At 38.7% G+C, this 72,089-nt stretch overlaps 1 protein-coding gene and 1 non-coding gene across 2 annotated transcripts; both read left to right on the top strand.

The window, feature by feature from the left end:
- Positions 1 to 21,349: 21,349 nt before the first annotated feature.
- LOC141637020 (small nucleolar RNA R71) lies at positions 21,350 to 21,456 on the top strand. The gene has a single exon (XR_012541584.1). It is a non-coding gene; the product is annotated as a small nucleolar RNA R71 (small nucleolar RNA).
- Positions 21,457 to 41,297: 19,841 nt separating this feature from the next.
- LOC141627711 (uncharacterized) lies at positions 41,298 to 42,680 on the top strand. Its single transcript, XM_074440937.1, has 2 exons — positions 41,298 to 42,404; positions 42,468 to 42,680. The coding sequence occupies exons 1-2, from the start codon at positions 41,298 to 41,300 to the stop codon at positions 42,678 to 42,680; spliced, it is 1,320 nt and encodes a 439-aa protein (XP_074297038.1).
- Positions 42,681 to 72,089: the final 29,409 nt, after the last annotated feature.

Raw genomic sequence — 72,089 nt, 5'->3', positions numbered from 1 at the left:
TTGTTAATTTGTCACAATTGTTCTAATTGCCTCTTAATTTCACCATTGCAAAACCCTCCTTCTCTTGGATTCGATCCCATTACTTGCTACTTACTTGTCTTGTAATTAGCCTTGATTAGTACGTATTGTGGTATATAAATTGTTAATTTGGCCGTCTTAAATAGCGATGTTTTAGGCGTGTCAGTAGACTAACTAGATCTTTTATCAGCTAAAAAAGGCTCATAGTGCATCTACTGATGATCCCACACACTCAGAAAATGTGTCAAATACAGGTAATGCAGTTCATTCTCATGCAACAACTATTTATTATATCAGTGTGAGGTTGTCTCATAAACTGGTGTATGTCCCCATGCAAATTTTATGAAGCAGTCGATAGCAACATTGCATTTATCAGAATCTGCCAATATTAACCACAACTCAGCTATGAATTGGAATGGCTAGACTTCTGAACCTTGGAAGCTTTAGTTTATAAGCGGGCTCTTTCGCATCATAAAATAGTTATACTAAATACCTCAAATTATGGAACACTGATGTGAAATGTCGCCACAACTCTAGATAAGGGGTTTCTATGATAAGGTTTGAAAAAGGGTAGATATTTGTCGAGGCATTAGGCGCATTTACTATTAACTATTGAAATCTCTTCCTCTAAGCAAATTAATTGTGCAAAACCTATTTCTAATCTCTTAATAGTGCCACATATGTGCAACTTACAAGTACCAGAAGCAACAAGCAATTAAACGCAAATCCGATCAACGATTAGAAGGCAAGATACACATACCACCCTGCAAAGGACGGGGACATTTAGACTCACCGCTGTTATAACACAGCTTCTTTTCGGCATCGTCTTTACTTATGTTGCGACAGTTCTTCATATTGTGCCCACGCTATCGACAATACAAGCATATTTGTCCAAACACAAAAAGGTAAATTGAGATTTATAGTAATTTGGGATATGCAATTTCACATGTATTTTAGTATTACTCAAATAAATGTGTCATCCAACTAAGATTTAGTACCTCTGGAATCATACACTCTCAAATCTCAAAGCGTCTTTCAACGCTGCATACCCATTATCAAGACGGAAAGCGGCAATTCCAGGCGTATTATGGCAATTTAAAGCTGCAAGCCACCACATGCATCACTGTAAATATTGTACCCATGAAAAGAAAGCACAGAAGCCATAATTTTACTTAAACGTATCACTATAAGAAAAAACATCAGCATACTCACTTTGGAGCAATCGCCTATGTACGAATATACATATGTGATACGACTCATTTAGTCGTAGTTATTTGCAGCGAATTAGTATGGTTTTGACGGTTTGAAGTAGTGTTTTGGAGCTTAATTGCAGGCTATTTGTTAGCGAGCTTTGGTTAGCTATTGGGCCGGTTTTACAAGCTTGAAACGGAGTCCAAGTTCGAGGAAAGATGGGCCCGGATACCTATGAAGACACCTGAGACGTGTGCGCTTAAGGTGCACTAATCGTGCGCGTATGGGACAAAGACTAAGACGCGGCAGCAGCTGCATTCAACCTGCCTTCAACCGAGGCGCGACCTGCACGCAACCGAGGTGCGACTGGAGCGCGAGCCTGCTTGTGTCCGCGTCCAGCCTTGCATAATATTAAAGACTCGTGTTTTTTTTCTTTATTTGACTCGGTTTGTTCTGATGAATTTTATTATTATTATTAGTACTTTATTTCCTACTTTAGTTATTTTACCTTATTACTACATAAGTTATAGGGAGAGTTTTAGAGGAGGGATTTTTTACACACAACCTTGAGAGACAAAAAAAAAATCCTATTATTGTTATTGGCAGACGATGTGTAATTAATCTTTATTCTTGGATTCAAGCAATTGAAGCGCTCTTAATACGATTGTGAGTTTTAATGTGTTAATTTCTTGTCTTGATTATTGTGAATTGCTTAGTTATTAATTATATGATTGTTGATTGATTATTGCTAGGTGTACAACTAGTGATTGATTTCTTCATTCTATTGATAGTATTGTTAATTGAATAGGATTTTTTTATTAACTCTACGCTAGTAACAGCTAGGAATTAATATTGAACGGAATACGTTGATATTAGTACTTAGAAGCGATTCACATAAATATCTAAAGTGCAACTGGATTGTATGCATTATTTATTCTCTATCGAGTTCTCTATTTTATATTGCTGCTGTTGAATTAAATCTTGAACTAGATTGTTAAGGTTGTTTAACAGTTAGGGTTGATTAAGAACGGGATTCGTTTTAATTATGAAGAGACCCAATTTGATTAAGTTAGTGTTGATGATGCCTTAAAACAAATTAATCTCATTGTTATTTAATTGTGTGCCTCTTAAGTTTTAACCATGTAGAATGAAGCTCCAATTGTCAATTCAAGGTTATCAAGAATGTCATCATGAAGATCAAAGATGAAGATTGTCATTAGTACTAAAGTCATGTGTTGTAAGGTGATCGTTAAACACGAATTTACGTTTAGGTGCAAAAACAACAGTTCAATCAACTGTTAATTAAGTCTCGTCTTTGAAAGAAATATTTCAAAATTGTTAGAATCTTTGTTAAAATGCTTTCAAGTATCACAAATGATTTCTGGAAATGTTTTGAAGTCTTTTGAAGAAAATAAAGCTTTCAATGTCTTACTAAGGAGTTTGCTTGCACAATAAGACACTTTCTATAAATGGGTTGTTTGCTTTTTACATTTATGGAAATGTTTATGGTTCCCATAAACACAACCATTTATGCTTGTTTCTTGTTGAAAAACCCAGCCTATTTTTGTGTGTGTGCACAATCTGATTTCTTGCAATCTTAGGCACCGATTTCTTGAGGAAGAATACTCGGTTGCTTGGTGAAGAATTCGGATGGCTTGTGCATGTTGCCAAAGCAAACTACCTACATTATTTTATTCACTTGTGCTTATGAGTGTAAGATATTTTAATGTGTAAAGTATACTACTTGGAAATTATAAATAGCTTGCTTAATTCATTTTTACAAGTGTGCAATAACGAGTTTAAAACTGAATAAGACTTAAGCTTTCAATCGAGTAAATTAACTTTGTAAAACCGTTTTTCATTTCAAATCTTTGAATCATTTTGCAAGTTTGTTTATTTATCTTTTGAGTCTTTTATTGAGTTATTGTATTGCACCTAGTCGTTATTCGTGTTCAAGGATCCCGTGTTTTGTACTTAAACTTTATCTCCTTCGTTCAATTAAGTGAACAACATTGAGATAAGTGGAGTCTTGTAACAACCGGGTAGAGCCAAACATGTCTTAGGATAGAGTTATCCATAAGCATGAAGTCTTCAAAGCGGAGTTGCTTTTGAGCATGAAGTCTTTCGGCGGAGTAGCCCAAAGCAAAAGTCTTATTGCGGAGTAGTTTTAAGCAAGGAGTCTTTCGGCGGAGTAGCCCAAAGCAAAAGTCTTGGAATCGGAGTAGCTTTTAAGCATTAGCAACCGCAGTAGATTGGGGAGTTGTTTTATTATTCAGGGTGGTCTTAGTTTGTATGAGTTTACTTCTGAGACGTTTAATAAAGTAGCGCTGGACGTAGGTTGCGTAGTAGTGACCGAACACGTTTTAAAAACATCGTTAGTCGTGTCTATTTCATTTTATTTCCACTTTACACTCTACTCACATTTTTATCTACAAAATCAACTGTTGATTACACTGTAACTTCTGCTTGCTGAATCGTTGTTGATTACTTCTAACTCTCTAGTTCTAAGTATCGACTTCTCCTTTCATCTAAGCTTTGTTTAAAGTGTTTAAGAGTTTTAAAAGAAGCTTTCATTAAGCTTAAAATTTTAAATAGACACCTAATTCACCCCCCTCCCCCTCTTAGGTGCTCTCGCCCGTGACTCTTCAATTGGTATCAGAGCCTTGTGCTCTTGATAGCTGGTTAATTACCAGAGAGTTGATTCTATAGTCATGGACGAGAAACATACTAAGTAAACTATCGTAAAAGGGGATAACTACTCCTGGTGGAAGCACCGTATCGAACACTACGTCAAAAGTACGGATTATGAGTGTTGGGTCATTATTCAAAAGGGTCCCCTTGCTATAACGGTTACTGACTCTGATGGGAATAGTGCCGTAAAAAGTGAGGACAGTTATGTCGAGGCTGACTATCGTAAAGTCGAGAAAAATTCTAAAGCCATGTCCATTCTTCAATATGGCATCGGTGAACAAGAAATAAATCGCATCTCCGGATGTACCTCGGCTAAAGAGATTTGGGACACGTTAAACCTTGCATATGAAGGAACGTCTCAAGTCAGGAAGCATCGTATTGACCTTCTCATGCAACAATACGAGATGTTCAATATGATGAAAGATGAGTCAATCAATGGTCTTTCTGCTCGCTTTTCTAGTATTGTTAATGAACTTAAGGGTCTAGGTAGAGAGTTCAAATCCGAGGATATATTCCGAAAGATCCTTCGTAGCCTAAGTGATAAATGGCAACCGAAGGTGACGGCTATTGAGGAGGCTAGAGATCTGTCCAAATTGTCCCTCAATGAGCTAATGGGTTCACTCATGGCACACGGGTTAAGTCTCACAAATCGCTCGGGTGAAAGTTCCAAAGCTAGAGGTTTCGCTTTCAAATAAACCTCAAGTGATGAGGAACATGCTAGAGATGACGAACAAGCCATGGAATCAGGTAACATGGCAGATATGATCAATAGTCACAATCCTAAGAAGTTCGACAATGCTAGTAGAAAACGTTTTCAAAAGAAAAGATCTTATTCCATGGTGGCTTGTTTTAAATGTGGTGAGAAAGGTCACCTTATCAAAGATTGCCCCAAGTGGAATGAATTCAAATCTAGAGAAAAACGAGATTTTGCAAAGAAAGATTTTAAGCATAAAATCCTGTCTGCAATCTGGGGTGTATCTGATTCCGATGAGGATGAAGTCATTGAGGAAGAATTAGATGCCAAAGTGGTCGGACTCTCGAGGAGGTTTAGTTTTCGGTACTTGTCGTTAGGAGCACCTAGACCAAAACACAATTTATAACTTCACAAAAAACTCTACAATTAGTAATGAGGTAAGTAAAGGTCGGATCCCAAGGGACGGGAATTGAGATGAGATTTTCTATTGCAACTAGTGGTGTCTAAGGTTGTCACAATTTGGGGTTTGAACTAGAAGATCACTAAACTAAATAGCAATAAAAGTAAACAAGCAAGATGAATTGAAAGGGATGTAAACAATTGATAAAAGGCACTAGGGTGTCATGGGGTCATAGGGGATTCATGGGAATTGATCATACAAACATATTCTCAAATTATAAGCAAGCAATTATTGTTGTGATGGATCGAGTTGGTTTATATCTTACAATCCTAGGAAAGTTTGGGTCCCGGAGCCGAATCGATTAGATTGTACAACACCTACAAGTCGACTTAATCTTCCCTACTCAACTATATGCATGGTTTAGTGAGACTCGAGTTGGTTTATGTCTTACAAGTCTCATTGAAAAGATAGGTGATGGGTAAAAAATGCAAGGATTCATAGGCTCGTATTTCATCAAACATAACATGTGCATAAGTTGAAATCACAACAAGAAAGCAAATAAACTATGAAAACATATTAATTTAAGCATGAATCATCCCCCATGTTGGTTTCCCCTAATTACCCATTAACCCTAGCTAAGGAAACTACTCACTCATTATCATGTTGAACATGCTAGCAAGGTTGTCAATCATACCAACAAAGTAAAACATGATGAATAAATGAAAGTGATTAACAATAATTAAAAAGGGATTAAGAGAATTATACCTACTAATGATTACAATAATAAAGCAAAGAACAATAGAAGTACTTGATGATAGATTGGAAGGTTATCAATCTCCCAATAATAACCCAAATAGTCTTCAATTACCCAAAACAAAGGATGAACAAGAGAGAGATTAAGGAAATGAAACTTGTATTAAAACTTGATTAAATGTTGATTGCAAGATTAAAGAGAGATTTTATTGATATTAACTACACTAAATATTGCTAAGAAGAACATGCTCTTTTAATTAGACTAATGGGGTATTTATAGTGAGGATTAGTTATATAAATTAGGGTTTATAAAGGGCTTAAATGACGATTAAGTCCTTGAGGAATCGCCGGTCTCTAGGGAGACTCCGGTCTCCTTTTCGCCGGTCTTAGAAAAATATGTGCATCCTTCCTTGAAGCTTGTAGAAGACGAAAAGGCTGTAAGGGAATCCGGGCGTCCAGGGCACGGGACGAGCGGATTTGAGTGTTTCTGGATGGGCGTCCAGAAGGGGAAGACGAGTGGATTCTGGGCGTTTCGCACGGGCGTCTTGTGGAGGAAGACGCTCGGATTGTGGGTGCTAGACGGGCGTCTTGAGGACAATCCGCCCGGATTGTCTTACAGCTTCTTTCCTTCTTCTTTTCTTCCATTTTCTTCATAAAATCCTTGGAGATTTCCTCGGGGATGCAAGGATCTTTTCTCATCATTGCCCATATACTATAGTACGTACAAAGCCCTTATAATCTTGTCTTTTCTTTGATGCTTGGTCATTGAATTCAATCAATTTAGCCTCATTTTGCCATGAAAATGCAAGGTTTGCACTCCTTTCCTACCAGGGACACAAAACCTCAAAGAATATGCAAAACAAAGGACTAAAGACAATAAATGACCCAAATATGCACTAAAAAGCATGGGAACAAGGCTAATTTGGGGACTAAATATGCTCTAATTATGGTCACATCAAATATGTAATACTCCGTATTTTATATTACTATTTAAGTCGAGTAATTGTTTAGTCGATAATTACATTAAGTTATTTTACTTGACTCGCGTTGTATCGTAAGATCGAGTTGTTTCGTAAGTTAATTGAGACGGGTTTACATGGAATTCGAGATGTGAGCTAACCCATTTACCCTCGACCCATTGGAGTTTACCCAATAACATGTTTAACCCAACACCCAACATCATGTTTTAATCTAATTCTTAACCTAATTTTTACCCTAACACTACACAACCCTCATCTCACCCGCCTCCCTCTTTTCGACGCACACCAACACACACACACACGATCCTTTCATTTGATTGAAGATTGCTCATCGATTCCAACCTAATTCGATTCCCTGTTTGTAAGTCGATTTCATTCCATTGTTTATACTGTTTTAAAGTCGTCTTTTTCGAATAGTTTGAAAAGAGAGTCCTGTTTATTTGATGTCTAGTTTATGCATATAAAATCTCATAGTCAAATTCTTTGTGGTTTGTCCTAGGTGATTTATTTATGAACATGTCGCTGAAAAGTCCGCGAATCTGATTTGGTTGTGGAAAATGATTTGAAACCTTAATTTTTATGTCGATTCAGTTATGAGGCTTCTTCATACATAATCTTTGTATAGTCTAGATGATAATAGGATTTGGAATTTATGAAAAATAATGTTTTAAACTCGTTTTATGAATCAATACTTTTTATGCGACGGTTTCTGTCAGTTTTTAGAAATCAGTCTGGAAACCTTTGATAAGTATGGAATTGGGGAAAAACACGTTAGATATAATTTGTAGCTAAGACTCATGGGGTTCCAATTCAATTGGCCTTGTATCAATTTGATTTTTCTGGAATTAGTTATGTATTTTATTCCGAGTCTGTCATGTGCTGGAAAATCAGGAAAAATCGTGTTTGTTCTTTAAGCTGATATTCCTATTAAGTTATGATGAGTCTAGGTTATGTGCATGATTATTTGATTGAGTAGGTGGTAATTATATATAATTATGTTATGTAGGTGATGGATATGTGAAGGTTCATAATTGATTGCTTGTGTGAGCTTGGATTGCGAAAAGGTAGGGAAATACACTTGACTTATCAGCGTTGTTGTTAAGTTGTGTTGACTTGTTGTGTTTCATATGACCAAACTGTGAACGTTGACTTGTTTTGTGGTTGTTGATTTATGTTATGATTTATATACTGGAATGTGGTTGACTGAATGGATCGTATTGAGTATGTTATCACAACATTTTTGGTAGTGACATGATTTCATTCATTGATATACATATTGTGTTGCATTGATTACTGTTGAGCATTCATATGCATTGGAGATGGAGGATGTTGTGGTGATGTGGTGGGGTGATGATGATGTTGTGATAAGGCCCAGGCGGGTTCTGTAGGACTTGCCCTGGTGTCCTCAACAAGCGAAGTGTGGCAGATCGGCTACGGTCGATATATAGTCTACCGGGGATCGGTATGGCTGGGCGTTCCGGGTTATGAGATATGAGTTGAGATGGAGGTGGAGGTGACGGAGGAGCATGCATATCATATTTTGTTGTTTCATTGTATTCTCTACTCAACCTCGTGGTTGACCGTGTGTATTCGTGAACACCTGTGATGATCCAAATATTGGGGAGCAGACTTGACAGGTTTATGAGATAGGATGGGAGCTTGATGGGCGTGAGACACTGGATCAGAAGACTTAGTAGCTAGATCATCATTTAGAAGACTTTCACTTTTATTTATGTTAGTTCTTGTAATTTGATGTAAATGAGGTTTTGTAAAAAGTTAAGTTAAAGAAATTATGTAATTTGCCTTGGAGTTTAATTTGTTATTCACTACCTCGGGAAACCGAGATGGTAACAGTCCGGTTTATTAGGGAATGTCTTGCTAGAGGCTCCTTTATAAATCGGGGTGTTACAAAGTGGTATCAGAGCGAACGATCCTCAGGCCTAAACCAATGAACCCAATGAACGTAGGATGTGTCTAAATAAAATGAACCCCTGGGAATAAACTGTTAGGAGCTCACAGTGCGGTTAAGAAGGCGCCCTTAATACGTGCTCTTTTGCCCTCTCAGTTTTGAACCAGGTAACCCGAGATAAATTGAGTGAATGGGGTAGTTAGAAGGAAAACCTTGGATATAATCGAGTTGATGTATACCTTGAGACCCATATATTCTAACCATGCTGCAGGACAACGTTACGGTAAGTATTTTGTATGAATGATGGCGTGATCATGTGATGTTGTGGAGATAAGAATTAAAATTTTCATGTTCAGGTTGATAATTGTTGGATTGTGGTAATCGTGAGCGTGAAAATAATTGCGAATTGATGATATTTATCTGGATGGATGTCGAATGACGTGTTGATAGTGCTATTATGTCTCGTGATATGCGGTTATGTGATCCCGAAGCCATGCTAGTATAGTATTGTGATAGTAATGAGAAACACTATTGAATTGCATGTTTCTAGTCATAGCAATCGTGATTTAGATGTAAGGAGTAGATCGAGATGCTTAGGGATGCTATGGGATAGATGTTTACGTAAGTACAAAGTGTGAGATTTAAGTTAGGATGGGTTAGTATCGATAGTGTGGTTGTAAGAGCTTGGAACATAGTAAATGAATGACCTAGTGCTGAAACACGTTTTGTTTGATTTTACTCTCTAATTGATCTTACTGCCATTCGTTTTCTGTTTGTCGCCTATCGATGAAAATTTTGTGAGAGATAGCCTCGTGAGTTAGTGTTCATTTGGCGTTCGTTTCATGCTTATAGGATATACGGATTAGGAGTAATAAATATTTTAGTGGGCTGTGGTCAGGAAGTTCCTGTGGAGTGATGTTTTGACCAATGATTTTGTAAAAATCCTCATTTAAATTGTATTAATAATTTTTGCATAATTCTAACTCTATCGATCAGAAGATTCGCATATGTTTTCAAATTGATAAGCCACGAAAATTCTTGATGTTTCTATATTAAATGGTAAGTTTTGCAAACTGACCTAAGTTTCGGACCAATTGCTGTCACATACTTGTTTGGACCAACTGAGTTGTAAAATTCTTTAAAAATGGAATTCTTGTGCTTTAGACCTAATTCTTTTTCCCCTGTGTTTTTAACTCTCCGTATTTTATAAAAGTAATATGAATCAAGTTTTAATCGAACGGTTATTTGTTCGTGGTCTTTGGAAGTTACAACGTGAATCATGACTTGTAAAATGTGAGTTCTATGTTGAGTTTTCATACAGTTGTTCGATTATTTCATGAGCCTTATTAATGTGAAATTATAGTGTCCTTATATGATGATATTAGCACACATATTCATTGGTTATGTATCTTAACAAGTGAAAAAAAAAAAAATTAAAGTTTAGTTTATAACATTGTTGGCATGATAGTATGAGTGAAATTGAATAGCTTAATCTGATCCTTAATCGAGGGTGAAATATTTTTTACGAGTCCGGTTGTTTGCATATTTTATATATGTTTGGCATGTTGTAATATCTCTGGTGTTCATCATATTTGTATAGTGGTCGGATATATATAAATATAAAGCTATATTGTCATATCCTGGTAAAGTTGGTGGCGTTAAATGTTAACTTGATTGTTCTAATATACTCGCACGAATATTTATAATAATTATGTTTAAATGTTTACACATGGATGGTAGTAACGAGTATGTCTAAATGTTCACACATGTAGTATGCCATCTGAGTTCTAATGTCTTTAATGTGAGTTTGTGTGCCCATAGTTATATTTAATACTTTCATCGCATTAAATTATTTCAGTTGAATCTAAACTTATGATATGATAATAAAATAGTGCTGTTGTTCCTTATTGGATATGTTCATAGTTGTATTATCATAAAATGCTAAAGTGATTCTTGCAATTGTATGGGCGTGATATAAAGGAAACTGTTGGATGTAGCACGACATTTGACATATCTATATTCTCGAGTCGTTGCTATCAATTATATTCTGATGAAGATTGTTTGTGATAACTATGCTGGCAATTATAATGGGATAACCCTTTGATGATTCATATGATATGCGTTGGTTTAAATGATAGCCGTTATAGTTACATTCAACTGAGCCTACGAGTTGCCTAATTATTCAAATCGTGCAAATCGGAGAAGTTGTTCAAGTTGTTAATCTTTTATCATAGATAAGGTTCTACAAAGTATATGATGGCAAATGTGTATGTTTAAGCTATTTATGCGATATCTTTTGTTTTGCTGGAAAGGAGTTATACTAAGTTGCTGGACACAACTGAACGATATGGTTGCTAAAATGTTAAACACATGGGTGATATGGAAGTAATGTAGTGTTGTCATGGATCATATGTTGTAACTTTTATTGGGAAATATGTTTCCAGAATTTATATCATACAAACTGACTAACTCGTGTTGCATGTCTGATGAGTCAAATGGTTTTGATTATGTGTTACGTTTTCTATGGTTTCAAAGTGTTTAAGTAGTGCATATGCACCGCATGTTTTAATACTCCTGGTGATTGATTAGTAGTAGGGCGGAATGAATGCGCATATGGTTCAATTGTTCGGAATTAGTAATAGTTTTGACTTGGGAGAGGAATTTGATGGGGTTAATGTTAAAATTGTATGCTGGTATACGTATATCCTTATGGTTGATCTTTCTAAGGTTGTTGTTCTCTAGTAGATAATGCGAACTGTGATAATCTTAAGTTGACCAAAACCCTGGTACTACAACAGCTACTCTGAAAACTTGTTATATAACTTTCGCACACTTAAACCACGTGAATGAATCCTGTATCTTAACACCTTCTACGGTATCACCCTTGTGTCCTAATTTGTTTAGCTTTCAACTCTGTAGGATGGATCCCTACAATGTACACCCGCGAGACTGTTACATGTCACTTGATACTGACTTCAATGAGCATTGTGAGAAACTTTGTGCTGCCATGGACAAGTATGGCCATAATGGGCACCCTGAGTAATTAACTAATACTCAGTTAAGAGCGTATACCCTTATTGATACTATCCCGACTCGGCATACTAAAGGACAAAGAAACACTTCTATATGAGAGAGTTGTCCACCCATTGCATGAGGTTATGTCGTGAACCCAATTACTGCGGCGGGGCCAGTTACCCGCCCGAGCATACCTTTGACTTTATATCAAGTGACCTGAGATACGTATTTTATGCTAATGTACCTGATGCCGAAAGTACGACTGAACCACCCAAACCAGACTTTGGGGAAGAGGTGAACCAGGAAGGGAATGACACAAAGTCACCAGAATCAGAGTAAGCGCGACCTAAGGACTATTACGTTAGAGCTAGTAACACCATGATCGGCCTGTTATGAAACCGTGCAAACCTTTGGCTCCGTCCTTGCTGTTCTTTTAGTTTGATGTTGTGTTTTTAAGTTAAGCATGAGCTAAGTAATAAGTGTTACTTGTTGACAATCAGTTAATTCCATAATAAAACCTTGTATTCGACTTTAATGTTAATGCGCAGTCTCTTATCATATGTTCTTTTCTGTTACATGTTGTTGACAGTGATTTTGTTGCATACGTATATGAAAGTTCAAAAGAGGTTACGAGGACGTAACCATGTTTTTAGTTGGGTAGGATTGTAAAATCTTAATGTTATGTTGCACTTGTTTATAGATTTTGGTTTGATTAAGTTGATGTTTCGTTGTGTGGTACCCATGCAAATGAGTTCTCTATGTGGTGTTCTTACTTCTGTTAGTTGGTTGATGTGTAAGAGAAGCGTGTAGTTAAACTACTGGTATGGTGCTCTAATAGGTTGAGGTGAACAACGGTAGTAGGATGATGGAATGATTCGTGGTGATATGTTTGCATGAAGTAAGTTCCGGGACGTAACTTTCTTTTTAGGAGCGTAGAATGTAACATTTTGTTTTAACATTTTGTTTTATGGACCTAAGTTCATGAGTTCTTATACTGGGAAATCTGTTTTGGTATCCACGGTGATGTTGGAGGTGTGATAGATGAGCGAACTTCGGGACGAAGTTCATTTTAAGGGGGGAAGACTGTAATACTCCGTATTTTATATTACTATTTAAGTCGAGTAATTGTTTAGTCGATAATTACATTAAGTTATTTTACTTGACTCGCATTGTATCGTAAGATCGAGTTGTTTCGTAAGTTAATTGAGACGGGTTTACATGGAATTCGAGATGTGAGCTAACCCATTTACCCTCGACCCATTGGAGTTTACCCAATAACATGTTTAACCCAACACCCAACATCATGTTTTAATCTAATTCTTAACCTAATTTTTACCCTAACACTACACAACCCTCATCTCACCCGCCTCCCTCTTTTCGACGCACACCAACACACACACACACGATCCTTTCATTTGATTGAAGATTGCTCATCGATTCCAACCTAATTCGATTCCCTGTTTGTAAGTCGATTTCATTCCATTGTTTATACTGTTTTAAAGTCGTCTTTTTCGAACAGTTTGAAAAGAGAGTCCTGTTTATTTGATGTCTAGTTTATGCATATAAAATCTCATAGTCAAATTCTTTGTGGTTTGTCCTAGGTGATTTATTTATGAACATGTCGCTGAAAAGTCCGCGAATCTGATTTGGTTGTGGAAAATGATTTGAAACCTTAATTTTTATGTCGATTCAGTTATGAGGCTTCTTCATACATAATCTTTGTATAGTCTAGATGATAATAGGATTTGGAATTTCTGAAAAATAATGTTTTAAACTCGTTTTATGAATCAATACTTTTTATGCGACGGTTTCTGTCAGTTTTTAGAAATCAGTCTGGAAACCTTTGATAAGTATGGAATTGGGGAAAAACACGTTAGATATAATTTGTAGCTAAGACTCATGGGGTTCCAATTCAATTGGCCTTGTATCAATTTGATTTTTCTGGAATTAGTTATGTATTTTATTCCGAGTCTGTCATGTGCTGGAAAATCAGGAAAAATCGTGTTTGTTCTTTAAGCTGATATTCCTATTAAGTTATGATGAGTCTAGGTTATGTGCATGATTATTTGATTGAGTAGGTGGTAATTATATATAATTATGTTATGTAGGTGATGGATATGTGAAGGTTCATAATTGATTGCTTGTGTGAGCTTGGATTGCGAAAAGGTAGGGAAATACACTTGACTTATCAGCGTTGTTGTTAAGTTGTGTTGACTTGTTGTGTTTCATATGACCAAACTGTGAACGTTGACTTGTTTTGTGGTTGTTGATTTATGTTATGATTTATATACTGGAATGTGGTTGACTGAACTGATCGTATTGAGTATGTTATCACAACATTTTTGGTAGCTGACATGATTTCATTCATTGATATACATATTGTGTTGCATTGATTACTGTTGAGCATTCATATGCATTGGAGATGGAGGATGTTGTGGTGATGTGGTGGGGTGATGATGATGTTGTGATAAGGCCCAGGCGGGTTCTGTAGGACTTGCCCTGGTGTCCTCAGCTGCGAGCTGGCAGATCGGCTACGGTCGATATATAGTCTACCGGGGATCGGTATGGTGGGGGCGTTCGGGTTATGAGATATGAGTTGAGATGGAGGTGGAGGTGACGGAGGAGCATGCATATCATATTTTGTTGTTTCATTGTATTCTCTACTCAACCTCGTGGTTGACCGTGTGTATTCGTGAACACCTGTGATGATCCAAATATTGGGGAGCAGACTTGACAGGTTTATGAGATAGGATGGGAGCTTGATGGGCGTGAGACACTGGATCAGAGGACTTAGTAGCTAGATCATCATTTAGAAGACTTTCACTTTTATTTATGTTAGTTCTTGTAATTTGATGTAAATGAGGTTTTGTAAAAAGTTAAGTTAAAGAAATTATGTAATTTGCCTTGGAGTTTAATTTGTTATTCACTACCTCGGGAAACCGAGATGGTAACAGTCCGGTTTATTAGGGAATGTCTTGCTAGAGGATCCTTTATAAATCGGGGTGTTACAAAATATCCCCAAACCGAACATTTGCTCGTCCCGAGTAAAGAGGTGACAAAGACTAGGACCATTATTTAAACTAACCTAATAGCATAGCCGATATGAGACAATTAGCGGGTCTCACTTCGCCCCTTCAACTCACAACAAGACAACCATGAGGTAGGATGCCTTCTTGCAAGGCAAGGTGGGTCTTGCCAAAATGGCGACACATCCAAACATTAAGCACATAAAGTCAAATAATGGATGCATCTTCAAAAGAATAGCCACTTTCCTCATCTAAGTGGCGGAAATTATCTATATGGGAAACAATTCAAGGGTACACACTCCTTCATAGATGCAATTTCTTCAAACTACTAAGCCTAGAAGGATACCAACAAATCACCTCCAAATTGTGTCAAGCTAGGGTACCTTTGTGCTCAATCGTTAAATGCTTTTGTCAAGAATAGACTCCCTATGGTGTTAGAAACACTGGAGGATCGCGGAATTCCCCCTCTTGCCTAGACAAGAAGAAGGGTCGTCCCCTCTCTACCATGCACAAAAATGGATACGATGGATAAAGGGATCGATAGTATTTGAGTTTCACTTTGGGAGTTTGCTTTTATTTTTGTTTTCCCCCCAATTTCTTGTGGCATATAACATTTGAGAACACTTTCTTGCCATTTCTTTTGATATTTGGCAATTCAATACTTGACAACTTTTCAACTTTTCTTTGCATTTCTTTTGAACATTTTCAAAGTCACCCCATATATAGTGAGGGTGCCTTATATTTGAAGCTTTAGGAGTCTATTTTTGCTCCTCTTTTCATTTGATGCATTTTGCAAACTTTCTTTCACTTTTCATTTCATTGAACTCAAATTGATTTATTTTTGTGCCCATTCCCTTTGATGACAAAAATGTGGTAGAACATGGATGAATGATGCATGGTTTCAAGGGTCATCTTGGAATAAACGGTAGCCAAGGAGTTATCACACCAAAAGGTACTCTTGACTAGGCCTTAAACCATGGGTCAAAGGATACTAGCATGACACATCCTAGGGTGTTTTACAAATATTCTAACAAGCAAAGTCTTAAGAAGAAAAAGCATCTACTAGGGCCTATATACACTTGTCAAGCTTCCCAAGTAGACGGTATTGCAAAATTTTCTAACATGCAAACTACTTGCCATGATGTAACTAACATATAAACATCCTAATGCAAATGATTCTACCAACTAATATGACATATAAACTAAATGAAAGTCCTAAGTTTACATTGTTATACCGCATCAATCAAAATAAAGCCACATAGTCATTAACATAAAGAGGAAAAAGGAGATTGGAAAGATCATACCATGCGGTCTTCAATATCCTCATGTCTCGGATGTGGCGTAGTCATTCAATGTGAACAAGGATAAAGCAAACACAATATATACAATTCTACACTACAAAGGAAATGAACTTGTTTTTGGATTTTCAAATTTTTTTCAATTTTTTTTTTGATTTTTTCGAAACTTTTTGATTTTTTTGAATTTTTGAATAAAAGTTTAAGTTAGAATTCCCCATCCCCACACTAATATGGGCATTGTCCTCAATGGCCAAAATGATGGGAAACTATGCAAGCATGATGCATGAATTCTACACTAAATGCAAGCTATACTAATCTACACTACATGATGCATGAGTTTTTTTGTTTATGACGGAGAGCGTAATTTAGATTACCTCCCGTTGCGTATGCATGTACTTCCCCAAACCGAGATAGACATTATTTCTAATGTCCTAAAAGTTGGGGTAGTTCATGCACACAAGATGCAATGCATGAAACTAAATTTGTCATTTTGGATTTTCAAAGTGGGAACAATAAAATAAGAACACCTCAATGGGGCCGAGGTGTTAGTCCTCTATGTTGCTAGGACTCTCCAACTATGATCAAGATAAAAATAAATAAAACAAAGAAAGAAGTAGACAAACCTCAAGAGGGTAGGAGCCTCCAAAGCTTGCTAGTCTTCCACCATATCATCATTGTCATCATCTTCCTGAATAGAAGTTGACTCATCACCACTTCCCTCTTTAATTCCTTGCTCACTTACTTCATCATCCTCTTCTTCTTCATTTACCTCTTCAACAATGCCCTCATCATCAACAACCTCATCACCGACAATCTCATCGTCACCCGGTCTTTCACCCCTAGATGCACTTGGAAAGAAAACTTCCCTATCCGCCCAACTAGGCAAAGGACACGAAGGATCAAGTAGTCCTTGCCTAGCTAAATGAAGGGGTGGATATTGGGCCAAGTATGCATCTTCCCGATCGTTATAAGCTTGTTTGTGCATCTCTTGAATAAGTAGAGTCATGTAGTCATTGCCCACTTCAACACCTTCGGGTTTAAACTCTTGATATTTGAATGGATAGGGTGGTGTGACAATGGAGGAGGAGGGCATTTCAATTTCACCCCTTTGTTGACGGATGATGTATTCGGCTTCTTTTGAGAGGGGAAGAAGGTAGTTCGTTCGATGGACACTCAAACGGCATATCTTGGAAGGCAAAGTAAAAGATCTAGCATCATTGGTGAGCCACCCATATTTGGTGTCAAGAGGATTATGCTTGACCCACTTGTACTTGTTAATCATGGCATCCATGTCAATGAGATGACCCCCTCTTTTCGCCACATACTTGCTATCCTTGTTGAAATTCAGAGCAAAGTACTTGGCCAAGAGAGTAACTAGACCTCCATTTACGATAAAAGCGGTGCCTTCCTTTCCACAATCAATATTGAGCCATCTTTCCACTAAAAGCCTTAGAGCATTGTAAGGCTTGGTGAATTCCCTTCCAATATTTAAGGCCGACTCAAGTAGAACACAATCGAGCTTGGTAAAGTGGTTAGTGTCTTTTCTTGCAGTGATAGTATTCCTTATGACCTTGTGCCACACTCTAATGCCCGGATGGTGGACTAAAAGAGCGCGACAAGCATGATAGTTCTCAAATTTCTTCCCGGAAATCGCCTCCCAAAGAAGAGCGGGGTCATATTTTTCGGGCTTCTTGTAATAACGAGGTGTATCACTAAGACCTAATGCTTTACTCAAAACATCAAAGGTGATGCGCCTATTCACATTAGCAAGGCAAAACTCGATGTATTCTCTAGTCTCTACCTTAGTCACTTTCAATGAACTCAAGAATTCCAAGGTAAGGGAGGGGTATGCCAATTCTCTTGTAGCAAACAATTTTCCCAACCCCATGGCTTCAAAGAAGGCTTTTGTTTGTTCAAGGACACCCAATTTGTTCAAGGCATCTTCACATATGAATTTGTTGGGTACAAAGGATTTCCTAGCATACTTGGCAAATGTATCCCTATGGGAGTTATAAATGAAAATTACCTCCGGATAGTTTGATAATTGAGCAATTTCCGGAGTTCTTGTTGTTGCTTCCAGGGGAGGATTTTGTTGTTGTTGAACTTCCAAGTGTGCACTAGAAACCACCATAGCCATTGAAGCTTTCTTTGCTTGAAGGCATTGTTGCCTTTTTGAGAGTGCCTTTGCCTTAAGTGCCTTTGTTGATCCTTTTATTCTTGCCATTGACGATTATACCAAGAAAATATTGAAAATGTTCAATTTTCAATTATACCCAAATTGATTTTAAGATGAAAGGATTTGCCTTTGTATTTCAAAAATCGACTCAAAGGTTGAAGATTTTGGTGCTTGGATTGATTATTGTTGAAAAGGAGTGATTAATTGTTGTTGAAAGGAAGTTTGGATTTGATTTTGTTGAATTTGGTTCAGGAAATCTTGTTTTTGTGATGGAGAGGATGAGGGTTTTGGTAGTGTTTTGAATGTATGAATGAAGGAATGAATGTGGGAGGGGTATTTAAAAACACCCAAAATTTACGAACTGTAGGGGGAAGACGAGCGTTTTTCCTTCGGGACGCTCGGATTCTGCCTATTCTGGATTCAGGAATTCTAGCCTAAAGACGGGCGTCTTTCAGCTGGGACGCTCGGATCCTTCGACTGCGGGACGAGCGGATTCTTTCAAAGACGGGCGGATTTTGTTACAGCAGGTTTTCTCATTTTGCATTGGCAAAAAGACGGGCGTCTTTCTGCAAAGACGAGCGGATTCATTAAGACGAGCGTCTTCTCTGCTGGGACACCCGGATTCTTCAACAGTCCCAAATTTTCAATTTTTCAGTTCAATTGGACTGACGGATTCTGCAAAGACGCTCAGGTTTCCTAAAGACGAGCGGATTCCCCTGAAGGACGCTTGGATTCTCCCTGGTCTACCCGGATTCAGTTCCATCCGTGTACTTGCATATCCCGTGTCATTTTCATTCTTCAAATCCCATGTTCTTCATTGTAGGGGCACTACTAAGGCATGAATAGCCTAGGCAATTGCTATTCCCATACTAAGCTAAAGCACTACACATCAATTAAAATCATTAGTCCCTCCCTCACTTCTCTCAAAAATGATAATTATCTTGATCAAAGCATAAAAATCAAAAATGACAAAAAATGCAATGTAGGAATTAAAATGCAAGTTAGGGAGTTAGAAATATTTACAAATGGTGGTTTGGAGAGGACTCCACCAAACTCTCATCCTTAGTGAGATGTCATGGGGGCATGTCCAAGGTGTTGTTGATGTTGCTCAACACCTTGAAAAAGTAGTCAAAAGCTTGTTCATTATCATGATAAAGATTTTCAATAGATCTTTGCCCTTGTTGTCCTTCATGTTGGTCTTTATCGATAGCATTGCCAATGTAGGGAATGAAAATCCCTTCAAACTCATCGTCCCAAAGACCACAAAATTCATCTACTTGATCACTAAAGATCTCTTGAGTTGATAGAGACAAATCTCCCACTTTCTCATCTTGGCCAAGGAGGCCATCCTCTTCATTGCTTGACTTTGGTGAGCTTTTCAAGCTCTCTTTGTTACAATTCACTTGCTCTTTGAATGGAGCATCATCAATTTTCTTATTCCATTGGAATTCCGACTTCTTCCTATCATCCTTCCGGCTATAATGATCAACCATAAAGCATGGTTCATGCAAACGGGGAGCTCTCATGGTCTTGTCAAGTTTGAAAGTTATGCTCTCATCTCCCACTTCTAGAGTGAGCTCTCCATGCTTCACATCAATCACCGCACCCACAGTGTGCAAAAAAGGTCTTCCTAGAATGATCGGAATATTGGAGTCTTCTTCCATGTCAACAATGACAAAGTCCTCCGGGATGAAAAATCTCCCAACTCTTACGGGAACATCTTCCCATATCCCTAATGGTGTCTTCGTCGATCTATCGGCCATTTGGAGTGTGATATTGGTGCATTTAAGCTCTCCCATCCCTAACCTTTTACTCACCGAGTACGGCATAACACTCACACTATCCCCTAGATCACATAAGGCTTTGTTGATCGTGGTGTCGCCAATGGTACACGGTATTGAGAAGCTTCCCGGATCTTTAAGTTTTGGAGGTGAACTCCCTTGAAGTATTGCACTACTCACCTTAGTGAAGGCGATAGTGTCAAGCTTCCGGATCAACTTCTTCTTCATGAGGATGTATTTCATGTATTTTGCATAGGCCGACATGTGATTGATTAATTCCGTGAAAGGAATCGAGACTTCTAAATTCTTCACAATCTCCATAAATTTTCCAAGTTGGTCATCAAATTTGGGCTTGGCTTGACGACTTGGAAAAGGAAGTCTAATCACAATGGGCTCCTTCTCCTTGGCCTTGTCTTCATTTTTCTTTGAAACTTCTTCTTTTGATGGTTCTCCTTCGTTGGAGTTTTGCACAATTTCTTCTTTGTCACTAGCTTCCACAACTTCATCCTCAACTTGGTTCTTTGGTGCTTCATACCTTGTACCACTCCTCAAGTGAATGGCACTAACCGTTTCATGTCTTGGGGGATTACTTTGAGGTGGTAATTGCCTCTTTTGTCGTTGTGAGTTTGAAGATGCTAGTTGAGTCAGTTGGGTTTCCAACATTTTGGTAAGGGCTAGGATGTTGTTGATGGTGATTTCCTTTGCTTAACTATCCTTTTACATTTGAGTGAAAAACTCTTGTTGATTCTTTTGCATTTGGAGGACCGCTTTTTGAACATCAAAACCTTGGTCATTTTGTTGATTGTGTGGAGTTTGATTTTGGTAACCTTGGTTTTGGTTGTAAAAGGGTCTTTGATTTTGGTTTCTCATGGGAGGTGGGGTGTATGTTGGTTGAGGGTTTTGAATATTTTGGCTTTTGTATGAGAGATTTGGGTTGAATTTGGTGTTTTCATTGTAATAGTTTGAATAAGGGGTACCACTCTTGTATGCTTGAAAAGCATTCACATGTTCATTTGTTCCTCTACATTCACTTTGGTCATGTCCCAAAGTTCCACAATTCTCATATATCCCACTTAGGATTGATGAAGATGCCGTCATGGCATTAACATGATGCTTTCGTGACTTTGAGGCTTCTTCAAGTCTAGCCATAACTTTTTCAAACTTCAAATTGATGGTATCAATGTGAGCACTAAGTTGAGCACCCAATTGAGTAATAGAGTCCACTTCATGCTTTCCTCCTCTAGTAGCCTTGCGAGGCCTACTATATTGTGAGTTATGGACCGCCATTTCCTCAATTTTGTTCCAAGTTTGATTGTCATCAACTTCGGTGAATATTCCATTTGATCCCATGTCGATAATGTTTCTTGAGTCTTTATAAAGACCGTTCCAAAATTGTTGTACCAAGAACCACTCGCTAAGTCCATGATGAGGACATGAGCGGCAAATTCCTTTGAATCGCTCCCAAGCTTCATACAAAGATTCTTCATCTCTTTGCTTAAAGCCCGTAATTTGAGCTCTTAGCATGGTAGTCTTTTCCGGTGGATAGAACTTTTTGTAGAAAGCTTTTAGCCAATTTCTTCCAAGAATCAATTCCGAGAGTAGTCTTATCAAGGCCTTTCAACCATTGTTTCGCGGTGCCAATTAGAGAAAAAGGAAATAAGACCCATTGAATTTGGTCTTAAGTTACACCGGTTTGAAATATCGCATCACAATAGTCACAAAAAGTCTCCATGTGAGAGTGAGGGTCTTCACTAGGCATCCCCCCAAATTGGCTTCTTTCGACTAATTGGATAAATGCGGATTTGGCAATGAAATTTCCGGTTAAGTGTTGTGGTGTGGGAGTACTATTGGGTAGGTTCTCCACGGTTGGTACGGAATGTGATGAAAACTTAGGCATTGTGGGTTGATTTTGTATTGGGTTTTGTGTTGGGTTCTCCTCACCTTCTCTTGCAAAAGGGTTGATGATCTCAATAGTATTTGGTTGAATATCTACAACCTCACCAATACCTCTCAAAGTTCTCCTAGCAAGTCTTCTATTGGTTATCAAAGTCCTTTCAATTTCGTGATCAAAGGGTAACGAGTTACCTTGTGATCTTCTAGACATGCAAAATATCAAACAACTCGAAAATAATTAGAACAAACCTTGAGGAGTTTTACTTCCCCAAGGCAAAGAAAGACTCAACTAATAAAAATATAAGAAAATCTAAATCAAGTTAACATCTTCCCCGGCAACGGCGCCATTTTTGGTCGTACTCTCGAGGAGGTTTAGTTTTCGGTACTTGTCGTTAGGAGCACCTAGACCAAAACACAATTTATAACTTCACAAACAACTATACAATTAGTAAAGAGGCAAGTAAAGGTCGGATCCCAAGGGACGGGAATTGAGATGAGATTTTCTATTGCAACTAGTGGTGTCTAAGGGTGTCACAATTTGGAGTTTGAAGTAGAAGATCACTAAACTAAATAGCAATAAAAGTAAACAAGCAAGATGAATTGAAAGGGATGTAAACAATTGATAAAAGGCACTAGGGTGTCATGGGGTCATAGGGGATTCATGGGAATTGATCATACAAACATATTCTCAAATTATAAGCAAGCAATTATTGTTGTGATGGATCGAGTTGGTTTATATCTTACAATCCTAGGAAAGTTTGGGTCCCGGAGCCGAATCGATTAGATTGTACAACACCTACAAGTCGACTTAATCTTCCCTACTCAACTATATGCATGGTTTAATGAGACTCGAGTTGGTTTATGTCTTACAAGTCTCATTGAAAAGATAGGTGATGGGTAAAAAATGCAAGGATTCATAGGCTCGCATTTCATCAAACATAACATGTGCATAAGTTGAAATCACAACAAGAAAGCAAATAAACTATGAAAACATATTAATTTAAGCATGAATCATCCCCCATGTTAGTTTCCCCTAATTACCCATTAACCCTAGCTAAGGAAACTACTCACTCATTATCATGTTGAACATGCTAGCAAGGTTGTCAATCATACCAACAAAGTAAAACATGATGAATAAATGAAAGTGATTAACAATAATTAAAAAGGGATTAAGAGAATTATACCTACTAATGATTCCAATAATAAAGCAAAGAATAGTAGAAGTACTTGATGATAGATTGGAAGGTTGTCAATCTCCCAATAATAACCCAAATAGTCTTCAATTACCCAAAATAAAGGATGAACAAGAGAGAGATTAAGGAAACGAAACTTGTATTAAAACTTGATTAAATGTTGATTACAAGATTAAAGAGAGATTTGATTGATATTAACTACACTAAAGATTGCTAAGAAGAACATGCTCTTCTAATTAGACTAATGGGGTATTTATAGTGGGGATTAGTTATATAAATTAGGGTTTACTAAGGGCTTAAATGACGATTAAGTCCTTGAGGAATCGCCGGTCTCTAGGGAGACTCCGGTCTCCTTTTCGCCGGTCTTAGAAAAATATGCGCATCCTTCCTTGAAGCTTGTAGAAGACGAAAAGGCAGTAAGGGAATCCGGGCGTCCAGGGCACGGGACGGGCGGATTTGGGTGTTTTCGGACGGGCGTCCGTAAGAGGAAGACGGCGGATTAAGGCGTTTTCACGGGCGTCTTATGGAGGAAGACGCTCGGATTGTGGGTGCTGGACGGGCGTCTTGAGGACAGTCCGCCCGGATTGTCTTACAGCTTCTTTCCTTCTTATTTTCTTCTATTTTCTTCATAAAATCCTTGGGGATTTCCTCGGGGATGCAAGGATCTTTTCTCATCATTGCCCATCTACTATAGTATGTACAAAGGCCTTCTAATCTTGTCTTCTCTTTGATACTTGGTCATTGAATTCAATCAATTTAGCCTCATTTTGCCATGAAAATGCAAGGTTTGAACTCCTTTCCTACCAAGGACACAAAACCTCAAAGAATATGCAAAACAAACGACTAAAGACAATAAATGACCCAAATATGCACTAAAAAGCATGGGAACAAGGCTAATTTGAGGACTAAATATGCTCTAATTATGGTCACATCACAAAGTTTGAATGACAACTCGTCTTGATCTTGACGGACCCAAGTCATCAAAGAAAGAATCCGCACTCTGCCTTATGGCTCACTCCGACGACTCCAGTGATGACTCCGACACCGAGGTAATTAATCTCAAGAACAAGGTGAGAACTCTTTCTAAGGATAAGCTTTGTTTGATGTTTGATGATGTACTTGACAAGAGTCTAGCTAAAAATGATAAACTCTATGACTTGCAAACTCAAATTGAGGAGATTGCCGAAGAAAGTGTTGGTCTTAGAGAGTGTCTAGAAGATTTAAAAGAAAGTAACATCATTCCATTACTCAAAAAAGAAATTAAGAAATTGAGGAAAGAAAACCTTGCTCTCACGAATATTGCTAGGTCATCAAAATCAACAGTTGCCTCAACTGTTGTTTCTGATGTTGAGAAAGAAAACGAGTCTTTAATTATTCAAGTTGATATTTTGATTAAAGAACAAGACTCACTGCTAGCTGACCTTACCTCGTGTCGACACGATAATAAGCAACTTGAACAAATTGCTACGTTGCTTAGTGATGAATTTAGTCATGCTAAATCCGCTTTCGACAAAGTAGGCAAACTAAATCTTGACCATCTTGCTAAAATTGAAACATTGACCAAAGAGTTGCATGATGCTAAAGAGTTTTACAGGAAATGGGAAGGTAGCCAAAACATTCTAGACTCCCTCATAAATCAGTCCCAAAAATCTGAAGAGAAAGCTGGACTTGGTTTCAAAAGTAAATGTTCAGTGAACTGTAACTTCCGAAACCAGGAACCAAGCAAGACTGATTTTCTAAGGAGAAAATATGCAGGCCTTCCTGAGTATGTTGTTTGCAACTTTTGTGGTAAGACCGCTCATGTATTTAATAGTTGCCCTAACAGATTAAACGAATTAAATAGGAACATCAAGGTCACTTATAATACCCCGTAATTTAATAATAATTAATGAGAATAATTAATGTAATTTAAATAAATATTTAATGGGATTTCTAATAATAGTTGCGAGAAAGACGTTAATTAAATAATAAAATAAGTAGCAAGTCGGGAATTGGGTTTAGCTAGTAACTAAGCCTTGGACCGTGTGTTATGAATAAATATGGGCTGATTATATTAGGACTATTATGAGTAGTGGTCGGGATTTAAAGGGGGATATTTAATAATAAAATAATAAGTATAATAATAATATGGTAATTCCTAATATTAATCAGAATAAGGCAATAGTTTCCTAATTGGCCTCATATACTCTTTCATTTTAGACTATAAATACATAATAATCTGAAAAGTAATTCATAAAAAATAGAAGAAGGAGTTTTAAGAGACGGAAAGAGCGAATAAAGCGATAAAAGGTAAGATCGTCTGAACTAATGTTTATATTGTCTTAATAATTTAAGTTAACGTTTGTACACTGTATAGACCACCATGATCAGTACCGTTGACCTTAGTAGCTAACTTTGACCACCGTGATTCTCTTAAGACTGTTTGTGACCGTCGTTGACCACCATAGGTGGCGGATTGGACGTCTAAAGGGGGAGGCCGTGAACCTTAAGACGGATATTGTAGCTTGTGGGGTTGTCGTATACACATAGGACATGGGTAGCTGGTTAGGTCGGCTGTGGGAGGTACTAATGGTGGCAATGGGGGTGGTCGTAGGTGGTGGTTGGTACGGTGGATGCCGGTTGGTGGTGGTTACAGCGTGTTTGTCTTTTATATTGATTTTTGACCCTTGCTGCATGTGACCCATACCTGACCAAGACTAGGGTTGAGACTAGGGGTGAGAGTCGACCATTGTGGTGGTGTCGTGGGGGCTGTTTAGGGTGGTTTGTGGTGGTAGTTGTCGGAAAAACGCAAAACAGGGGAAGGGTAGCTCTCGTTGCTGTTGTCGGTGTAGGGTGGTTGTTTAGGTGTTGAGGATGGGTCAAAGTATGTGGGAACACCCCTGAGGCCACCGTTGGTCAGTGGTGATGGTGGTGGTGGTCATAAATAGCGTGAGCCGTGAGGTGTATAGGTTGCTTCTTCGGGTTTGTATATTATGTTATTGCGAGTTAGGGCGTGGATTGGTTGTTTAATGGGCTGGCTAAGAGTGGATTCTGGACCAAGGCTGGGCTGCCGCCAGTGGAGGCTCTCGTTGGTGGAAGTGGCAGGCTTTGGTGGGTGTCGGGTTGAGTTGTATACACGGTTGAGTGGGTTGTTTTAGGTGTCCGTTTTCAGTTGTGTGTGTAGCTTGTAATGGTGTGGTCGTGGTGTGTATGGTGGATGAGAGAGGGTGGTTAATGATGGTGGCAGTGGCGTGGGGGTGTTGGCGGCAGAGGGAGCAGTTCGGGGAGGTATTAGGTGGTGGTGTTGGTGACGGGTAGATGGAGGTAGAAGGTGTTGTTGGCATGTAAGGTGAAACACGGGTATGCAAAGGAGGAGTGATGTCGTGTGTTTTTTAAGGAAAATTAAGTTGGGACACTTACATTTATTATTTATTTAAGTCGGGTTTCGTAAATTGACTCGGGTTTTTCGTATATAGTAATGTTATAATTAATAATAATAAATAATCAATGTATAATAAATAATGAATTACAAACAAGTGTAAATAATTAATATTGGATAAATCATCATTTGTTTTAGGTGACGGTTTCGAGGTGGAGTACTTTTGATTGATTGCTCGGATTTGCTATTGCATTATTATTTGCTACGAGGTAGGGATAAATCCTACTCAACTTTTATTCGATAATGTTTGTTGGATGGCTTATATTAAAGTGCATTGATCATATGTGAATTGTGTTGGTTGATATAATTGTAATTGTTGGAAGGGAGATTCATAATGTATATGTTGGTTGATAATATTGTAATTGTTGGAAGGGTGAGTTATATTTGTGTTGATAATATTGATGAGGTGATTTAATCGTTATCGTTGATTGTGAACGTGGTTATTGTGAAAAGCTGTGCGACAGTCAGTTGTACGTTGTTGAGGGAGTTTGTACACTGGGTGATGGTAATATGTACGTTGTGAGGGAGGGGTATTATTACATGTTGGCGGTACGTTGTTAAGGGAGGGCACCAAAGTAATGTGAGCACGTTGTTAAGGGAGGTGTGCTAAGTAAAATGATGGAGCACGTTGTCAGGGGGTTATGCAATGTAAAAAGGAAATTGGATTGCTTATCGTATGTTTTTGTTGTTAGTATTTATTCCTACTCAACCTCGCGGTTGATTGTGTATTCGTGAACACCTACGGTGAACCATAATGGGGAGCAGATTTGACAGGTACCAAAGATTAGCTGACTTGGGAGCATTGGGATGAGAGCCAAACTTGGAACCTTAGATGAAGTCTAGATCACATATATAGTTATATCACTTATTTATTTTTCCGCTGCGAGTTGTATTTATTTTTATATTAAGTTTTATTTGATCTAAATCTTAAAACATATGTAATCATTAAAGTTTTTATTTAAAGTACTTTGGTGAGTTGGACTTTGTTATCTATTACCTTGGGAAACCGGGATGGTAACAGTCCTATTTATTTGGTAATGTCTAGCTAAAGGCTCCCGAATAAATAGGGGTGTTACAAAGTGGTATCAGAGCAAAACGATCCTCAGGCCTAACCAATGAACATAATAATGAACATAGGACGTGTCTAATAAAATGAACCCGGGTAGAAACCGTTAGGTGCCCACTTAAAGATTGGGATGAGTTAGGGGCCCCCTCACACCAAACTTCTGGCCCTTTCAGTTTTGAACCGGTTCTGTTGAGAGATATTACAGAGTGGGGTAATTTAAAATGAATATTGTTTATTTTGTCGTAGGAGTTTTGGTTGCCTTGTTTGAATATTGTTCTCATTGATGACTGGCGTTATGAGACGTAACCTTGATTTTAAGGAGAATGGAATGGGTGAAATGAAAATTTGATGTTGAATTGCTTTGATCATGAGCATGAAAGTAATTACAAACTAATATTGATTTTGTGGTTGGACGTTGTGTGATAGTAGAATCATGTCTAGTGATATGCGGTTGTGTGAATCCCAAAGCCATGTTATTTAAAATATATTATGAAATGATTAAGCTTGTGATATGAATGCTTTATAATATATACTAGTCGTGTGTAAAAGTTTATTGACCAAGTTGTGTTGATATAGGAGTAGGAGGGTGTTAATGAGGGCTTGTGACCTAGTAGAAAGGAACCTAGAGCTGAACTTTATTCCGTCAGAATTTACCCCTATTTGATTTAGTTGCCATTTGACCTCCATTTATCATACAAGGTTGTGATTTTTATGAGTGATAACCCAATGAGTTAGCTTACCAATTCCGTTAGTCTCATGTTTAAAAGTTTTACGGTTTAGGAGAAATAAATAATTTAGTGGACATTGGTCAGAATATTCCTGTACAGTTATGCTTTCGACAAACAATTTTGTAAAATTTGTCATTTAATACGTACTTAATATTTCTACGTAATTACAACTCTAATGTTTAAAATATTCAAATATGTTTCCATATTTATAAGGCACGTTGCAAGTTAATATTTTGACAATTAATAGTGATTTTTACAAGTTGACCAAAGTTTTTAACAAATTACTGATCAGTTTTTGTTTCGACCCACTGAATTGTAGAAATCTTTATAAAATGATTATTCGAGATTTGGGCTTAATTGTTTTTCTCATGATTTGAAAACTCTTTATATTTTCTGGAAAGTATAAAAACTCAATGTAGAATGTAACGGTTATTTAATGGTGATTTTTGAAATTTGCAGCTTGACTTTGATTTCCGAAAAACACGAGTTTTACCAAAAGTTTAAAATAAATGTTTTATCAGTTCTTAACCGATGATATTTGGGAGGTGGGAATAATGATAGGAGGACCTAAAGAGGGGTAAGAAATGATAGAATTGACCACATCTTGTTTTGACGGTATAGAATATTTAACAATGTTAAGCCTTCTTTCCTCGGGTAGAAAACTCATGTTGTCTTGTTTTACTTTTATAGAACCATGCCTCCAAAGAAATCTACACCTACACCCTCTACCATGTCCAAGAGGAGATTGACCGTTTGATATCTATGAATGAGGCTTTGACTGTGGCTCTGAAGGCTAAGAGGTCAATTCAGGATCCAGCAAAGATGAGTGCTAGTATCGCAAGGCACAACCCGACGAAATATGACGGATTAGGGGAACCATCTTTACTTGGGGATTTGCATAGAGAGTTTGATAACCTTTTTGAGTTGCTAGGATGTCCTGCGGAGTTGCAAGTGGATCAAGTTGCTTATTATTTGAGAGGAAAAGCGGGTTTGTGGTGGAATCGTAGTAAGGAAGTCTTAAGGGAAGCTTGGAGGGAGAGTGATGAACCTTTTATCACTTGGAAGGGTTTCAAGGAGACTATGACGGCGGTATTTGTACCAGAACATATTAGGAGTAAGATGAGAGCTGAATTCGATTCTTTCAAGATGACTGATGAAATGACGGTGGAGAGCTATCACAATAGGTTTATGGAATTGGCAGAATATGTGTCTGATTTGAACTTTAGTGAGGAGATGCTAGCATTAAGGTTTGAACAAAGGTTGAAAACAACTATTAAGACGAGGCTTGCAGCTGGTCAACCAAGTAGCATGGATGAGGTTTACCAAAGGGCTGGGCATGCAGAGAGGATTGCCGATATGTTGCAAGAAGAGAAGAAGGGGAAGGGGGAAAAGAGAAAGAGTGAGACACCAAGTGAGGGAGCTGGGGGTAGCAAGAAGAAAAAAAATACTCAACCTAAACAATTTTCAGTTGGAGGACCTAGTTATGGGGGTGGAGTGAGTTTGGGTGGTGGTAATTGGGGTCAGCCTTCTAGAGCAATCTTTGAGTGGAGATGTTACAATTGCAACAGGTTGGGTCACCGGGCTTTTGAGTGTAGGAGTGCACCTAGGAACGACAATAGAGGGAGATTCAAGGGAATTATAGAACTCCAGCACCAAGTATTGGAAGCAATAGGCATCCGGGACAATGGAGTACTCAGAGGAGCTACAACAATAGGCAAGGCAGGGGGGGCAATCAGAGTAATGGTGGAAAGACTTTTGGTACAGCTAGTACAGTGCAAGGGACTGGGGAGAAGGGTAACTAGTTTATTGAGTGGATTCGAGTCTTAAAATTTATATAAGTATTTAAGTTGTCTGTAGTTTAATAAAGTAATTGTAGTTCCGAAACTTCGGGACGAAGTTTATTGTTAGGGGGGTAGAATGTGACACCTCATGCTTTAAGTTTATTTTGTGATACATTTTCATGTTTTGAATTAGTTTTGTGATACATTTTGATAAGTATGATATGTTTTGCTAATGATTAAGTAAGTTAATTATGTTGCAATGATCATAAGTGGAATGACGCTCAGTTGTGCGGATATTTATAAATGTTGTTGTAGTAGTTATGGGCGAACTTCGAGACGAAGTTCATTTAAATGGGGGAAGACTGTAAAACCCCGTAATTTAATAATAATTAATGAGAATAATTTATGTAATTTAAATAAATAATTAATGGGATTTCTAATAATAGTTGCGAGAAAGACGTTAATTAAATAATAAAATAAGTAGTAAGTCGGGAATTGGGTTTAGCTAGTAACTAAGCCTTGGGCCGTGTGTTATGAATAAATATGGGCTGATTATATTAGGACTATTATGAGTAGTGGTCGGGATTTAAAGCGGGATATTTAATAATGAAATAATAAGTATAATAATAATATGGTAATTCCTAATAATAATCGGAATAAGGCAATAGTTTCCTAATTGGCCTCATATACTATTTAATTCTAGACTATAAATATATAATAATCTGAAAAGTAATTCATAAAAAATAGAAGGAGTTTTAAGAGATGGAAAGAGCGAATAAAGCGATAAAAGGTAAGATCGTCTAAACTAATGTTTATATTGTCTTAATAATTTAAGTTAACGTTTGTACACTGTATAGACCACCATGATCAGTACCGTTGACTTTAGTAGCTACCTTTGACCACCGTGATTCTCTTAAGACTGTTTGTGACCGCCGTTGACCACCATAGGTGGCGGATTGGGCATCTAAAATAGGGAGGCCGTGAACCTTAAGACAAAGATTGTAGCTTGTGGGGTTGTCGTATGCACACAGGACATGGGTAGCTGGTTAGGTTGGCTGTGGGAGGTACTAATGGTGGTAATGGGGGTGGTCGTAGGTGGTGGTTGGTACGGTGGATGCCGGTTGATGGTGGTTACAGCATGTCTGTCTTTTATATGGATTTTTGACCCTTGCTGCATGTGACCCATACCTGACCAAGACTAGGGTTGAGACTAGGGGTGAGAGTCGACCATTGTGGTAGTGTCGTGGGGGCTGTTGAGGGTGGTTTGTGGTGGTAGTTGTCGGAAAAACGCAAAAAAGGGGAAGGGTAGCTCTCGTTGCTGTTGTCGGTGTAGGGTGGTTATTTTGGTGTTGAGGATGGGTCGAAGGATGTGGGAACACCCCTGAGGCCACCGTTGGTCAGTGGTGATGGTGGTGGTGGTCATAAATAGCGTGAGCCGTGAGTTGTATAGGTTGCTTCTTCGGGTTTGTATATTATGTTATTGTGAGTTAGGACGTGGATTGGTGGTTTAATGGGCTGGCTAGGAGTGGCTTCTGGACCAAGGCTGGGCTGCCGCCAGTGGAGGCTCTCGTTGGTGGCAGTGGCAGGCTTTGGTGGGTGTCGGGTTGAGTTGTATACACGGTTGAATGGGTTGTTTTAGGTGTCGAGTTTTCGGTTGTGTGTGTAGCTTGTAATGGTGAGGCGGTGGTGTGTATGGTGGCTGAGAGAGGGTGGTTAATGACGGTGGCAGTGGCGTGGTGGTGTTGGCGGCAGAGGGAGCAGTCCGGGGAGGTATTAGGTGGTGTTGTTGGTGACGGGTAGATGGAAGTGTAAGGTGTTGTTGGCATGTAAGATGAAACACGGGTATGCAAAGGAGGAGTGATATCGTGTGTTTTTTAAGGAAAATTAAGTTGGGACACTTACATTTATTATTTATTTAAGTCGGTTTTCGTAAATTGACTCGGGTTTTTCGTATATCGTAATGTTATAATTAATAACAATAAATAATTAATGTATAATAAATAATGAATTACAAACAAGTGTAAATAATTAATATTGGATAAATCATCATTTCTTTTAGGTGACGGTTTCGAGGTGGAGTACTTTTGATTGATTGCTCGGATTTGCTATTGCATTATTATTTGCTACGTGGTAGGGATAAATCCTACTCAACTTTTATTCGATAATGTTTGTTGGATGGCTTATATTAAAGTGCATTGATCATATGTGAATTGTGTTGGTTGATATAATTGTAATTGTTGGAAGGGAGATTCATATTGTATATGTTGGTTGATAATATTGTAATTGTTGGAAGGGTGAGTTATATTTGTGTTGATAATATTGATGAGGTGATTTGAATCGTTATCGTTGATTGTGAACGTGGTTATTGTGAAAAGTTGTGCGATAGTCAGTTGTACGTTGTTGAGGGAGTTTGTACACTGGGATGATGGTAATATGTACGTTGTGAGGGAGGGGTACTATTACATGTTGGCGGTACGTTGTTAAGGGAAGGGTACCAAAGTAATGTGAGCACGTTGTTAAGGGAGGTGTGCTAAGTAAAATGATGGAGCACGTTGTCAGGGGGTTGTGCAATGTAAAAAGGAAATTGGATTGCTTATCGTATGGTTTTATTGTTAGTATTTATTCCTACTCAACCTCGCGGTTGACTGTTTATTCGTGAACACCTGCGGTGAACCATAATGGGGAGCAGATTTGACAGGTACCAAAGATTAGCTGACTTGGGAGCATTGGGATGAGAGCCAAACTTGGAACCTTAGATGAAGTCTAGATCACATATATAGTTATATCACTTATTTATTTTTCCGCTTTGAGTTGTATTTACTTTTATATTTAGTTGATCTAAATTGTAAAACATATGTAATCATTAAAGTTTTTATTTAAAGTACTTTGGTGAGTTTGACTTTGTTATCTACTACCTCGGGAAAACGGGATGGTAACAGTCCTATTTATTTGGGAATGTCTAGCTAAAGGCTCTCGAATTAATGGTGGTGTTACATCACTAAAAAGGAGTGGGTTCGCAAAGATTTGATTAACAATGCACCTCACAAAAAGGGATCCAAATTCGTTTGGATTCCTAAACTAACCTCTTGATTTCTTATGGGCATTAGTGAGAGGCAGTAGTAATTGGTACTTCGACAGTGGATGTTCACCTCATATGACGGGAAATAGAAACTAATTTCTCTCACTAGAAGCCTACAATGGTGGCACTGTGACGTTTGGTGACAATAAGAAAGGTGAAATTATTGCAATCGGGAAGGTTGGTAAGTCATCGTCACAATGTGTCGACAAAGTGTTGCTTGTCAAAGGTTTGAAGTATAATCTCCTTAGCATATCTTAATTGTGTGATAATGGTAATATTGTTGAATTTTGTGCTAGTGAATGTCGTGTCTTAGATGGTAAAACAAGGGAAGTTTTTCTAGAAGGAAAACGTGTTAAAGATGTTTATTTGACTAATCTTTTTGCATTGTCTTGAGGTGTCTTGTATGAGTGCTTTGAAAAAGAACGACCCATAACTTTGGCATAAGAGATTAGGTCACGTAAATGCTAGAACATTGAACACCCTTAAGCGACTTGACTTAATTGACGACATTCCCAATATGAAATTTGACTTTAATAGTTTGTGTGATGATTGTGCTAAGGGAAAGAAAGTAAGAAGCTCCTTTAAATCCAAAAAGTTCGTTAGTACATCTAAACCTCTTGAGTTACTTCATATTGATTTATGTGGTCCTATACGTGTTAGAAGTAAAGAAGGTAGTCGTTTCTTATGTGTGATTGTTGACGATTTTTCACGATTTGTTTGGCTTCTCTACCTGAGTTCTAAAGATGAAGTATTTGATGAATTTTTAATTTGGTTGAAAAAGGTCCAAAACAAGTTTGATAAAAAACTCTTATCTTTGAGATCCGACCATGGAACCGAATTTGAAAATTCCTCATTTATTACTTATTGTGATGAGCACGGTATTAGCCATAACTTTTCCGCGCGTGCTACACCTCAACAAAACGGGGTTGTAGAGCGTATGAACCGTACACTTAAAAATATGGCTAGGACTCTGCTCATTAGTAGTAAGTTGACAAAGAATTTTTGGGCCGAAGTTGTCAACACATCATGTCACATTTATAACCGTGCTATGATCCGAAAAATGCTTAACAAAACACCCTACGAGTTACTTAAAGGAAGAAAGCCTAATTTATCCTATTTGAAATGCTTTGGAAGCAAATGTTTTGTTCACAACAATGGAAAGGATAATTTGGGTAAATTCAATGCTCGTAGTGAAGAGGCAGTATTTGTCGGTTATCCGGATCATAGCAAGGCTTATAAAGTGTATAATAAACAAACCATGAAAATGGAAGAAAGTGTGCATGTTATATTTGATGAGTCTAGTCTTTTTCATTCTAATACACAGGAAGAGGATGATGAAGATGATGAGGACTATGAGCTTGGAATGATCCGACATGACATGGATGATGTACACGAGGAGAACGAACAAGAGGAGCTGAATCAACAGTCGGATCAACTGTTGATTGAAGGAACTGGCCAAGAGACAGGGGGAACAGAACCACTTGAACCACAAAATGAGGCTACGACATCCAAGGGGAATGAGGGTACACTTAAACAAAGTGAACAAACAGAAATAAACCCTCAAACACAAAATGAACCAGAACCAACAGTTGAGTGAACTGTTGAGTCAGAACCCCAAGAAGCCTTACCATCCTTAATCGTACCAAAGAAGTAGAAACACCAAAAATCTCACCCCCTTTCTAACTTGACCAGTGACTTGAATTCAGGAAGGAAAACAAGATCATCCCTCAATGATTTCTTTGCATCTCATGCGTTTCTCTCACATTCTGAACCGACAAACATCACCATGGCACTTGAAGATCCGAGTTGGGTGATGGAAATGCAAGAGGAACTTAATCAATTCAAAAGGAATGAGGTATGGCATCTTGTCCCTAGACCTACTGGTTGTATCATGATTGGTACCAAATGGGTCTTTCGCAATAAGCTAGATGATTCGTGCAATATCGTAAGGAATAAAGCTAGACTAGTGGTGCAAGGATTTAAACAACAAGAAGGCATTGATTATAATGAAACCTTCGCACCAGTAGCTAGTCTTGAAGCCATACGTATGCTCATAGCTTTTGCAGCTCACAAAGGCATCAAACTTTTTCAAATGGATGTCAAAACGGCTTTTCTAAATGGTTATTTAGAAGAAGAAGTCTTTGTGGAGCAACCACCGGGTTTTATAAACAATGAATTTCCAAACCATGTTTTTAAATTGGACAAGGCGCTTTATGGTTTAAAACAGGCTCCAAGAGCTTGGTATGACCGCCTGTCAAAATTTCTTTTGGAAAATAGTTTTGTGCGTGGATCGGTTGATAAGACATTGTTCATAAAGTCACAGTGTGGTGAACTGTTGATTGTACAGATTTATGTTGATGACATAATATTTGGTGCAACGAATGAACTCCTTTATTTGTTCTTTTCGGAACTAATGAAATCTGAGTTTGAGATGAGTATGATGGGAGAACTAGGGTTCTTCCTTGGGCTTCAAATCAAGCAAACTCAAGATGGTGTGATGGTTCATCAACAAAAGTACATAAAGGAGATGCTATGTAAGTTCGCTATGACTAATTCTAAACCTTTCTCTACACCTATGGTTTCATCCACAAAGCTTGACAAAGATAGGAATGGTAAGAAAGTTGATGAAACGATGTATCGAGGTATGATCGGTTCATTACTTTATTTGACCGCTAGTCGATCGGATATTTTATATAGTGTATGTCTATGTGCTCGTTTCCAAGCTAGTCCTAGAGAATCGCATTTCATTGCCGTAAAACGTATTCTTAGGTACTTGGTTGGAACGTCTAATTTGCAGATTATGCCGAAAGCGTTGTTGATCGAAAGAGTATATCCAGGATGGATACTTTCTTAGGTCCTTGTTTGATCTCATGAGCGTCTAAGAAACAAAAAACCGTTGCTCTTTCCACCGCTGAAAGCGAGTACGTAAGTGCCGCATTGTGTTGCGTGCAAGTTCTTTGGGATCGACAACAACTAAGGGACTATGGTATTATCTTTGATTCAACTCCTATCTTTTGTGATAATACTAGTGCCATTAATATTTCAAAGAACCCTATACAACACTCAAGGACTAAGAATATTGACATAAGACATCATTTTTTACGTGATCATGTGGAAAAAAGTCAAATTCGTCTTAAATTTTGTAGAACGGAAGATCAAATAGCCGACATTTTTACAAAACCGCTTGAAAGAGAATAATTCGTAAAACATCGGTTGGAAATTGGTTTGTTGGATTCCGCGTAAAATTTTATGACGACTTGCCCTCGATGATTGACTAGAGTAGATGTTTGCATGTTTTTATAAGTGATTATGTGTTAATTTTACTCAATGAATTAAATGATTAATTTGCATGTAAATCCAATGGGTAAAGATATTGTTCACATGGAGCCACTTAATTACCATCTAACAATCATATCTCACTCTTCCCATTACCCATTTATAGAGCCACCTAATCCCACACAACCGGCTACACACCCTTCCTCTCAACCAATCAAATAAAAAAGCTAAACACTATTCACCCACCTCATTTACTACATGTACAATTTTTCAACTCTTAAATGATGATCTCCCTTCTTACTTTCAAATATTTCAAAAAAAACTACATCTTCCCCAAATATTCTCTAAAACAGTCAAAAGACTCCCTCTTCCAATTGTCACTTTTACTCTCACTATAAAAATCATGCCTCCAAAATCAACCAAACCGAAAACATTGAAGGAAATCCGAGACTCCTACAAGCCGAAAACTGCATCGGTTGAACCACAAATCGAAAGTCTTCGATCAAAAACTGTCCAAAATCAAAAACCACCAAAGAAACCTAGAGTTTTTGTGCCAAACGCCCCAATAACAAGAAAGAAATCAGTTGCTATTAGTCCTAAAACAGCGGCCGAAGCTAGGAGGTTCTCAAGTCGGGTTTTCAATCAAAAATTCAATTTGAATATGCCACTTGCAACCGAAACCGAGGGTGAAGAAGAAAGCTCACGGGTTATTGGTGATGTTGATGATGATGGAAATCCAATCATTCAAGAAGTTGAGGAAGTTGATGTTGGTGTTGGTAAGGAAAGTGAAAAAGAAGAGGAGATTGTTGATGAGGAAGTCGAAAAAGAAGGAGAGAAAAACAGTGAGGAAAAGAAAGATGATGGTGAAGAGGAGAATGAGAAAAACAATGAAAAAGAGAAAGAAAAGAGTATTGAAAAATCAATTGAAAAAGGTGAGGAAAAAGAAAAGAGTGTTGAGAAAAGTGTGGAGGAATCGGTTGAAAAGAGTATTGGGAAATCGAAATCGAAATCGAAGGGAAGTGTTGGTAGTGATGAGATGTTAACGGATATGGTTGGAAATAAAAGGCGAAAAAGGAGAGCTAAACCGTGAGTGAGGCAACGGTTGTGGAAACGGAAATTGATACGGAGAAATTGAATGCCGTCTTCAATGATGACGAGTTGTTCAAAGAGGAAACTGTTCCCAAACTGAAAGGCAAAGCTAAGAGAGTGTCCACTCGGTTGATCTCAAAGAAAAGGAAAGTGGAGGAAATGGAAAAGGAAGTTGATGATGAATCGAATAGTGCTATGATTGCTATTGAGCAACCTCTCGATGAGAACAAGTCCAAGGCACTCAAGATTCTTCATGGGTATTACTTTCCTAAGGAAATCTTTGATTGTTGCAAGCATGTCATTCAAGGAAACTTTAAGTCGGGCCGTCGCTATGAGCTCGAATGGTATGATTCGTCCCCCGCTTTTAAATTCTTTAAAGAAGCAATTCATGCACAAAAGTGGGAGAGTCTTTTTAATCTCTATAACCGAGTTTATTTAGCAAATATTGTTCCATTTTATACTACGGTCAAAGTCGATGTCCAATCGGGTAGTCTTACCGCCGTTATCAATAACAAACCCTTGTGTCTCAATGTTGAAATTGTCGGGAAATTACTCGGTATTCCTACAACTGGGTTGTCCTCGTTTCCTAAGGGTGGTTGGCCGACTATTGATGGTATAAGTTCCTTGACCGTCACGAAGTTTCTAAGTCCCAAAGCTTCATCCCCCATCACACTTAAACCGAGAGAAATCGAAATAAACCACCGGTTCTTTTTCAATTTTATTTATCGAACCTTGATTCCATGTAATGAGAGCCGTGGTGTGTTTGGTGTGCTAGACATGTGGTTGATCTTTTATCTTGCTAAGCACCTTCAAATTAACCTACCCGCTTTGATGTTATTTCACATTGATCATCTTGCTAAGATAGTTTAAAAGCGTAAGGTTGATAGTTCCACCGTGTTAGCATATGGGATGTGGTTGTCGGTCATTTTCGAGAAAATGGACATTGTGGACTCGACTAGTTTCGGTGTGGATCACTTGTGTGACACTATGAGCTTGGGATTTTTATCACAAATGTACTTGAAAATTGAAGGTGATAAAGTTGCTCGTATTCGGTCGGGTATGAAGGCTACGAATGTTGCCTCCTCCTCTGTGCAATCGTCTTCCTTGACACGTCTCACTAAGGATGTTAAAGCCTTGTTGGATCTCCAACATGCTCAGATGGGTGAGATTGCGGGTCTTCGTTTGGAAGTGACGGGGTTGCGTAAGGAACTTAAGGAGGTTAAGGGTCAAAATGAAGAACTCTTGGAGATGGTTCACGGGTTGGTTGGAGAAGAGGAAACCGAAGAAGTTGATGATTGATCTCTTGCTCATAGCCGTACCTAGCCTATGCCGTATGTCGTACCAAGCCTTTTGCCATAACCATGCATAATGCCTAATCAAAACAAAAGCCTTTCTAATCCTTTTTGCCTTGGCTTTATGTTTGTGATATATCTTGATAATATTGGTTATGTTGTTAGTTGTTGAATAATTTGTTTTGTATAACTCTAATCCTTATTTAGACTATGTGTTCTTCCTACTTGATGATGTCAAGAGGGGGAAGTTTTTTAAAATTGCAGGTGGTGATTCAATGACTCTTAGGCTTGTGTACACCGTATCTATGTGAACTTGGCGATTAAATATTCTACTTAGCCCAAAGCAAAACTCTTATTGCGGAGTAGCTTTAAGCAAGGAGTCTTTCGGCGGAGTAGCCCAAAGCAAAAGTCTTGGAAGCGGAGTAGCTTTTAAGCATTAGCAACCGGAGTAGGTTGGGGAGTTGTTTTATTATTCGGGGTGGTGTTAGTTTGTATGAGTTTACTTCTAAGACGTTTAATAAAATAGCGCTAGACGTAGGTTGCGGAGTAGTGACCGAACCAGTTTTAACAACATCGTTAGTCGTGTCTATTTCATTTTATTTCCGCTGCACACTCTACTCACGTTTTTATCTACAGAATCAACTATTGAGTACACTGTAACTTCTGCTTGCTGAATCGTTGTTGATTACTTCTAACTCTCTAGTTCTAAGTATCGACTTCTCCTTTCATCTAAGCATTGTTTAAAGTGTTTAAGAGTTTTAAAAGAATCTTTCATTAAGCTTAAAATTTTAAATAGACACCTAATTCACCCCCTCCCCCTCTTAGGTGCTCTCGCCCATGACTCTTCCAATTAACTATTCGTAAGCAGAATTGGAATTTGTCATTCACGATAGAGTAATCAAGATTAGTAATTGAAACCGTCTTACAGTGATTAATTGTTATTGAGTGTGGATATATGCTTGGCTCTAAGACCCTTTTAAATCATTTGATACACCAAAAGTCATTATTTTTATTACTCAATTTGCGTTAGCTAATAATCTTAGTTTATTAGAAAATCAACTCAAATCCCCCTTGTGTTACTACGATCTTTAATTACATTAGCGATCGACTTTTCCTACATTATAATTTGCATAAATTGTTAATCTGATTCCCTTGGGTTTGACCCTTATTTCCGCTTTACTACTGTTTAGTATTTGGATTTAAGTGATATAAATTGTTAATTTGAGGCATACGACTTTAGCCTGTAAAATTTTGGCGCCGTTGCTGGGGAATTGGCATTAATTATTTTTGTGTTTTAGTGTAGGTTTATGCATAATACTCGTATTTCTAACCTGAACCTCGAGCCTTTCGATACAGAGATTGAGCATACTCTTTTCAGGTTAAGAAAGAACAAACGAGGTGCAATAGTAGTTGTTCCTGAAGGCAGCGAGTTCGAAGATCTACATTTAGATTCTGAATATTCTGAAATTTCTAAACAACCCGAACCTTTGGAATATGGCTAGAGAGACCCAGACATTGAGGGAGCTCACAACTCCAAATTTTGATGTTCAACCATTATGCATCACTTTTCCAGCATTAGATGATAGAGTTACTTTTGAATTGAAATCTGGTTTGATACATCAATTACCAAGTTTCAGCAGGATGAGTATTGAGGATCCGAATAAGCATCTTTCGGACTTTCATATTGTGTGCACTAGTATGAAGCCACATGCTATTACAGATGAGCAGTTGCAATTGAGAGCCTTTCCTTTGTCCTTGAAAGGAAGTGCGAGAGACTGGTTAAATTATCTACCACCGGGGAGTATTACTACTTGGGTAGGTATGAAGAAGTCATTCTTGGAGAAATATTTCCCTCTTTCTCGATCAACTCATCTGAAAAGAGCCATCAACAATGTTGAATAGCAGGACGGGGAAACTATGTATGAGTATCTTGAGAAATTTAAGCAGCTTTGTGCTAGTTGCCCCTACCATGGTTACTCTGACCAAGATGTCATTATGTATATTTGTGGTGGACTGAACCAAGATGACCGCCGAATGATTCACTCTGCTTATGGAGGAAATATAGCAAATAAAAATCCAGATGAAGCTTAGGAGGTTATCACAGAGCTAGCTGAAACCTCTAGATAATTTGAGAGGAGACCATCTCGAAGAGGAGTGAGTTCTATGGGTGTTAATCTTGGCTTGAAGGAAAAGGTTGATAACATTGCCTCTACCCTCCGTGATATGTTATCTAGGAGACAGATAGCCACTATTTGCGGTATATGTTATATTGAGGGTCATCCTAGCGATTTATGCCCTTATGTACAGGGAAGTGGCCCTGAAGAGGTGAATGTTGTTTGGGAGAGTACTATAAATAACAGGAAATCGGATCCATATTCCAAGACCTATAAGGAAGGATGGAAGGCTCACCCTAACTTTCGTTGGGGAAATTCTCAAACTGGTCCATCATCTGGCCCTCCTAGAGGCCAGTTTCTCTAAAGGCCACAAGGACAACAATTTAATCAACAAGTGCCTCAACAAGCAGCTGAAAAAGCACCACCGAGTTCATCAATGTCCATGGAGGATATGATTCGAGCTCTTACTCTCAGTGTTACCCAAGATAGAGCTGACAATAAGCAAAATTTCAAGAATCTTGAAAATCCGGTGAGTCAGCTGGCTACTGCAATTAATCAGTTGGAGGCTAGAGATTCTAATGCACTACCATATCAAACGGTGGTGAATCCAAAGAATGTGAGTGTAGTCTCTTTGAGAAATGGGAGACAACTAGTGAAGGCTAATAAAGTGAAAAGAAAAGTCAAGGAACCGGTGATTCATGAAATAGAGGAAGAGATAGTAATCAAGGAAGGTGAAGAAGCTTCTATTGTTAAGGAGAAGGAGCAGATTCCCTTTCCTATACCGGTGGTGGAACCAGAGGTACCCATTCCTGATGCACTTAAGAGGACTCGCTACTTTGAGCACGATAAGGATATCTATGAGGTATTCCAGAAGTGTGAGGTAAACATTCCCCTTCTTAATCTTTTGAAAAGTATTTCTAAATATGCAAAATTCTTAAAGGAGTTGTGTACTATTAAAAGGAATAACAAGCCAAAAGGGGTAAAGAAAGTGAAGGTTAGTGAACATGTGTCCGCTATGTTTCAAAGAAAATTACCTACTAAGTGTAGTGATTCGGGCATGTTCACTATCCCTTACACCATTAGAAACATTAAGATTCAAAAGGCCATGTTAGATTTAGGATCTTCTATTAATGTGATGCCTTACTCCTTATATGAATCTATGAAACTTGGTCCTTTACATGCTATCAGTGTTGTTATCCAGTTAGCTGATAGATCGAATGTCTACCCAAAAGGGATTATTGAGGATGTGCTTGTTTTGGTTGATAATCTTATCTTTCCTGCTGATTTTTATGTGCTAGAGATGGAACATGATAAACATGCGCCTCCTATTTTGTTAGGTAGGCCATTCTTGAAAACTGCTAGCACTAAAATTGATGTATCTAGTGGGTCTATGACTATGGAGTCTAATGGTCATGTTGTGCAGTTTAACATCTATGATGCTATGAAATACCCTGCTGATTACCACTCTGTGAATTTTGTTGATGCTGTTGTTGATCCATTAGCTCAAGATTTCTTTAATCTTAATGGTGATGATGAGCTGCAGGTAGCTTTCGAGAATAGTGTAGATGGTCAATAGGTAGAATATGCTTTTTCTGCTAACTTGCAGAAAGTGGTGGCCGAATTACATAAGTTGGAGGAGCTTCCTTTGGATTTTAATAATAAATTGCCATTAACTATTCCTTCGGAGAAATTGTTGCCATCTGTTTTGCAGGCACCTGTGGTAGAACTTAAGGCTCTACCTGAGCATTCGAAGTATATTTTCCTTGGTGAGAGAGAAACACTCGCTCTTATCATCTCTAGTAAGCTCACCGAGGAATAAGAAGCAAGGTTGAAAGATGTGCTTGTGGACAACAAACTAGCTATTGGTTGGACTATTGCCGACATCAAAGGCATTAGCCCAAGTACGTGTATGTACCAGATTATGCTAGAGGATGATGCTAAACCGGTAAGGCAACCACAACACGTAATTGAATCCTTTTATGATGGAGGTAGTGAAGAAAGAAGTTCTCAAATTACTTCAAGTAGGTATGATTTATCCTATTTCTGATAGTAAATGGGTGAGTCCTACCCAAGTAGTCCCTAAAAAGTCTTGGGTGACCGTAGTTAAGAACAAAGATGGTGAGCTTTTACCAACTAGGATCCAAAACGGGTGGAGAGTTTATATAGATTATCGTAAGTTGAATGCGGTAACTAGAAAAGACCACTTTCCTCTTCCCTTTATTAACTAAATGCTTGAAAGACTAGCGGGTAAGGCTTATTATTGCTTTCTAGATGGGTATTCAGGGTATTTTCAAGTAGCTATTGCCCCTGAAGATCAAGAGAAAAGCACATTTACTTGTCCTTTTGGTACCTTTGCATATCGACATATGCCTTTTGGACTTTGTAATGCACCTGCTACCTTTCAGCGATGTATGGTTAGCATATTTTCTAAGTATGTTGAACGCTTCGTTGAGGTGTTTATTGATGATTTTACGGTGCATGTTGATTGTTTTGATACTTGTTTACACCATTTATCTCTTGTTCTTAAGCGCTGTATTGATACTAACCTTGTTTTGAATTCTGAGAAGTGTCACTTTATGGTGGAACAAGGTAGAGTACTTGGACATGTTGTGTCTTCGAAAGGTATTGAGGTAGATAAAGCTAAGATTGATAGTATTTCTTCTCTACCTTACCCTACTAATGTTCGTGAAGTTTGATCTTTTCTTGGCCATGCAGGTTTCTACCGCAGGTTCATTAAAGATTTGTCTAAGATCGCTTCAACCTTATGCAAGCTATTGCAAAACGAGACAGATTTCATCTTTGACAAGGCTTGTAAGGAGGATTTTGATGAGTTGAAAGGTAGGCTTACCTCCGCTCCAATTATTCAAGCGCCGGATTGGTCTCTTCCCTTTGAGATCATGTATGACGCGAGTGATTATGCTTTGGGAGTGGTGTTGGGTCAAAATAATGGGAGGGCTTCCCATGTTATTCATTATGTATCCATGACCCTAAATGAAGCACAACGGAATTACACCACGGCGGAAAAGGAGCCTCTAGCAATTGTTTTTGCTCTGGAGAAATTCCGATCCTATTTACTTGGTACTAAAGTGGTGGTATTTTCAGATCATGCAGTGCTACGCCATTTGGTGGCAAAGAAAGAATCTAAACCGAGGTTGATAAGATGGATTTTATTGCTTAGAGAATTTGATTTGGAGGTGAAAGATAAGAAGGGAGCAGAAAATGTTGTAGCGGACCATTTGAGATGGTTAGTGGATGTTGATGTAAATCAACATGAGAAAAATCCGGTGAAAGGATTATCTCCTGATGAGAGCTTGTTCGCTATTCGTTTCGTAGAGCCATGGTATGCCAATCTTGTAAATTTTCTTTGCTCTTCTAAATTTCCACAAGGTTTTTCCAAATCTCAAAAAGACAAGCTTCGTAGTGATGCGAAGTGTTATGTATGGGATGAGCCTTATTTGTGGAAGCATTATTCCGACCAAATCATAAGGAGGTGTATACCGGAGAATGAGATGACCTTTATCCTTACATTTTGCCACTCACATGCTTGTGGTGGCCACTTTAGTGCAAGAAGAACCGCGAGAAAGGTGCTAGATTGTGGGTTTTATTGGCCTTCTTTGTTTAGAGATGCTCATGGATTTTGTCAAACTTGTGACAATTGCCAAAGAGTAGGCAATATTTCTCAAAAGAATGAGATGCCGCAAAGCTACATGCTTAATTGTGAGATTTTCGATGTTTGGGGGATCGATTTCATGGGTCCCTTCCCAAGTTCATATGGTAATCTTTATATTTTGCTTGTGGTAGATTATGTGTTTAAGTGGGTAGAGGCTATCTCCACGAAGACCAATAATTCAAAGGTAGTGGCGGATTTTATCAAGGCTAACATATTTGCTCGATTTGGAATTCCAAAGGCCTTCATAAGTGACTGTGGAACTCATTTTGTCAACAAGACAATTAGTTCTTTGCTCAAAAAGTATTGTGTTACTCATAAAGATTCCACGACATACCATCCGCAGACCAATGGACAAGCTGAGGTGTCCAATAGAGAAGTTAAATCTATCCTTGAGAAGACAATGAATCCTAATCGGAAGGATTGGAGCTTGAGATTAGATGATGCATTATGGGCATATCGAACGGCCTATAAAACCCCAATTGGTATGTCACCTTATCGACTTGTGTTTGGAAAAGCGTGTCATCTACCTGTAGAATTGGAGCATAAAGCAAATTGGGCAATAAAAAGCTTTAATATGAGCTTAGATGACGCGGGGTTGCATCGGAAGTTGCAATTGCAAGAGTTGGAAGAGCTCCGACTTGAATCCTATGAGAATGCAGCTACTTACAAAGAAAGAATGAAAGCTTGGCATGACAAGATGATATTGAGACGTGACTTTAAAGTTGGTCAAAAAGTCCTTTTATTCCAATCCTGCTTTCGTCTATTTCCAGGTAAGTTGAAATCCCGTTGGATCGGTCCACTTATAATTACTAATGTTTATCCTCATGGTGCAATTGAGGTACGAGATCCGACGACGGATAAAGTGCTAAAAGTAAATGGGCAAAGGATGAAGCCCTATCATGATGGTGTCGAGATTGAGGTGGTAGAGTCACTAGATCTCTACGACCCTATTTATGAAGATTAATTTCACCACTAAGTCGAGCAAACGACTATAAACAAAAGTGCTAATGGGAGGCAACCCGGGTTTTGTATCCTTTTTCTTTGTAATATTTCTTTAATTATGGTTCATAGTTAGTTCATTTATTTCGTTTAATTAGTAATTAGAAAAATTATTGTGTTCGTTTTATTAATTGTTTCATTTAAATTAATTTTGACGGTTTATTATGTATACTAGGAACGTAGAATGATATTTTAAGACGGAGGGAAAAAGTCGTGAAGACGGAAAGTCAAGATGTGAGGTCAAATTTTCAAGACGGAGAGTCAAGCTTGCGCAACCCATTCGAGCCTCAAGCGCATTATTCTCACGCGCATAACTCAAAGCCTAAGTGACGAGCAGTCCCTATTTCGCGACCCACGCTCACCTTAGGCGCGTTTGACGCGCGCTCGACGCTCACCCAAGGCACACTTACATTCACTCAGGTTTGGAAATCCTTTCCTTCGACTCCTTCCCTTCTCTTTCCTAAAAATCAAACCATATAACATAAATCCTTTCTTATTTCCAATTTCAATTCTTCAAATTATTGCTCAAATTTAAGGAAAATCTCTCACAAATTGCGATTGTTTTAATTCATTCATTCATTATTTTCGAAAATCATCTCATTCTGCTGCAAAATTGTGTTAGGATTTATTAATCTGAAATTTTTACATATTCATAATATGATAGTTTAATTTAGTCATAAATTAAATCGGATCTTATGCATGCAAAACAATTACAAGTATAAGGAGAAGATCTACATTGAGTATTTCGGATAAATGGGCACTAGTAAGTTCACCTTCTTACTAGTTCTTGAGCTTTCCAAAGATGGAAGACTAAGATTCAAGTGGAGAATCTATCCTAAGGAATTATACCCAAAGCAATACCCTTAAAAATTATAATTAATATGATCTAGTATTAATTAAAATCTTACTTAAACTTGACACAAAAAATGGATTTTTGTTCTCTCCTTTTCGGTCAAGAGGAGAGGAAAACCTTTGCCTTTTTCAAGTAGAAAACCGGTTTGGGAGGGGGGGGGGGGCTAGAGGCCAATGCATGGTTTTTGTTCTTCTCAAGATTAGACTAAGTGTGCATGGCTATGAGTATGGTCTTAATCATCGTGTTTCAGTTTAAAATAAACAACACAATATAAACCCTAATCCTCCCTCTATTTTTCGGTACAAACATAAAATGGAAAGTCCATTTTATTTTGTCATTTATCAATTTTGTCATATGTCACATGTTACATGACATGTCACAATATAATGTATTTTTAACATATTATAAATCAACATATTAATAAAACATGTCACATACAAAATTAACTAGTAATTCTTAATTACTTGTACCAAAATGGTTTATCGAATTATAAATTACAACAACTTGTATTTATAATAAATTATTCAATCTGTTTCAATTGTTTCGTAAACAATAAATTAATCTAAGTAATAAAACAATTCGATTACTTAGACCGTATCTTATTTATCGAATTACAATGAGACACGTTAATTTTACTCACAAAATCATCCGTCAATTTTAAGCAATTTAATTAACTCGTATCGGCATGCGATTAATTAAATAATCAATTAAGAGTATTACCCTATAGGTATGATCTCATGCTATTAACTGATCACCACCGTCGTACGACAATGTCAAACTCTAGTCGGCCAATCATTACCGATATGTGTGGACCAGTTGACTGTAAAGTATTACTTTCCCTCATGTATTCTTAAATATGAGATTTAAACATGTGATCATCATGACAATTGTGATCGCATTATTGCCAGGGACACTCCAACAAATTGTTCGAAAAATTGGGGGTTTTTCAACCCTAATTACTGGGATTGAAACAATCAAACACTTTCGTCACCAATTCGGGTTTGTTCGATTCTATAGTGCTGAAATTCGTTCCAATACCGCTGAAATTTGTTCGACAATTTGGGTTTTATTAACCCTAATTTCAGAAATGTCGCAAATCTGAGCCGTTTCCTCCATAATTCGTGCGAGAGTTGCGTTCAACAGGTTTGTAGTATTCCACTTTTCGAGATTTTTTCCTTTTTTTGCTTAAACTCGAAAATTTCATTGCTTACATCAAATATTTGTGAGTACTTACACTCAATTGTGGTCGTCTTTTGCATTTCATTGCTGTTTTGGGGGCTGTAAATTGGGTTTGTGTTGAGTGACGATGGAGTGTTGGTTTTGTGAGGCACTGCTGGGCTGTGTCGTTGTTGTTGTTGCTAGGCTGTTAAGTGGTTATTGGAGTTGTTGAGTGTCTTTTGTTGTTGCTCTGTGGAGTTGCTTTTGTTAAGTGTCGTAGGTCTTGAACTAGGGCTGTGTTGTTAGTGGGCTGCATAGGTTACGGTGTTGCTTCATTGTTGTGAACTATTGGTAAAATGGGAGTGCTGGAGTTGGAGTTTTGTGCATTGTTGGAGTTATAGGGAGACTGTGAAGTACTATTGTGAGGTGTCGTGAGTGTTGCCGACGGGTAGTTGTGCTGTTGTTGTTGTCCTGTTGCAGTTGTTGTTGTGTTGGAGCTGCTAAATTGGAGTTGGGAGTGTGTTGTTGTTGCTGTATTGTTGTTGCAGGTTGCTGACAGTGCCGTAAAATGACCATAAAACGAAAAAACCCGCCTCGAAAAGCTAAAAAAACTACCCCAAAGGCCAGCACTAGCACCTCACGTGCTAGTGCCAACTGTCTAGCTGTGGATTATATGGGATGTACTCTGACTGAGGCTCAAAAGAAATATTAGAGAGCCCTTATCCTTCCAAAAAGAACCATTCGCGAGACCAATTTTTTTGACAGAGAAGCATTGCGTCAGTTGGGAGTCCTTGAGGCGGTAGAAGTGTTGTTAGGACGGGCTGGGTTGAGTGAATTTTTGAATAAGAAGGCTGAAACGTATTGGAGATTAACGCTGGAGTTCTTATCCACCGTTGAGCAGGTGCCTGAGAGTGACCCCCCTAGCATTAAATTTCAGTTAATGAATAAAGAAACCGTCTTATCCTATCCTACTTTGAGGGAAATATTTGGTGTAGCCCCGAGAGCTGATAGCGAGAGTTGGGCTGGTTGTTCTTGGGTAGCAACGAATGACTTTTGGTATGCTCTTACGCACCAACGTAGTACTGGTCACACTCAGAAGATTTCTAGGATACCTCGCCCGACATTCCGCTTTGTTCTCCGTGTCCTTGTCATGACATTCTTTTGCCAAGGAGAACCTACTAATATTAACCGGAGTGAGATTGACATGCTGTGGGGTATGGGGCCGGAAGGAGTAGGTCGGCCGGATTGGGTGAGCGAGTTTGTTCAAATGTGTATTGAGATTCGGAGTGTAACAACTGGTATGATTCATATTGGAGGAATGGTGACTTTGCTTGCTACTCATTTGGGGTATGAGTTAGACCCCCGAGATCGCGTCCGCAGAATCTCTTCTTTGACCATTGAGTCCATGTGTTGCCATATACAGATGTTGGGTCGCATTGATTGTGAGGAGCTGGCCTATGCTTTGCTGTTAAGCACTGTTAAGAAGGAAGCCTACTTGAGACTACCTCACCCGGAGGGAGTGCTGATTCCAGTGGGACCGCATCACAGCGATCTATTCATTCCCATGGATCCTCCGGAGCTGCTTGTTCTAGTCGCCTCAAAAAAGCAGAGTAATAGAGTTTCTAGTAAGGATTTAGTAATGGTGGAAGCTGATCGTTCGGAGGAACCTGAGCATGATTACGAAGAGGAGGCTCATGATGGTGAAGGTAGTAGTGGTAGAGAGGCGTTTGGTGATTTTGCTTGGAGAGACCATGTAGAGCTTGATTTAGAGGAATTGCGGGATGAGATAGAGAGTGTTCATGATGCGACCAGGGAATGTTTGGCACTTCATCGTGCCATGAGTGACATGTTCACAGCTATGTACCCAAGTTCTTACACACCCCCTGAGGCTACCTTGTACGCGGAGTTGGCTAAGAGACGTCTTGACAGAGGGGCTCGTGCTAGAACCCGGCAGACCCGTCGCTTCGGGTTTCCTTCTTCCTAGCTAGTGGTATGCCCCTTCCCTTTTCTTTTGTGTTCCCGTACAACATTGGGGACAATGTTGAGTTCAAGCATGGGGAGGGGTATATGAACTATTGTACATATTTTAGTCCGTCACTTGTAATTTAATTTGCTTTGTTTCCGTTTTAGAAAAAAAAAAAATTTGAAAAAAAAATTGAAAAAAAAAAAAAAGAAAGACCCGGCTAGGTGAAAACCCGAAAGGGCGCCTAGGCAAAAATTGGAAAAGTGGCCGAGGACGGAGTGAAAACCCGAAAGGGCGCTCCGAGTAAAATGAAGAATTGAGATGCGTGCCACGAGAGTAGTGTGAGAAAAATAGCTAGAGTAAAAAGCCGCAAGGGCTGGCGCTCTAGGCAAAATGAGAGATTTAGGAAAAAAAATTAAAAAAGTTCGATCTCACCCTAATCTTTTGTCCTGTTTTCTGGGGTGGAGTCATAAGAAGGGTGCTTCAGAAGGTCGGCCGGGTAGGATTAGTGTCTAAGGTGAGAAGAGACGCGGTGCTTTGTTGTTGTTGTTTGCACTTTCTGTATGCGGTTGTTGTCTTGTGCAGGTGAGTGGAGTAGAGGTGTCAAGGAATTACATATGGCTGATTGTTTCTTTTTGTTGTGAATCATGTGAATTGTTGGTTAGGTTGGAGGGATAAGGGACGTAGACGTATACATTTCTTAGCTGAGACGATCTGATAGCATTTCCAGTTATGCTTAATGTGATGTAGGAGCATTGCTGGTATATTGACTTAGTCATTCGTTGTTGAGGAAGTTTGGTGGTTGAATGAGGGAAGAGAGCATTATTTAATGTGAGTCATTTTCTACCATGTGCTGGGTTTGAGCTTGTGTTGGTATACATTTCATTATGTCCTTTTGTTTTACATCAAGGACGAGTAAAAGTTCAAGCATGGGGAATTTGATACGACTCATTTAGTCGTAGTTATTTGCAGCGAATTATTATGGTTTCGACGGTTTGAAGTAGCATTTTGGAGCTTAATTGCAGGCTATTTGTTAGTGACCTTTGGTTAGCTATTGGGCCGGTTTTACAAGTTTGAAACGGAATCCAAGTGTAATACTCCGTATTTATAGCCTTGGGGGTACTTTATAGAGTAGCTCTTACTCTGTCGAGTAAGGGTAAGTGTCGCAGCAAAATAGTTTCTGACCTGTTGGGCACTCGATCGAGTAGCTCGGGCACTCGATCGAGTAGAAATACTCGATCGAGTACCTTGGGTACTCGATCGAGCGTCCGGTTTTACGGGGAGTTTTCTCGGGTTTTGTTAATTATGCGATTAGGGTATTTAAACCAATTCGTCTTTGTTTTAAAACACTTTTACCAAAACCTAAAAACTGTTTAAGAGAGAAAGCGATTCTTCTTCCTAATCGCATCCTTAACGATTCCCGGAGTTCAGACGGTCGATTCTCGTTGTTTTTCGTGTTGTTGGATTCCTTGCGTCGAGGGTAAGCTTCTAGCATAATTTTTATAATGTTTTGCTAGTTTTGGTCAAACCCTAATTTAGGGTTTGGGGGTTTTATGAGTAGTAAGTAATTGGTAGCCTTTATGTGTTATGTGTGATAGGAGGAGAATTCGTAGAGGAGCCGTTTTGAGACAATTTGTTTAGATCGTCTGCGTGTTTGCTTTCCGGGTAGGATTTCCTACTCAGTATTAGTCCCATAATGGGATATTGGTGATGTCTTTGTAGTTAGTTTGTTTGATTGTGATTGTGATTGTGATTGTGATTGTGATTGTGATTGGTTGTGATGGTTCTCGAGATGCGTTCTCGGCTGAGTGGGGTCACTTGCGGGAGTGATCTCACGCCCTAGTTTCGCCCTTCGTGGAACCCGCCACGAAAGGGGATGTGCACATTAATGATACAGGGTTATCGCTCGTACGATGAGCGGGGCTTAGGTGGGAACGGTTGCGGTCCCCCTGGCGTGGCTGGTCCGGTGGACGATCGGTGTTGAGATGATGATGGGAGTTGGTGTTGTGTGTATGTGTGTGAGTTCATTTGTCTGTTTGCCTTATTGTTATTATCTGCTTTTTGATTGTGTGATTAATCTTGACCGGTGTTGTTTTGTAAAACTGCGGTGATCCATTCGGGGATGGTGAGCAGATATTGAGCAGGTATAGAGATGATACGGGGATATTTGGGATGGCCACGACATGACGATAGAGTCTTCGCTGTAGTTTAGCTTTTATTTACGTTTCAGTTGAGAACAGACAGTTTGAATAATGTATTGCACTTTCAGTTTGGTTTCGAGGATCGTATTCATTCATTAAACTATTTATAATAAATGTTGTTTCTATTTTGTCTATTTGATTATCATACCTCGGGCAACCGAGATGGTGATGTCTCCATACCTGAGTGGTCCTGGTAAGGCACTTGGAGTATGGGGGTGTTACAAATGGTATCAGAGCGACGATCCTGAAACCTGTAACCAATGAACTTAATGAACATAGAGAGAGTCAACTAAAAAGAACCCGGGGTAAAAGTTGTAGGAGCTAGTGCAAAGGCTTGGGAGACGTCCTAAAGTCGCAAGGGGTCGCCCTACAACTTTGAACCGGTCACATGGGGAAAGTGTTTGTCGAGTCATCTGTGTGTTTGATTAACTTGTGCAACAAAGTGATGAAGTGTGTTGATTGTTTGGTGTTGAAATAGGAAGTTGAGCATTTGAAAGAAAATGATATGTGGAACATGTTAATGAGATGATAACATGTTGAATGATTTACAATGTGGCTTTAATAGCATGATGAATTGATTGGAAAGGATGGAGTAGCAATTGCATAAGAATATGAATTTTGTGATTATGAATATGTTTAGGTGACGGAGTGTATTTGTATTGTTGTTGTATTAGTAACATGGAAATAGGATTTGTAATGTATGAGAGTGTTGTGTTACGAAAAGTTATAAAATTTAAAGTATGCGGTTAGTACATGACTAATGAGTTAGATAAATTATGTGCATGATTAATGTTGTTGCTTGGCTTTTGAAAATAGTAACATATGATTATGAATACTGGTTTCATGAGTTTTGGACTGGTTTTGTTTGCTTGGTTGTCGTTTAAGTTGTTTGGAAGTAAAATCAAGTAGTTGTGATTTTCGATTATAAAGAGGTTGTCTTTAAACTGTTATAACTTGAGATGCATAAATGATTTTGATGTGATTCCAATTGGAGGTGATAGCTTGTCCTTTTACGATTCTAACGATAGGTCACACGCCCAAATTGACCAAGTAATGAGTGAGTTATGACTGTTTTACGAAAACTGGACAGTGCTGAGAATTGGGGTACTCGATCGAGTATCCTTGGTACTCGATCGAGTAAGGGGGCACTCGATCGAGTACCTCAGTTACTCGATCGAGTAGCCCTGGTGATTTGTTTTACGTGCTTCTGATCTTGACCTACTCGATCGAGTAAGTCCCTTACTCGATCGAGTGGCCTGTACTCGATCTAGTGACCCCTATTTTGGGTCATATGCTTATCTTTTGAATTCGTTGCATATTTTGTTTAATTCAAAGTTGTTATATTGCTTCTTTATGCATTGTTTTACATGTATGTTGGTCTTGATACGTAAGTTACCCAATCTTATGTTGAAGTGAGTGGCCTTTGTGGTGAGTAGGAATTTGGTGGGAGGACATGGGTTATATGTGTTGTGATAGATAGTGGAAAAAGAAAAGGAAGATTGTTATGGCTTAATTGAGACATAGAGCATGTTTTTACGAGATGAAATGAGATGAGTGATATGGTTGTGTGTTGAGTAACGTAAAAGTAAGTGAATGGGGGTAGGGGGAGATGTGAGTTTATGGAACATGAGAATGAAAAGATTGAAAGAAAGGATGTGGATAGTAACAATCTGAGACGTATAACGAATTATGGAGGGAGATGGTTAGGAATAGTGTTGAGTAGGAATATATGTAATGAAAGGTCATTTTAGAGGAATTGAGAAGAGTGGTATATAGTGAACTTAATGGAGACATGTCGCGAGGTGGATTTGCAGATAGTGACTGAGTTTGGGAATTTGTGTTATCGAGAGACGAAACTAATGTGTGATTTCATTGGACGATTAACGATATAAAAAGAATTTTGATTTCTAGAGATGTAAAAAGGGAGATGTAATTGTTTGAACATTAAACGTTGATTTTTATGGACAAATTAGTGACAAGTGTGAGTGAGTGGAGTGATGAGAAAGGATCCAAGGTAAGAAAGAATGAGATGATATAGACATGAAATAGTGAGATTTGAGTTTTGGGGCGATGAGAAGGTAATTGGAGCACTAAAGGGGTTAGGTAGAAGTAATAGGAGTTGGGATATTAAATGGAATTGTTGAGTATGAAGAGAAAAGAAGGATAAAAGTAAGCTGAGAAAAATATTCACCGGAGTTATGTGATATAAAAGTAAGGAATCATCGGGATATATGATACTATAAAGAATAAGTAAGTTAACAATTGTACAGAAATTTCAGGACAACGTGATTAATCATGAGTTTCGAGGAATTAAGGGAGTAAGAAGTTGGTGGAGAATTTGCACGATAATCGATAATTGGTGGAGAGTTAGATGAAAATACGAGTAAGATAGTATTGGGAATGATGTTGATGTAATTTTGATTGGTGAATTTGAGGATAGCTATTGGAATGTTAACCAAAGATAGGAAAGAAATCGTGATATTTAGAGATGAGTGAAAGAGGTTTGATGTCCGAACAGTGGTGGTGTTATGGTTTGTGACTAATGGTTAAGAGTGATGGTATATTAGAAAGGTAGCAATTCAAAAGAGGTTGATTTGGTAGGGACCTGATTGTTGTGTATAATTGTGAGAGGGTATAAGATGTGGTTAGATGAGGCGGATGCTAATAGTTGAATAGTAATAGTATGGTTATACTTGGCAGGAAGTGATGGTTGTGCGAATGGGGGAATATGTTATGAGTGGCGTATGAGTTAAGCTCGGGCGATAGGTAACCTTTGTTGAGTGGTAACTTACGTGATCGGGATTGATTGGTTGGATGTGATTATGGGTCTATGTCATATATATAAATGTTTGTGTGAGGTTGTGACCTCACAAGAAATGGTATGGTGTGATAATTATAAGTTGTTATCTGAATTTTTTGTAATACATGTTGGATACGAGAACGTTGGAATGATATCCAAAAAGGTAATAATTTGACTGATTTGGCATGACTAGTTATGATTGTCTGTATTCATGATACATGTCAATATGTGATATGGTAAGGGGATGATATTCACGAGGTTAGTATCTGTTTAATTCATAAAATATGTTGTGCTATGATTTAGTAAAGTGGATTTGAGTAAGTTTTTCTTGGTGAAAAGTTATCCTGAGTCGGTGTTTATGGGAGTTGTATGCAGTTGTGATGTCTATCGATGTGGTTGTGGTGCCTCGGGTGGTGATCCGGACACGATATTTAGTGTTGTGATGCGGGTATTTTCGCACTACGGTGTGGTTGTTGGTGGCGGTGTTGTGATGCCGTCACCGGTTGTGGTGGATTAGGCGGGATGATTATGATTCGAGTTTCGAAAGTACATACGATTATACATAGTTTGTTGCTCTGTTTGATGTTGCTCCTGCGAGTTTGGTTTCGCATGTAGACAGTTGTCTTGCTTATTGATGTTCTCTTTACCGAGTTAAGTTAAGAATGAGGTAGAGTATGATAGGAAATAGAGTTGAATATGTTTTCGTTGTTGTCATGGTATAGTGATGTTCTATTGATGGGATACGGTTGTGAGAGGTCGTTACAATAATTATGATCTTGTTCTAGTTAAGGTTTCGGTAGACATGGTAATGGCAAGTGAGTCGTAGAACATGTGTGGTAATGACCCGAAAGATGCAGGTGGTTCATAATCTTTTGTTGAGACAGTGAGTGTAGGGTATTGGGAATTAGTGTCATGTTAAGTTGTGTATGAGTTTTGCGGTAATGGAAGAAAGAACTTGATAATCTAGTGTGCGTGTACATAACGAGTGTGGATCGTGAGTTATGCTTACGGGAGATAAGTGCCTTATATAGAGAGGTATGTCATGTTGCGAAAATGTGGAAGAGTGGAAGTTTTGGGTTAAGCTAAAGATTTTGAGGTATAAGTTAGGTGGTTTGATGAGTGAATTAAAGTATGAGAATTGTTTAAGTAAGAGAGCCTTAGATATATGCATGGTGAGTGTTTGGTTTATAGACGGTTATCTTTGACATGTGGTGGTAAAGAGGGTAATGAGATGTATCTAGGAGTTGGTATTAGTGAGTTACGAGGACGTAACATTTATCTTAAGAGGAGTAGGATGCGATAAAAGAGATTTTGATGGTTGTTCATATAGCAGTATATTTGGAAGTAGAGTGTTGGTGTAGCATAAGATATGGATTTGTATATGTTGTGGTTGATGGTGTTAAAAGGCCATGGCCGTGCTTGTAGTAGTGTGATGCTTCGGAGTATGAGAATATTTTATATAATGTTGACAGTTGAAGGATGATGTTATGAGTCTGAGTAAACTTCGAGGACGAAGTTCCTTTTAAGGGTGGTAGAATGTAACATTCCGTTTGATGTCTATGAGTGTCTTGATTTTGGATTTGATAGTGGATGATATTATGGAGCTAGCGGCATTAGAGGATGGTAGTTGGTTATGTATGGAGTTGGTGTCGTGAGAGATATATATATGTGGAGTTGATACGATATCGTGAGCCATGTTGTGGAGGTAGGAATAGTTAGTGGAGTTGGTGTTACGAGTTCATGTTTGGGTTGGAGTTTTGTTTTGAGTTCTTAGTCACGTTGTTGTGTCTTGATCGAGTTAGTATGTTTGTTTTTATGTATGGGTTGAACTTCGGGGACGAAGTTCTTTTTAAGGAGGGAAGACTGTAATACTCCGTATTTATAGCCTTGGGGGTACTTTATAGAGTAGCTCTTACTCTGTCGAGTAAGGGTAAGTGTCGCGACAAAATAGTTTCGACTGTTGGGCACTCGATCGAGTAGCTCGGGCACTCGATCGAGTAGAAGTACTCGATCGAGTACCTTGGGTACTCGATCGAGCGTCGGTTTTACGGGGAGTTTTCGCGGGTTTTGTTAATTATGCGATTAGGGTATTTAAACCAATTCGTCTTTGTTTTAAAACACTTTTACCAAAACCTAAAACTTGTTTAAGAGAGAAAGCGGCGATTCTTCTTCCTAATCGTATCCTTAACGATTCCCGGAGTTCAGACGGTCGATTCTCGTTGTTTTTCGTGTTGTTGGATTCCTTGCGTCGAGGGTAAGCTTCTAGCATAATTTTTATAATGTTTTGCTAGTTTTGGTCAAACCCTAATTTAGGGTTTGGGGGTTTTATGAGTAGTAAGTAATTGGTAGCCTTTATGTGTTATGTGTGATAGGAGGAGAATTCGTAGAGGAGCCGTTTTGAGACAATTTGTTTAGATCGTCTGCGTGTTTGCTTTCGGTAGGATTTCCTACTCGGTATTAGTCCCATAATGGGATATTGGTGATGTCTTTGTAGTTATTTGTTTGATTGTGATTGTGAGTGTGATTGTGATTGTGATTGTGATTGTGATTGGTTGTGATGGTTCTCGAGATGCGTTCTCGGCTGAGTGGGGTCACTTGCGGGAGTGATCTCACGCCCTAGTTTCGCCCTTCGTGGAACCCGCCACGAAAGGGGATGTGCACATTAATGATACAGGGTTATCGCTCGTACGATGAGCGGGGCTTAGGTGGGAACGGCTGCGGTCCCCCAGCTTGTGGCTGGTCCGGTGGACGATCGGTGTTGAGATGATGATGGGAGTTGGTGTTGTGTGTGTATGTGTGTGATTCATTTTGTCTGTCTTTTTATTATTGTTATTCTGTTTTGATTGTGTGATTAGTGATCGACCCGGTGTTGTTTTGTAAAACTGCGGTGATCCATTCGGGGATGGTGAGCAGATATTGGCAGTATAGAGATGATACGAGGATAGGCAGGATGGCCACGACATGACGATAGAGTCTTCCATTTGTAGTTTAGCTTTTATTTACGTTTCAGTTGAGAACAGACAGTTTGAATAATGTATTGCACTTTCAGTTTGGTTTCGAGGATCGTATTCATTCATTAAACTATTTATAATAAATGTTGTTTCTATTTTGTCTATTTGATTATCATACCTCGGGCAACCGAGATGGTGATGTCTCCATACCTGAGTGGTCCTGGTAAGGCACTTGGAGTATGGGGGTGTTACACCAAGTTCAAGGAAAGATGGGCCCGGATACATATGAAGACACCTGAGACGTGTGCGCTTAAGGTGCACTAATCGTGCGTGCATGGGAAAAAAGACTAAGACGCGGCAGCAGCTGCATTCAACCTGCATTTGACCGAGGCGCGACCTGCACGCGACCGAGGTGCGACTGGAGCGCGAGCCTGCTTGTGTCCGCGTCCAGCCTTGCGTAATATTAAAGACTCGTGTTTTGTTTCTTTATTTGACTCGGTTTGTTCCGATGAATTTTATTATAATTATTATTAGTACTTTATTTCTGATGTGATCAATATTTGAGCATATTTAGTCCCCGAATTAGCCTCGTTCCTATGCTTTTTAGTGCATAATTGGGTCATTTACTATCTTTAGTCCTTTGTTTTGCATATTCATTGAGGTTTTGTTTCCTTGGTAGGCGAGGAGTGCAAACCTTGCATTTTCATGGCAAAATAGAGCTAAATTGATCGAATCTAATGACCAAGCATAAAAAAGAAGACAAGACTAGAAAGCCTTTAATTTGTACATAATGTAGTAGATGAGAAATGCTGAAAAAGATCCTTGCATCTCCGACAAAATCCCGGAGGATTGTTGAAAGAAAAAAAGAAGAAAAGAAGAAATGGAAGCTAAGCTAAGATCTGCTCGTCTCACCCCTCGGGACGCCCGTCCAGAAGCTCCCCAGGACGCTCGTCTAAGCTGCCAGGCCGCTCGTCCAGATGCTCCCCAATCTGCCCGTCCCGACCCTTAGACGCTCGAATTGTCCTCCAGAGAAACACGCCCCCTTCTTTCTTCATTCGAGATGCGTATATTTATGAAAGACTAGCTAAAAGGAGACCCGCATCTTTTCTTGAGAGGAGCGATTCCTCAAGGACTTAATCGTCATTTAAGCCCTTAGTAACCCTAATTTGTGCACCTAATCCCCACTATAAATACCCCATTAGTCTAATTAGATTATCATGTTCTTCTTATCAATCTTTAGTGTAGTTTATATTATTCTAATCTCTCTTTAATCCTGTAATCAACTTCTAATCAAGTATTAATACAAATCTCATTTCCTTAATTTCTCTATTGTTCATCTTTTATTTTGGGTAATTGAAGATTATTTGGGTTTATTGGGAGATTGACAACCTTCCATCAATCATCAAGTACTTCTATTATTCTTTGCATTATTATTTTGGAATCATCATTAGGTATAATTTTCTTAATCCCTTTTTAATTATTGTTATTCATCTTCATTTATTCATCATGTTTTGCTTGGTTAATATAATTGACAACCTTGTTAACATGTTAAACTTGATAATAAGTGAGTAGTTTCCTTAACTAGGGTTAATGGGGAATTAGGGGAAACCAACATGGGGGATGATTCATGCTTAATTTAATATGTTTTCATAATTTATCTGCTTACTTGTTGTGATCTCAACTTATGCACATGTTATGTTTGATGAGATGCGAGCCTATGAATCCTTTCATTTTTTACCCATCACTTACCTTTTCAATGAGACTTGTAAGACATTGACAGGGCAGTCGTATACCTATCAAAAATAATCAATAGGCTCTAACTAATATAGTTAGGGAAGTCCGGTCGATCTCCACAGGGAGATCGGAAAATGTCAACTTTGTCTAAGTTCGTCACGGTAACCGATTTGGGGGGTTTTAATCGAGTTGTTCTAAACTAATGAGAATGAGAAAGAGAAAAAGGCAGGAGAATAAAGATTAAGCAGACAAGGAAAAAGCAGCTAAGACAGTCGGTTCACCATGATCATTCAGTCAAGCAATCTAGGTCTCAGGTCAATGCAAGTATGGTCAAAGGGGCAGTGAATATCTCCTTCTGGTCTCAATTCACCCTAAAGCACAAATAGCTTAGCTTCCGCCCTCACCACGGTGCCCTAATGTTCGCTACGAGTCTCACCCTTTCCAACCTTCCGGTCCAGGCCAAGGTTTACTATGATTTATGTTGAACCACATAGCTTATATGTTTGTGTTTTGATGATGTCAAGGTGTTTTATATTTTACATACTTGTTGCGCGTAATCGTTTGTCTAAGTATTTTAGAATCAAGTTATTACAAGCAACAAAGGAGATTGTGATGATAGTATAAAATGTTCAAGCCTCTATTCAAGATCAAACGATATAAAGATTCATTCAAGATTTATGTGAAGACGAAGTCCGTCTAAAGATTAATCATGCTTGGATGATGACGTAGCCTATACTCGAAGATCTCCCTGAAGATTAGAATAGTATAGGTCATTATCTCGTAATGATAACCAAGAATGAGTTTCTTGAATTGGTAAAGTTATAGCTTTGCAGCTATAACATTACTAGTAAAAGAGCTCAATGTTATAGCTCTCCTACTATAACATTGAGATGCTGAGTTTATTATACACGACTTATAATGTTTCAAAATTGTTTTGAAAATTGTTTAAAGTTTATTTTAAATGTTTTGATAAAAGTATTTATTTAATTAAGCCCGGTTTAGTGCAGAGTTCGGTTTTATGTTGAACGTTGACTAGTAGTTGTTTTGGACCATCTTATGAGTTGGACCTTGATACTAATTACGGTTTCAACAAAACCTCTCTTAAAACTTAAATTCTAACCCATATATTGAGCTAGGGTATGCACGAGTCACGAGGCTTATGAGCCGTGACATCTCGTGTTACCTAGGGTATATTTGGTAAAGATTTTATTCTATAAAAATATCTTTACATATCTCATATATCTTACTTAATATATTTGTTTATGATAAAAGATATTCTTGTTTTAGGAAATCTTATCATATCTTAGAATTTATAGTAAAGATAATATTTTAATAGATTATATTCTATCTGTTGAAATATTCTTTATTATCTTTTACGGCTTTTAGGAAAGAGATAATAAAAGATATGATTTGTTAACATATCTCTTTTATTCGGCCAATTAGGGTTCTTGTAAACCGAGTTGCCCTAATCTTTCCTTTCTATAAATACTTTACTCTTTACAACATCTAAGGTAGAGACCTTGAGCATAAAAATTGATTTTAATTTTACAAAGCAAACCGTGTGTTTTCAAGCAGAAAAACCGATTTGTTATCTTTTGAAAGGTCGTGTGTTTTAAACTTGTATACTCATTCTTATTGTTATCGTTATAAGATAATAGTGCTTAGTTGATTTCTTACTGGTTCATTAACGTGAACCGTTGCAAGAATCATTAGTGCTTTCTTATTAGCGTAAGTTAGTCACTCGAGTATTTAACGGTACTCATTTAGTTACAGCTAGAGTTAGTTGTACGAGTTGGGTTAGTAAATTTGTAATCTGTAGAAAGGTACTAAATTTATTCATCGAGAATAGTGGACGTAGGTTTCGACTTGTGAAACTGAAGCACTTCAAAAACCTCGTGTCTCTTTGTTCTTTCGCTTGTTTGTTTATTTCGTTTTACATTCACTAGTTGATTAGTTAAAGTTTAATCAATACTTTAAATAATCAATTGCATATACATAATCGAAAAAGCTCATAAAAGTTTTAAATCTTGAATTCCCCCCCCCCTCTTGAGTATTTCGGATCAATATACTCTTCAATTGGTATCAGAGACTCTTGCTCTTGATTGTCTAACCGCAAAGAGGCTGATCTATCTTGTTTTTCATTTATCTTAGCGTTTTATATTCCGCTGCCTATCACGTGATAAATGGATTTCAAATATCTCAAGTGTCCCGTCTTTGATGGGAAGAATTATGGATTATGGAAAAACATGATGACTCACTATGTGAAAGGTCACGATTGGGAGTGCTGGAGGATTATCCAAAACGGACCGCACAAAATTCTTGTGGCATCCGAGGAAGGCACTACCTATGAAAAGAAAGAAGAGGACTATGTCGAGGCCGACTATAAGAAGGCTGAAAAGAACTCCAAAGCAATAAGTCTCCTGCAAAACGGAATGACTTCTACAGAGTTTGATCGGTTTTCTTCGTGCTCTACGGCCAAGGAGATATGGGATGGGCTTGAATTAGCTTATGAAGGTACTTCCATCGTTGGGAAGCACCGAATAGACTTGCTTATGCAAAAATATGAGCTATTCATTATAGAGCCTAATGAGTCCCTAGATAGTATGTCCGCAAGGTTTTCAAGCATCATAAACGAACTGAAAAACCTAGGTAGGAAATTCAGAACTGAGGACATTTCTAGAATGGTTCTTAGGAGCCTGACTAAGAAGTGGCGTGCTAAAGTCACTGCAATGGAGGAATGACGAGATCTTGAAAACCTATTGACAGGGCACTCGTATACCTATCAAAAATAACCAACTGGCTCTAACTAATATAGCTAGGGAAGTCGGGTCGATCTCCACAGGGAGATGGGAAAATGTCAGCTTCGTCTAAGTTTGTCACGGTAACTAAATTGGGGGGTTTTAATTGATTGATTAATCTAAACTAATGGAAGTAAGGAAGAGAATAAGGCAGAGAAAAAGGATTAAACAGATAAAGGAAGCAGCTAAGACAGACGGTTCACCATGATCATTCGGTCAAGTAATCTAGGTCTCGGGTCAATGCAAGTGCGGTCTAAGGAGCAGTGAATATCTCCTTTCGGTCTCAATTCGCCCTAAAGCACAAATATCTTAGCTCTCGCCCTCACTATAGTGCCCTATTGTTCGCTACTAGTCTCGCCATTTCCAACCTTTCGGTCCAGGTCAAGGTTTACTGTGATATAAATGCCTAATTGCCTCGACTCAATTAAATAGATACAAATAAATGCAGCAGTTAACAACAAGGACTACACCAGCATTAGCCTAATAAATCGATTACTATCCTTTCATAATCATGGATCCCCTTTAGTATTAGCAGAAGGGAATTAGCTATGCATCATTATTGAATTAGCAAAAACAACATATAGATAATAGGAATTAAACATGATAACAAAACTAATAAGGATTGAAATAGAGTAAAGATGATAGCAATAAACTAGAGATAGCAAAATAACAGTAAATATGATTAAGGAATTAAAAGGAATAATAATACCAATACAAATCTGAATCCGAGTAGCAAAGTGTAGAAAGAGAGTAAAATCCAAGAAACAGTAGTCAGTGATAGAGTAATATTGAATGAGAGGAGTTACGCACTCTAGTGTTCTTTTAACATACGAAAATCCTCTCCTAAACCTAACCTATGGACTAATTAAAAAAGCCCATACGAAATTAGGCGGAAAAAGTCTATTACAGGATAAACCACTCGATCGAGTGGAAATAAACCACTCAATCGAGTAACTCCTTGTGATGTCTTCTCTTTTGTATACTCGAACTGCTCGATCGAGTAACCTTCAATATATAAAGCTTTCGATCGACTAGAAAAGTAGTCGATCGAGCTGTTTAGGCACGATAGACATTGTAACATCTTCCGAAACCAGCTCATGTGTCCTCAAAGTGTTAGATTCCAAGCTCCGGCTCCTCGTTCTCCATAAATGCATGCAAATGGGACGATTTAAGGCTCGATTTAGCTCCTCTTTGGTTTATTCCTGCAATTTAAATAAAACGAATCGAAGTAGAATATTCGGGGGTATTTGTAGCCGGAAGCTACATAAATAGTACAGAAACGCGTGTAAAAATGAGGTAAAAACCTTATAAAAAATACACACATCAAATCTCCCCAAACAAAACCTTTGCTTATCCCCAAGAAAATTATGAATACAACTAAGAATAAACAGTGGAACGGGACCAACGCATCAGCTACAAATCACCCACGAAAACCAGTTTAATGCAACAACTAACAAAGTGGCAAATGAAAAGTGCAAACGAATTAAATCAATGTTTCAAACTTACTGAACCGTCGACCTTGCAAGACTCAAAAGATATCGGACTCTCACGGGTCGCTCATCACTCAAAATTAGGCACAAGGTGAGTATATATGTGAAAGATAGAAAGAAGTAAAGACACTCACCTAACTCGACCTATAAGAACATGCATGTAGTTAACATGAATAAAGTCTCTACAACCGTACATATGCATTCCAACCATACTTATGAACAAGACACATGCCGAGGACTTATATTTGGGTAAGTGAGGTAATGGGTAAGAAGGGGCTTAAAACCATATTTGGATATGTGGAGTTAATAGTCAGGCTAGCAACAACGAATCCAAATTTTGAACTGCATCCCAACTTCGTATTCAATATAACAAAACGAACCGGTGCAAATTTCATGCACTCTACTCACGAAACACCAAAAACTCGTCAACTGCCCATAAGATATAAGTAAAACATGGGTGTGAAAAACATCATACAATTTCTCATTTTTTTCTTCGCAAATGATTTTTCTTTCTTTTTCATCTTTTTCGTTCTCTTTTTTTTCTTTTTCATTTCATTTTTTTTCATTTTTCATCCATCATTTTTTTTCTTTCATTCCCTTCAATTCTTCCACCATCTTCTGAAATCAGATAAAAATAACCAAACTGCAGTAAAACATTCCATACAGCTACTCATCACTAGCTCGGCTAGGGTAGGAATAATTATAGATAGTAGCTAATAGGACAAAAAGGCTATTTGGCTATGTGGGGCTCATGGGTAGAATGAAATAGAAGGGAACTGCCTCTCCTAAGATGTGTCACCATCCACAGACCGAATGCATATAGGTATTAAGAAGACCAGACTCATGCTTATGCAAATTGATGTTACATGCCTTAAAGAGAGTACTAATCACATCCTAAATGAAACCGGTCATGAATGTCACCAGTTTATAAAGCTCTAACCTCAGAATGTAATGTAGCTTGCCGATATATGAATCAAGTCTATTCGTTCAGATAAGAGAGAAACAAAAACCCGTAGATCATGCACATAATCATGCCACTAAATGTCAAGAATATGAAAGGCTAAAGTAAGGATTCAATGTAGCGTCAAAGTTCAAACGTTCCGACTCAAATTAAACGTGAAAATTTTTGAATTTTATGATTTTTTTTGAATTAAAAACGACAATGCATGCGACAATAAATAAACGTACAAGCAAAAATGCAAGAAAACATGCAGACACAGATATGGATGCATACCTCCTTAAACCAAACCGTACAATGCCCTCATTGTACCAAAAAGAGGAAAAGAAATGCAAACCGAAGAGAAAAGGAGAGGTGGAGTTGGAATAATTACAAAACGTCATGAAGAGGGACCTCCCCAAACCGACCATGAACATGGGAGGTCAAAGAAAGTCAAGCAGTAGCTCCATAGACGTAAAGTAGCAGCTGAAAGACGTAACTACTCGATCGAGTGGCACGGAACTCGATCGAGGAACTCGGAAACGGAAGGGCTCGATCGAGTAAAATAATCACTCGATCGAGTAAACGTAATTATGCAGCTGGTCGATCGAGTATATATATCACTCGATCGAGTGAATATTACCTCAAAAGTGCTCGATCGAGTAGAAAAACTACTCGATCGAGTGACTGGACCTGCAAAATACGCATCAAAAGCAAGGAGAGTACATAGAATGCATAAAAACAGCGTCTAAAGTTCAACACAAAGCTAAAGAAAAATAAAAAGTTCAACAAAAATACAATAAAACAGTCCGGGCTGCCTCCCGGAGAGCGCAAGTTTAAGAGGTCCCGCACGACCTTTCTGGCATCAATTAACTGGCGCATCTAGCTCGTCGAAGTACAAGACTTCGACACGATTGTATGCTTCATTTGCCTCATGATAATGCTTCATATATTGCCCATTCACCTTGAACCTACTACCTTCAGAGTCTTCGAGCTCCACGGATCCAAATTTGGTAACAGCCGTCACCGTATAAGGACCACTCCACCTGGACTTCAGCTTGCCAGGAAATAATCGCAATCGGGCATTAAACAGCAGCACCTTTTGCCCAACATGAAACTCCCGAGGTAGAATTCTCTTGTCATACCATCTCTTCGTCTTTTCTTTATAAATGCGCGAGCTATCCTAGGCATTAAGCCTAAATTCTTCCAACTCATCTAGCTGCAAAAGACGATTCTGACCACACAACTTAGGATCAAAGTTAAGCTCACGAATTGCCCACCAAGCCTTACATTCCAACTCAACAGGTAAGTGACATGATTTCCCATAAACTAACCTATAAGGTGATGCACCAATTGGTGTCTTAAAGGCAGTTCTGTAGGCCCATAATGTGTCCTCTAATTTAAGACTCCAGTCCTTCCGTGATTTAGAAACTACCTTAGACAGGATCTCTTTCAACTCGCGATTAGAGACCTCAACCTGACCACTAGTTTGGGGATGATACCCCAAACCACGCCGGTGTTGGACACCAACTTTAGACAGAATAGAAGTTAGTTTCTTTTATTTAAAGTGCATTCCCCCATCACTAATGACGACCCGAGGGACACCAAATCGGGAAAATATGACCTTTTTAAACATTTTTATCACGGTCTTGGCATCACAATGAGGTGAGGCAATTGCCTAAACCCATTTCGACACATAATCTACAGCCACAAAAATATACCTGTTACCTTTACTAGACGGGAACGGTCCTTGGAAATCAATGCCCCAAACATCAAAAACCTCGACCTCTAAGATGCCATTTTGTGGCATCTCATGTCTCTTCGAAATATTCCCTGATCGTTGGCAAGCATCACAAGCTGAAACAAAAGACTTAGCATCAGCAAACAAAGAGGGCCAGTAAAAACAAGACTGAAGTACCTTAGCCATGGTGCGCGATGGACCGTGGTGACCACCATAGGGAGAGGAGTGACAGCCTTCCAGGACTACTTTGGCCTCCCACTGCAGAATACACCGTCTGTAGAAACCGTATGCACATTCTTTAAACAAATAAGGATCATCCCAGAATTACTGCTTAGCGTTATACAGAAAACGCTTCCTCTGCTGATGAGAAAGGTCAGGCGGCAGCTTGGCACTGACAACGAAGTTAGCTATATTTGCATACCAAGGCTCTTGGTTAACAATAGACGATAAAACAGCAAATAAAGTATCGTCAGGGAAAGAATCATCAATAGGTAGAGAATCTTCCCCTTCCTGTCGCGTCAGTCGCGACAGATGATCAGCTACAACGTTCTCAGCTCCTTTCTTATCCTTAATCTGCAAATCAAACTCCTGAAGGAGGATTATCCATCTTAATAGCCGTATTTTAGCCTCCTTCTTAACAAGGAGATGCCTCAAAGCTGTATGGTCAGTAAAAACAGTAACTTCTGACCCAATCAAATAAGAACGAAACTTCTCTAAGGCATAAACTACAGCTAGCAGCTCTTTTTCAGTCGTAGTGTACTTCACTTGAGCCTCATCCAGAGTTCCGCTCGCATAGTAGATTGCATTTAAAGCTTTGTCTTTCCGTTGGCCTAGCACCGCTCCTAGTGCATAGTCACTGGCATCACACATTATCTCAAACGGCAAGTCCAAGTTGGGAGGCTGTATGATCGGCGCAGAGACTAAAGCCTGCTTTAACCTGTGAAAAGCAGAAAGACACTCATCAGTAAAAACAAAAGGGGCGTCCTTAAGTAGCAGCTGTGTAAGTGGTTTAGCAATTTTTGAAAAATCCTTGATAAACCGGCGATAAAAGCCGGCGTGGCCAAGGAAACTCCTCACCCCCTTAACATTAACAGGTGGTGGTAATTGCTGAATCACTTCCACCTTTGCTTTATCAACCTCTATTCCCCTATCAGAAACTAAGTGCCCTAAGACAACTCCCTCGTTGACCATGAAATGGCACTTCTCCCAGTTAAGCACAAGATTAACCTCAATGCAGCACTGCAACACTTTATCAAGGTTAGACAGACAATTAGAAAAATCACTTCCATAAACACTGAAATCGTCCATGAAAACTTCCATAATAGACTCAATATACTCTGAAAATATACCCATCATGCACCTTTGGAAGGTGGCAGGGGCATTACATAAACCAAAAGGCATCCTGCGATAAGCAAACACGCCTTGAGGGCAAGTAAATGTAGTCTTAGCTTGATCATCTGGGTGGATAGGGATATGGATGAACCCTGAATACCCATCTAAATAGCAGAAAAATTTATGAGAAGCTAACCTTTCTACCATTTGATCAATAAAAGGAAGGGGAAAGTGATCTTTCTTGGTGGCGGCATTAAGCTGTTTGTAATCTATACACATCCGCCAACCAGTCACTACTCGAGTGGGTATTAACTCATTCTTATCATTCTTAACCACAGTAGTCCCTCCTTTCTTCGAGACTACCTGCACTGGACTCACCCATTTAGAATGACCAACAGAATAGATAATTCCTACGTCGAGCAGCTTCATTACCTCAGCCATCACAACATCCTGCATCTTCTGGTTTAGCCGGCGCTGACCCTGTCTGCAAGGTTTTTGATCTTCCTCCAGCTCTATCCTGTGCAAACAAATATCGGGACTAATCCCCTTGATATCGTCCAATGAATAACCCAATGCTTTCCTGTTTTTCTTAAGCACAGCTAACAAGGAAGTCAGCTGATCATTATCAAGCTTAGCACTAACAATGACTGGATATTGCTCAATATCGTGTAAGAAAACATATTTTAGATGAGAAGGAAGAGGCTTACGATCCGGTACCTTTACCTCAATGGAGCAGAGAGTGCTAATCATATGTTCTACTTGCTCTCCCTCAACGTCGGTGAGTCCACACTCATCTAAATCATCTATAAGCAAATCCAACACAGCATCATCGTCATCTGGGTTATCTGCACACTCATCAAAAAGTATAAGAGCTTATAGTGGGTCCTTCATAAAAGAACCCGACCAGAAGTCGTAAATAGACTCGTCAATAATATCAACCGAATAACAAGTATCCTCTATCATTGGCCGAGCCAAAGTACTAGGCAGACTGAAAGTGATCGCGTCATCCCCTACTGCAAGAGTCAAACGTCCTTGTTTGACATCAATAACGGCCCCAGATGTACAAAGGAATGGTCTTCCTAAGATAATTGGGGTCCGGGTGTCCTCAGCTATATCTAAAACAATGAAATCCACTGGGATAAAGAGCTTGCCTATTTTCACAGGCACGTCCTCTAAGACACCTAAAGGCCTCCTAACAGATCTATGATCAGCCATCTGTAGGGTAATGTTAGTCACTTTTAGATGACTCATATTCAATTTCTTGCAGACAGATAAGGGCATGACACTGACGCTGGCTCCTAAGTCATAAAGAGCCTTATCAATGACGACATTGCCTATAATACAGGTAATAGAGAAGCTACCCGGGTTTTTCATTTTAGGTGAAGCCTTATTTAAAAGTAAATTACTGGACTCTTCCATAAATGAAACTGTCTCAAATTCACTTAGCTCTCTCTTACGCGTCATAATATCTTTCATAAATTTAGCGTAAGTAGGTACCTGGGTAACAAGTTCGGTAAAAGGGACGGTTACCTGGAGGTTCTTCACAACGTCCACAAACCTACTGTACCGTCGCTCGATCTTTGCGTCCTTCAGACGACCTGGGAAGGGTACTCTGGTAGCAATGAGTGGACCCGCGACTTTCTCTTTACCTTTATTAGTGCGTGACGTCTCCAGAGCAGGGGAAGATGACACGGTAGCGGAATTAGATAGTAAAATAGGATCTCCGCTGCTTCTGGTACTCGATCGAGTACTTTTACCACTCGATCGAGTGGTTTCACATTGGGAAATACTCGATCGACCATTTTCTTCACTCGATCGAGTGATCTCTTTTCCATGCTCACTCGATCGATCAGTTTTATCACTCGATCGAGTGATTTCTTCAGCACTTTTACTCGATCGAGTAAGAATATCACTCGATCGACCATCGACAATTTGGGCACTACTCGATCGACCATAATTATCACTCGATCGAGTGACGGGATGAATTATTTCACTCGATCGAGTAGATTTTTCACTCGATCGAGTGTCTGGACAACACGCAGCAAGGATTTCGTCCAAAAAGTCATCCATATCATCTTCCGGGGTATCTTCAGCTATCAAAACCCCGTCTTCTGGTACTTTTGGCCTCTCATGAGTAAGGCCAACTTGGAGATTCGTTGCACTAACTGGATCGCATGTCGGTAGAAGGTTGGCTTTGTCTTTCGCGACTGTTAACTGCGCGACTTGTTCTCTCAATTCCACTGTGACGGTTTCATTCTTATTGCACTTCTCCCCAAACTGTTGTGTTAAATTCAACATCAAGGATTTCAGTTCGGCAATTTCCTCGTTTGCAGAAGGAGGGACCGTTTGCAGCGCTGGCGTAGAAAGAGTAGAAACATTCTTCATTTCTTCATACAGTTGAGAAAAAGGAACTCCTTGCTTGTATTTCTGATAAGCAAGGATGCGCTCTATACTTGCCAGACACTCAAAAGGGTCATGCCCTTCCATGCCACATCTACCACATATATCCACATGCTCAGTAATCGAACAAACCTGTCCACTTTCACCTGTAGCTTTTGTAATCTCCACATTACCTAGACTTTTCCTAGGACTTTCCACTGCAGCTGCTGTCAACTCATTAACTTGCTCACTACCTCAGGGATTTCCATATTCGGAGACATGAATAGCCATCTCCTCAATGAGACGCCACCCTTGGTCATCTTCAACATTCTTCGTGAATCTCCCCTTAGCTACACTATCAAGGATAGCTCTCTGCTTTCGATACAGTCCATTGTAAAACTGAGTACAAAGGAACCAGCGTTTGAACCCGTGATGAGGCACATAGCGGACAAGCTTCTTGAACCTAGTCCAAGCCCCATCCAAGTTTTCAGTAGATAGTTTCTCAAAAGAAATAATCTGAGCTCTCATGGTATTGGTGCGCTGCGGTGGGAAATATCGCCTGTAAAAGGCCAAGGCAAGGGAACTCCAGTCGGTTACACCGGCTGCCTCCCTATCTGGATTTCTCAACCATTCCCTGGCATCATCAGCTAAAGAAAAGGGAAAAAGAGCTCCCTTAACTTTGTCCTGTGTCACCCCAGCAGAAAGAGGAATGGTAGAGCAATACTCTGTAAACAGCTCTATGTGCCTGCATGGATCTTCTTCAGGTACCCTCCTAAAGAGATTTCTCTCGACCAGCTGTATGTAAGATGGGTGGATTCCAAAGGTTCCCGGATCAGTAATGGGTAATAGGAAACCTTTTGGAAGCGAATCCACATTAGGCTCTGAGTGGCTGGCTATATTGGGCATTCTGGCAAATAGACTTTACAAAGAATAACAAACAACGTGCAAAACTAATCAAAAACTTTGCAGAAATGAGATTAGTCTCAGGAGTAAATTCCTTGAGACGAGAAACAAACTTAAATAAAGCAACAAAATTGCGCCACCACCCCGGCAACGGCGCCAAAATTTGACAGGGCAGTCGTATACCTATCAAAAATAACCAACTGGCTCTAACTAATATAGCTAGGGAAGTCGGGTCGATTTCCACAGGGAGATGGGAAAATGTCAGCTTCGTCTAAGTTTGTCATAGTAACCAAATTGGGGGGCTTTAATTGATTGATTAATCTGAACTAATGGAAGTAAGGAAGAGAATAAGGCAGAGAAAAAGGATTAAACAGATAAAGGAAGCAGCTAAGATAGACGGTTCACCATGATCATTCGGTCAAGTAATCTAGGTCTTGGGTCAATGCAAGTGCGGTCTAAGGAGCAGTGAATATCTCCTTTCGGTCTCAATTCGCCCTAAAGCACAAATAGCTTAGCTCTCGCCCTCACTATAGTGCCCTATTGTTCGCTACTAGTCTCGCCCTTTCCAACCTTTCGGTCCAGGTCAAGGTTTACTGTGATATAAATGCCTAATTGCCTCGACTCAATTAAACAGATACAAATAAATGCAGCAGTTAACAACAAGGACTACACCAGCATTAGCCTAATAAATCGATTATTATCCGTTCATAATCATGGATCCCATTTAGTCTTAGCAAAAGGGAATTAGCTATGCATCATTATTGAATTAGCAAAAACAACATATAGATAATACGAATTAAACATGATAACAAAACTAATAAGGATTGAAATAGAGTAAAAGATGATAGCAATAAACTAGAGATAGCAGAATAACAGTAAATATGATTAAGGAATTAAAAGGAATAATAATACCAATACAAATATGAATCCGAGTAGCAAAGTGTAGAAAGAGAGTAAAATCCAAGAAACAGTAGTCAGTGATAGAGTAAAATTGAATGAGAGGAGTTACACAGTCTTGTGTTCTTTTAACATACGAAAATCCTCTCCTAAACCTAACCTATGGACTAATTACAAAAGCCCATAGGAAATTAGGCGGAAAAAGTCTATTACAGGATAAACCACTCGATCGAGTGGAAATAAACCACTCGATCGAGCAACTAAGCATCAAACCTCTCGATCGAGTGGAAATAAACCACTCGATCGAGTAACTCCTTGTGATGTCTTCTCTTCTGTATACTCGAACTGCTCGATCGAGTAACCTTCAATAAAGCATTCGATCGACTAGAAAAGTAATCGATCGAGCTATTTAGGCACGATAG

The sequence above is a fragment of the Silene latifolia genome, chromosome Y (assembly GCF_048544455.1).
Source record: "Silene latifolia isolate original U9 population chromosome Y, ASM4854445v1, whole genome shotgun sequence".
NCBI lineage: Eukaryota > Viridiplantae > Streptophyta > Magnoliopsida > Caryophyllales > Caryophyllaceae > Silene > Silene latifolia.
The sequence above is the reverse complement of the archived record's forward strand: the minus strand, read 5'-3'. Positions and strand labels throughout refer to the sequence as shown.

What these genes read in the sequence shown, in the direction of transcription:
- LOC141627711 (XM_074440937.1), top strand. Translation starts at nt 41,298, where the DNA reads ATGTCCATGGAGGATATGATTCGAGCTCTTACTCTCAGTGTTACCCAA. An exon ending in ATGGTGATGATGAGCTGCAG is followed by an intron (nt 42,405 to 42,467) that starts GTAGCTTTCGAG and finishes GCTAACTTGCAG; the next exon opens with AAAGTGGTGGCCGAATTACA.